General features: G+C 48.2%; 2 protein-coding genes across 2 annotated transcripts in view; both read left to right on the forward strand.

The window, feature by feature from the left end:
* The first annotated feature begins 2,117 nt into the window (after positions 1 to 2,117).
* On the forward strand, positions 2,118 to 18,596 carry TNFSF8 (TNF superfamily member 8). Its single transcript, XM_085076343.1, has 4 exons — positions 2,118 to 2,627; positions 9,131 to 9,176; positions 16,851 to 16,922; positions 17,451 to 18,596. The coding sequence occupies exons 1-4, from the start codon at positions 2,433 to 2,435 to the stop codon at positions 17,846 to 17,848; spliced, it is 711 nt and encodes a 236-aa protein (XP_084932469.1). The 5' UTR covers positions 2,118 to 2,432; the 3' UTR covers positions 17,849 to 18,596.
* A 35,619-nt stretch (positions 18,597 to 54,215) lies between these two features.
* The window catches only part of TNFSF15 (TNF superfamily member 15), a 20,630-nt gene continuing 4,050 nt past the window's right edge, over positions 54,216 to 70,795 (forward strand). The window contains exons 1-4 of the mRNA XM_085076344.1: positions 54,216 to 54,775; positions 60,576 to 60,627; positions 61,380 to 61,427; positions 67,022 to 70,795. The exon at positions 67,022 to 70,795 is cut by the window's right edge and continues 4,050 nt beyond it. Of these exons, the coding sequence (XP_084932470.1) occupies positions 54,572 to 54,775; positions 60,576 to 60,627; positions 61,380 to 61,427; positions 67,022 to 67,449 (732 nt within the window). The 5' untranslated portion in view covers positions 54,216 to 54,571 and the 3' untranslated portion in view covers positions 67,450 to 70,795. The remainder of the gene's footprint in view (positions 54,776 to 60,575; positions 60,628 to 61,379; positions 61,428 to 67,021) is intronic.

Genomic DNA, 70,795 nt, shown 5'->3' on the forward strand with positions numbered 1-70,795 from the left:
ACATGTAGTTTAGTGTTTGAAGAGCTGACCTGCACATCCAGGTGTGAATTTAAAAGCCAAAGAGCTCACTGAGAATTGGGCTCTCCTCATGACACCACACATGAGGTGACATCCTTCAACCTACATCACCACCATCCTCTGGAATATCATCTCCCTGAGTGAGAAATGGATCTGCCTGTTCTAGAATCACTGCAAAACCCTTCGATTTGGGATTTTCCTGCATTTCAGAGTTGCCACATTGCTGAGGAGGGCTGGGGAGCTGTGATGTTGATGGAGAATCTCCACATGCTGCTTCCCACAAAGGTGGATTTGCTGCTCTGCACTTACTGCCTTAAAGGATCAAATGAACTTTCCCACGCAAGACTTTGTAAATCTTTCCTTTATAATCAAGATTCATTTCCAGAACAAGAACCTCTGGTGCTCATGGCTGTCCTGAAGTTTTGCATCCACCAAAAAGGACCCAAAAGCTGAGGATTTGCCTCACCCAGCCTATCAGGCCTGACCAAATGAAACAATTTTCTCATTCCTTTGTTTCTGGTAAAAACAGGTTGTGTCTGTTCCCATGGTGATAAAGGATGCTCTGAAAAACACTACTTTGCAAATCTATAGGAGCCTTTGTGGTTCTGTGCTCCAGTGATTTTATTAAAGATAGTAGCAATGATAATAAAATGTCAGGGGTGTAAAGAACAATTGGATTAAAATTTAAAAATTCTACCTTTTATCTGGGAGGCCACAAGCCCAAATCAGAGGAAACTGGAGAACTGCACTCAGAAATAGCTGTTTTCTCTGCTCTGATATCCTTCCCAAGGAATGTCTTGCTGCTCACTGGGGAAGGCAAGGTGCTGAGCTGGATGGGCCATGGAGAGGATCCTCTTTGCTGACCTTGGATTATCAAATTGGGAAGAGCTGAGACAAATAGCAAAAGGAATTTTGATCCTGTTACAAAGGTTAACTGTCTTGCATGGATGTTATTCCATGGAATATTTTCAGCAACACTCAAGTGTCTTGAGCTGGACTGGCCAGAAAGCCAGGAGTCATCCCACAGAAAACAGGCAGGGCTCCTCACACTGGGATAGGGTAGGAATGTTTGCAGATAAACAAATCTCATCTGAGTTCTGTGCAAAGCCAGGGGGATAGTCCTAGGCTAGGGCAGGATAGAAGTGAGAAGGAATTCCCTGACTGCAAAAACACCTGGGATTAGACACCCTCTGTGGGCACAGCCCAGCCTCTGCCTTCAGCTACTTTGGTGTCACTGCTTTCTTTCTGCCTGGAACTCGCATCCTGCATCAAAAACGTGTTTCTGACACATTTCTGTGAAATTCTTCAATGAAAATCTCACTCAAGTATCTCCAGACCTCCACAGGCTAGAGCAGTCACAGAATTACAGAATACCTTGAGCTGGAAGGGCCCCATAAGGATTGAGTCCAGCTCCCTGCTCCTCCCAGGACTGCCTAAAATGAAATCACAGGGCTGAGAGAGTCTTACAGATGCTCCTTAGCCCTTGGACAGGGTCAGTGCTGCGGGGAGCCTATTGCAGTGATTAACCCCCCCTGAGTGAAGAACCTTGCCCTGATGTCCAGTCTGAACTTCCCCTGATGTCCAGTCTGAACTTCCCCTGACACAGCTCTGTCATTCCCTGTCCTCCTGTGCTGTCCTGCTCCCCAGGGAGGGCATCAGCATCTCCCATCCCTCTGTCTGTTCTGAGGAAGGTGTTGATTGCCATCAGTTCCCCTCCTCAACCTTCTCCTCTCCAGCCTGGACAAACCCAGCGACCTCAGACGTTCCTCACCAGCCCTCGCAGCCTTTTCCACCACCTTGCTTGCCCTCCCCTGGACACACCTTCACACTTTGGTGCCCCAAACTTCTCCCAGGGCTCCAGGTAGGGCTGCACCATCTCATTTCCTCCCTCCCTGCCTCCCCTGGCTGGTGATGCCACGCTTGAGCCACCCCAGGGCACAGCTGGGCTGCCCGAAGGTCACCTGTGGCCACAGAGCTCCGCAGGTCGCTCTCTGTCGGGAAGCAGAAGAGCTTTGTGTGCACAACAGGAAGGCAGAGCTCGGGGCGACTCCCTGAGCCCGACTGCAGCTGCAGCGAGTATAAAATGAAAGAGAATTTGCATATCTGCCCATTTCACAGCGAGCCAGCGGCAGGGCGGGGGACCTTGGTGACTCTTCACCTTCTGACATCAGAAACCTCTGTGCAGCGCACGGAGCGCCGAGAAATCCCTCAGCAAGAACATGAAGCTCCTTCCCCTGCTCGTCCTGCCTCACGCCCCCGGGGCTCTCTTGCTTTGTACGGCGAGTGATGAAGTTTTTTTTCCACATCACATGAGCCAGGATGAAGGGGGAAAATCCTGCCAGGAGCAGAGATGGGCTGCGACTTGAAGGCGAGCGAGGGGAGACCCAGAGCAGTGCCTTGAGGGCTATATAAGAATGTGCCAGGAGCAGGAGCAAACAGTTTGTCAGGTGAAGGACTCGCATGAATCAGCCATGAATGTGAATGAAGACTCTGTTTCCAGGAGGCCTGGGGCCACTAACAAAGTGTGTTTGTATTTCATCATCGCCATCCTGGGTGTGTTGCTTGTCTTTGCCTTGGCCACCATCATGATCCTGGTCGTCCAGAGGACGGTAAGAAATTGATTCATGACTTTCCTCTTTCTCTTTTTTTCTCTTTTTCTCTTTTTCTCTTTTTCTCTTTTTCTCTTTTTCTCTTTTTCTCTTTTTCTCTTTTTCTCTTTTTCTCTTTTTCTTTTCATTTTTCTTTTTATTCTTCTCTCTTCTCTCTTCTTCTCTTCTCTTCTCTTCTCTTCTCTTCTCTTCTCTTCTCTTCTCTTCTCTTCTCTTCTCTTCTCTTCTCTTCTCTTCTCTTCTCTTCTCCCTTTCCCATTCCATGGCCAGAAGAACAGTTCCTACCTCTGTTATAAACACATATACATGAATTAGGGAAAGATGAAACACAGAGGGAGAGAAAAAGAGGACCTTTCTCCACGCACAGCATTTATTCTTGGCATGCAGCTCCTACTCTAGATGGAAATTGGAAGCTCCTGATCCAGGTGCCACCAGCCTGGTTAGCTCACTGCCTGCTTTGATGTGTGTCTCCTGTTGATCCTTTGGAGAGCAGCCAGGGTTTGAGATGATTTGGTCTGTTGTGATGCTCTGAAACAGAGCTGGGGTCCAGCAGGAGCCATGTCCCAGCCCTGGGGGACACCCTGTGTTGCTGTCGTGGTGAGGCAGAGCTGTCCTGAGCACCCAGAGCAGTGCTGGGGGCTGAGCAACTCCCTCCTGCTCCCTGACCTGTCAGTCCTGCCCTTGGATGGGATTTTTAATACCCAGCCAGAGCTGCAGGAAGGATACCAGTGAGACAAGGTCACACAAAACCACTTCTGCCCTCTGCCTACAGGCATTTTGAACTTTTTAAAAAGACAATTGCTCTTGGATGGATCTGGGGTTGAATGGTGAGCCAGTGGCAGCCAGAGCAGAGACAGATTGTTGTGGGGATAAAAAGTGAATTTCTAACTTTACAGGGGCATTGCCAGCTTTACCAGGGTAAAATGCCAGGTTAGAAATTTTATAGGCTTTGAAATCTTATTGCAAAACTCAAAGTGCTGAGGTACCTCCACTGCTATTCATAGAGGGAAAGCTCCAGCACAGAGCTGCCTGAGGAACTGGCCATGAAAAACAAAATATGATCCTTTGACTTAATATTTTCTCTTGCTAAATTTACCCAGGGCAATCAGCGTCTCTGTGTATGCACATTACCGAGAAATTAAACCAGGAGGGCTTGACTGATACTCCTTCAAGCTGCACCAGCGAGGAATCGTTTACCTGTAATCAGTGTTCTCCCCAAAGAGGAGCACTTTGAGGACAGTTAACATGAGACATGGGGCTTTTTCAGTGAGAAATAGTGCGATATCAGGGGAGATCTTTAAAATAACAGTCTGGGTAATTACAGCCTTGCCACAGCTTTGCTGTATAATGAGGCTTTCATTTGTAGTTATTATGGAGCAAGCATTAAATCACTTCTCCATCAGGATGAAGCAGTTACAGGAGTTGCCAGAGGAACAAGATTACTGAAAGAGCCAAGGTTTTGACTTAAAAAGTAATGACACCATTGCAGCTGCTTTGAAAACGAGCTTGGCTGAAGGAGGAAATAAGAAGCTGAGGGGTGTGAGGAACAAATAAAATCAAGCAGCAATTTTACGCTCCGAGGAGAATTTGGCAGTCAAACCACAGATTGTGTTTTGCTCTCAGGGAGCTCAGGAGCAGAACAGTCATTCCCCACGTGTGACTGGCCCTGAATTCCCAGAGCAGAGAACAAGAGGTGCTTCTGTGGGACAAATCCCACAGGAAACTCCAGGCTTGCTCCAAAAGCACTGCAGCTCTTGGCTGGGCACAGAATCCTTTGGGAATCACAGCTGTGGTTGGGTTGAGCACTTCCAGCATGCCAGGGCCTGAGGGGCTGGGGAATCCTTGGAAACCTGTGGGTGTTGAGTTGCTGTAGGGATTTGAGCATCATCACTTGGCTTCATTATTTTCCTTTCCACTGTGACAAGAGGAGCGACATTTTCTGTGGTCACCTCCTTGGGATAACCAGGTTTTCCCTCCAGATGTTCTCAGCTGGATTGTGTGAGTTCAGGGACACCTTCACCCCCTCCTTATGCTGAGCTGAGAGAGAAGCTCCTATTTCCCTCTGTTCCAAGGGGCCTTTGAGGTCACAGGGACAATGCAGGGCTTGGATCCTTGGCTGCCACAGCATTAAGAGGACACTTGTGGTGACAAGATCCCACTGTCCCCTACCCCCAGGACAGGCTGAAAATTGGCTGCTTGTGTCCCTTTTGATGAATTCATAATTGCCTAATTGAAGACGAAGGCAGGCAGACTGGAAAAGGAAAATCAAACTGTGCAGAGAGAACATTTGCAACACCCACAGCCTGGGTGCTCCAAAGGAGGGAAACACACCATGAAAGGCCAAATGAGAAAGGCAACTATGATTCAAAGCTGCTTCTCTGAATCCTGCAGCACCTCGAGCAGACAGTGTCACACCTCCCCACTTTCCAGCACCCCAAGGAATTTCCTTTACGCCTTGTTTTCAAGAAGGGTGGCACAGCACATTTGAGCCACCCTTGGGAAGGGTCATTTTTGGAGCTAAACTCTGATTTTCTGGAGGTATTTGCAGCGCTGAAATAAATTAATTTCTTCAGCTTCCATCTGCAGAACCACTTGGCTTCAGGCCATTGTGGATCTGTCACAAGTGACTTTATTTTCCCCTGGAGGGAGAATAGTCCCTGCAAGGTGGTCTGAAGTCTTCATTTTTTCTTCTTACCACTGTTCATAAGTGTGTTAAACATTCCACCCTCCTGCCTGCTGCATCCACTGCTGCTGGATGTGTGTATAAATACACATTTCTGTAGATATTTAGGTCTACAGAGAGAGAGATAGGAAACCAGTGACAAGGAATGGGACGGAAAGGGCTGGAAAATGGCATTTTAAGGCACACAGAGCCTCACAAATCTCGTGCTGTACAAGAAGGTTCATCAGACACCTGGACCACCCCATTAACAAATCCTGTGTGAATGTCCAGAGTCCACAATCAGGGTTACATTGAACCTCTGAATTGTGTGGGAAAACCTTTTTATCACCAACGTGGCAAATACTAAAGGTCAGTGCAGGTTTTTTCTATTTGCTGAGCTGGTCTTCAAGGCTGTTAAAAACCTTTGGCAGTGGATTTGTGAATCACCTCTACATCGCCCAGCAGCATTCTGCAGGATTTATTAGGGTGTTACGTCTTCTTAAAACTCATTTTGGCCCCAGGTGCCCCAGTTGGGGTTTTTTAGCCCCCTCTGGTGGCAACAGTGACAGAAAGGAAAATAAAATACGATTTAAAAAATGAAATTAAAACAGATTTCCCACTCGTTGAGCACTACAGGAAATCCACTGAGGCGCTTTAGGAGAAAACTGCTCCCTCTGAGGGGGTTCTGTGCTGTGACAGTCACCTGCTGGCTGGAGATGCCACTTTAACAGCTTCTGTCAGTACAGGAAAAACTGTTTTTCCCCCAGGGCTCTGTTTCCTGTGAGGCTCATCGGCATTAGGGGACAGTGCTCTGCTCTCTGGGCTTCTCATGTCCAGCTCTGATCTTCGCCTCCTGTCACCTCAGGGTCACCCACCTGAAGTGCCACCAACTCCCTTCCTCCCCAGCCAGAGTCAGGGCATAGAGTAAATCCCAGAATGCCTGAGGTTGGAAAAGCCCCCTGAGGCCATCGAGTCCCAGCTGTGCCCAATGCCCACCTTGTCCCCAGCCCAGAGCACTGAGTGTCACCTCCTGACCTTCCTTGGACACCTCCAGGGATGGGGACTCCAGTCCTCCATGGGTTTGCCATGGCCACCCTTCCCATGGAGAAATTGCCCTGAAATCATGATGGTTTGAGGCTGAACCCCGGGAGAGCCTTGGGGCTTCTTTTTAAATTGAAGAATCTCCTTTGAGGGCAGAGAACCAAAGAGCTCTTCCCCAGGGAGCTGCTGTGGGAGATGTTCTTGTCCTGAGTCCAGAGACCTGAGCCCATCATGGTTTGGAGCATTTCCTTGGGCTGCCTGGAGGTAGAAAAACATTTCACACAATCACAGACTGGTTTGGGTTGGGATGACCTTAAAACCCATCCCACCCCACCCCTGCCATGGCAGGGACACCCTCCACTCTCCCAGGCTGCTCCAAGCCCTGTCCAGCCTGGCCTTGGACACTGCCAGGAAGGGAACATCCACAACCTCTCTGGGCACCCTGAGCCAAGGCCTCCCCACCCTCCCAGTGCTCAGAGGTGTCTGCTTCAATGAATATTCACCATTGTGACACAAGAATTTTGAACGAGCCTTTATTCTGCCTCAGCTTGAGAAAAATTCTTGTAAAATGATTAAGGGGAGGAAGAAATAAATCACTTTCACTGATGCCTGATTATCATTTTCGCTAATAAAGCAAACTCAAATTATTCTTCTTGCTGAGTAAAGACTGAGACCCTTCATCATCAGCCTCCAGATCACTCCAGACAGGGTGAAATTCATTGTCAGGAATTCTTTCTGAGCTGGCAATGTAGAATTTAATCTGTTTGGGCTCCTCCTGTGTGCCTTTTTGCATTCCAAATGACAGCGTTACACGTGCTATTCCTGCCATTGGAAAAGAAAGAAATCATGCCAGTAACATTTCAAAGGAATTTCTAAAGTTTTATTTCAGTATCTACTCAACTGACACTAAAATAAATTGCATTGCTGTGTGCTGGTTTGACTCACTGGGAGCCTTCCCAGGTGAGAACACAATGCTTTCAGTCCATTTTAATTTGGATTTGTTGCTCTGAGAGCAGAGCAGGCTCTGAGCTAGCAGCAAGGCAAACACCTCCCTGGCTGCCTGATTTCATTGAGTGTCACCTCACTGGGAGCAGAGCATCCTGTTTTGGTCACCTGAAAGATCTTTAATTCTTCCCAGAGAGCAGAAATGTTCAGATATTGCATTGAACTCTGAATGTGTGTCAGAGGGGCAGCCCAGGGCAGGGGGCAAAGGAGGATCCTGGCAGAGATTCCTGGGAGTGTTTTCAGCCCAAACCCTTCTCAGTCTCACATTTGATGATATGTGATGAAATCCATGAGATTTCCCAAGGGAGGATGTTGTGCTGGGGACAAAAAGCTTGGAAATACAGATTTTTTTTCAAATTCCATCTCTGGGTTCCTGTTCTGCTGCTGCCCCAGCACCTTCCTGTGCAGCTCAGGGAGAGATCTTGGCTCAGCAGGTGACTCTGCCCTGCTTTACACAGGTGTGGGGAGAGAAAAGGAACAAACCACAGATCTCCAAATTCCTGGAGAATCACAGAATCATTTCAGTTGGAAAAGAGCCCAAAGATCAGTGAGTCTCACCATTCACCTGTCACTGCCCAGTCCACCTGGGAGCAGCTCTGCCATCTCTGCAGGACACAGAATTTGCCATTAAAACCAGAGGATAACCATTTGTTTTGCTGAGAGTAGATGCAGCTCTACACTTCAGCATGGTTGGAAACATGGCCAAAATCGAATTAAAAATATTCCTAAATTTTTAGGATTAGAACATGAAGTACCACAAACAGACCCAACACAGCTTCTCTTGCTGCCCACCCACCTTCCTTCTCCCCACACCACTCATTTATCCAATTTACACCCAGAAATGAGGTGTTTTTGCTGTATGGATGAAGCTAATTCCCACCACAGGATTGCCTCGTTTCTCCCAGGAGATATCAGATGTTGCTAGAGCTGGAAGAGCTTCCCAAATTCCTCCTTCCTGGACATCCTGGTGGGTGAGAGCACAGGGAGGAGCTCAGGGCACTGAGTCTGATGGGGCTCCAGGGAGAGGTTTTCAGTCCCATGGTTTAGTTTTAGGTAAAAAAGGAGCAGAGGGAAGGATCTGATGATGCTAATGGATCCCTTCCAGCTCCACACTGATGTGCTAAGCTGCTAATTAAGCTGCATAATCAGCCCAGGTAATTTGTACCCAGGTGAGAGGAGCTGGTTCAGCCCAGCCTGAGCAAAACCCATTCCCTGGCACTAAATCCCTGTGGGATCACCCAGTGGGAGAGTGAAGGGATGTGACACAGAGCTGGGAGGACTTTGAGGGCATTGCTGGACATTTCTGAGCTGTCAGTGACTCGAGGTTTTGTGTCTGAGTGGCAGAAAGGTGTGATCAGAGCAATGGAATTGTTTTCCTGGGAATTCCTCGTGTCACACTGACAATTCCCTGTGGAATTCTGACCCTTGGTTTGACATCTCGGGGTGAAGGAAGAGGAGAGGTGAGGCAGGACAATGCTTTCTGGGCTTCTACAGCTTTAATTCTCTTTCCCAGGGACAAAAGTTGTCTTTCAAGGCTGTCCAGACTCACTCAAAGCTCTCCAAGCTTTGCAAGCCCCAGAGTGGGATTTTTAGGACTTACCCTTCTGGAAAAACCCCAACAGACCCCACAGAAATGTCTCACTGCACCGAGAGAATCTGGCTGTGTCAGAAACATCAATTTTCTGTGTTAGAAAGAAAGGGAAACATTTCAGATCTACTTTTACAGCCGAGTTGCATGTGCAGTGGATATGCCCTGTTCCCAGAATAACCATCCCTTCTCTTTATTCTCTTTCAGGCAGCTGATCCTGCCATGGAGGGCATCAAAAAACCCATCAGGACAGGTAAGACCCCTAAATAAATTTGTGCAATTTGTGACATCTGCAATGCAAATATTGCCCAGGGTCACAAATCAACCAATTATGCGCTTTTTAACATTTCCCGTAAAGACTCTTCTTGGTGAAGAGCCAAAGTGGTGGGGGAAAAAAATGAAAATAATAATAAGAAAGAAGCTTTCAAATTACTCAGTACATCCAGGAGCCAGGGCACGGCTGAGGAAATAACAAATATTTCTGAATGTGCCCTGGGGTGTCTTTGCAGAAGAGCTTTTTGCCAGATGATGTGAACATCACTCTGACTTTTAAGGTCTCGTTTGAAGTGCTGGCTCTTGCAAATGTGTGTGTAAAGTCCTCATCTTCCCAAGGGAGGGGTGAAAATGTGTTCCATGTATTCCAAAACAGCTCCTGGTTTGTGGGGAAAAGGGAGAAGGGAATGGGTGGGATGAGAAGGGACAAGTGGGAAAGAGCAGCAAAAGGCACAGAGCAAGGAATTGAAGCAGGCAGAGTGTGAGCACAGGGAGCCTCAAACAGGAAATCTGTCTAACAGAGACAATTTACCAACATTCTGCTTTTCCTTAGCATAAATCAGGAACATCAAATATAGATATATATATGTTTATTTCAGCTCAAGCAGCCAATTGGTTTTTTCCCTCACCAGCACTGGCAGGTGCCAGGTAGGAGCAAAGTGCTCTCCCCAGGAATGGCCAGGATGCTGTTTCATCAGGCAGGACATTTCAGTCTTTGGGTCCATAGCAATCCCAGGCATCCTCTTGCTCTGAATTTGTGAATTCTGCTGCTAAATCTGAGATGATGCCATTAGTGAAAGACAAAACAGGGACTGCTAGTGAGACCCCAAGGCAGGAAGAGCTGCTGAAAGCTGGTTTTAGTGGATTTAGATGCTCTCCCAGCTCACCCTCACTGCCCATCAGTCTCTGTTGGAGTGTAATAGAGCATTCACATGTGAGCAAATCAGCAGGGCTTTTTATTTTCCTCTTCAAAGGAATAAACCAGGGCTAATTAATTACTAAATATACCCCAGTGGGTGATTTACTGAGGTCCCTCCCAGGGAGCTCTGTCAGCTGCTGCCTGCTGGCAACCAAGCAGGGACTTGTGGCAACCACTGCAAGGAGCAACACTGCAGGGTGGGGACTGTGGGGAGGCTGGAGCTGCTGTGGGTTCAGATTTGGATCTCTGTGTGTCTCTCAGGCAGCCCAGGTGTGAACTGGATGTGTTTTGTACCCATGAATGAGGGGAAAATGGGCAAGGGAGTGACAAACCAGCACTGCCCGGTTGGCAGCTGGGTGCTGAGCTTGAGTCAGTGCCAGCATCTCAGAGATGCTGCTGGGAGACACAGCTCCATCCTGGAAGTGTCCAAGGCCAGGCTGGACAAGGCTTGGAGCAGCCTGGGACAGTGGGAGGTGTCCCTGCCATGGATGAGCTTTAAAGTCCTTTCCACCCAAACATTCCACAATCCTGTGACACAACAATTCCTTGCTGGGACCAGCTGAGGTCATTCAGCTAGAGACATACCCGAGATGCCAATGGGCAGCAGCTCAGCCACAACCCTGAATTAATTCTCTGTGGCTTATTAAAGCAGGAAAATGCGATGATTGAATTTAAATCCCCAAATGAGATGATGTTCTGTTGTTAGCTAAACACCAGTGGGCACTAAAGCAGATTTAGGGGAGATTTCCAGCCCTGACTCAGCTGTCAGTGGGGCTGCAGGAATCCACAGGCACAGGCTGAGAGCATTGCAGTGTCAGCTCATTAAATATCTGTGTGAAAAATGGGATCAATCTCCTCAAATCCTCTGTGCCACTGTCGATGCAGCACCTGAGCAACAGGGGAGGAATTAAATCCATTACGAACCAAATGTTTGTTAGATGTTCTTTCTGTGGAAGTGTTTCTCTGTAGAAACTCATCCCCATTTCACAAATAACAAATCATGTATTAGTGTGGATCACAGGGGTGTTAATGTTCATTTTTTAGAGGGCAAATGAGCTCACAGAGAAATTTATGACCTGCAGACTCTGGAAAGGTGCAGCCCTCATCATCTCCTTGCTGGCCTCTCTGTGCCTCATTTCCCTGGGAATTGTGCAATCCTGGGCTGATGGCTTTTCTTGATATTTGAACTGCAGAGATTTGGTACCAAAATCTCTTCTCATTTAAAAAAGGGGAAAATAAAATCTCTAAATACAAATGGACACACGCACGTATCATTTATAGGTATTTTTCTGTGGCACTGGACAGACCAGGAAAAGAAACTCACAGTTTCAATGGGAAATAGGTTCCCAAATAAAAATCTGACTCTGATAAATTAATATAACACAGGTGACAGTCACAAACTTGCCACCATGGAGTAAATCAGGCTGAAGCCAATGAGCCAAGAAGCCTTTTCAGACTTGCAGCAATATCTCAGAGGGTAGTTTGGCCCTCTGCAAGTAAATCTGATCTTTTCCAGCATGGAATTATCCCAACTTTATGAGGAGTGGCTGAGGGAGCTGGGAAAGGGCTCAGCCTGGAGACTGGAGGTGACATTCAGTGCTCTGGTGACAAGGTGGGGGTTAGGCACAGGCTGGATTTGATGGTCTGGGAGGTTGTTCTGACCTCAGTGCCTCTGGGATTCTGTGATGACATTGCAGGGCAGCTGACATGAATCCCAGGACAGAAACATACATTTCACCCTTAGACCATGAAGGTTTTTCCCTTCTCAGCCTCAGTCCAGAGAGGTGTCTGTGTGCATAAATGTGACACTGCCTGAGGTCTCTCTGCCCCTGGGAGGTCAGGGCAGAGCAGTTGTTTGAAAAATGTCGGTTTGAAAAATCCAAACTTCTCAGTTTGAAAACTTTGGGCAAGCCTGGGCTTGCAGATGCTGAAAAGAGTGCAGAGGCTTCCTCCAGGCCAGCATCCGGGGGAAACTGCACTGCACACATCCCACTGAGTCATAACTGGGGCTGGTGGCTTTGTTAATTACAGATGAGGTGATTGGTATTGCTCAAAATGCTGAATGTTGGCTCTTCCCTCTCTCCAATACTTGAAACACGAGCTACAGATTAGTATATCTGTATATGGGTTAGTATATCTGTATATGGATTAGTATATCTGTATATAGATTAGTATATCTGTATATAGATGAGTGTATCTGTATATAGATGAGTATATCTGTATATAGATGAGTATATCTGTGTACACACATATTTATATGAACAGCTCAGGACATTAGGTGACCACTGCTACACTGACAAGCAGGCAGAGATTTGAAGAGCTTTGACCTAAAACTCTACAGGTTTCGCAGGACTCAGGTGTGCAGTAAATCAGAAGAGATTCTTCCTAAATTTAGTGGGGAAAAAAGGGATATTTCTTTAATTTCTGTTTCTGGAAGGAGGTAAAGTTGGTGGCTGAGTTCAGTGCCCTTCAGAGCAGAGTGACAGTCCTTGGGCTAATTCCATAAGCACTTCAATCCACGGGGGTTCCAGAGGAATCAAAAGCTGTTTGTTGCCTGCTTTTACTTCTTTACTTCGTAAAATAATTCAGGGTTTTGCCCTGCTCCTGTTCCTGCCCACACCCAGCCCCCAGCCGGGGGTGATGCCACCCCCAGGGCAGCAGAATGTCCCCAGGGGATGGCTGGGACCAGGACAAGCCTCAGGAGCCCCAGCCGAGGGGCTTTCCATGGCTGGGGAGCAGCACCTTCCATGCTGACAGAGCCACTTTCAGCTCGTGGTTTCAGTGCCCTTTGCTGCTGCTCCCATCTCAGCGGTGGGGAAACTGAGGCAGCCAGCAGGGAGAGCTTTCCCAGGCACAGCCAGCTCCTCTGGGACCTGCCTGACAGCATCCATGGGCCCAGGTGTCCCAGAGACCTGGGGATCCTCCTGGCTGGACAAGGTGCTGTTGTGTTTTGATGCTCCCAGGGAACCTCAGGGCTTCATTTTGCACCTCAGGGGGAAATCCAGCGAGGCTGAAGCTCCTCTGGGTCCCATTTCCCAGCCCCCATTTCCCAGTCCCATTTCCCAGCCCCATTTCCCAGCCCCCATTTCCCAGCCCCCATTTCCCAGTCCCATTTCCCAGTCCCATTTCCCAGCCCCATTTCCCAGCCCCATTTCCCAGTCCCCATTTCCCAGCCCCAATTTCCCAGCCCCAATTTCCCAGCCCCCATTTCCCAGCCCCCATTTCCCAGCCCCCATTTCCCAGTCCCATTTCCCAGCCCCATTCCCAGCCCCCCATTTCCCAGCCCCCATTTCCCAGTCCCATTTCCCAGCCCCCATTTCCCAGCCCCCATTTCCCAGTCCCATTTCCCAGCCCCTTTGGCTCACTGGGGAAAAGCTGCATCAAGCTCCTGGAAACAGTCAGACTCTTTTCCTCAGGACTGCAGCCTCTGGATGCCCATCCTGTGGTAAAAGGGGTCAAAAAGACAAAAACAAGTTATCTCCTGATGTCTTCTTTAGGACTCCCCACTCAGACCTCTCCCTTATCAGCAGCTTTCCTCGAAGCAGATGTGCAGCCCCTCTGCCCCACAGCACACAGTGTGGTCTCCTTGGTCCTTAGCCCCAAACGCTGCTTTGTCTTTCCCCCTTCTCTCAGTATTTTTAAGCTCCTCTAATCCCATTGATTGCAGAGGGATTAGCTCTGATTTACACCGTGACTCGTGCAAAGCCAGTTAGGGGATGGGAGCACACCCATCGATCAGTCCTGAAGCCCTGGTAATTTCAGCCTCTCTTGGCTGGAGCTGCAGTGTTTCAGATAAAAGAATTAACGTGAGAAATAAAAGGAGAAAACAGTTCTAAGCTGTCTCTGCAGAGCGAGAAGCAGAGCTGTCTGTCTGAAAGAAATTTTTTTTAATGATTTGCCTTCTGAGTAATGCAGCTGATGTCACCAAATAAACGGTTTAGACACAAGCACAGCAAACCTGCTGACACCAAGAAATGCAAAGTGCAGCCAGGTCAGCAAGGGGAGATCTGTAGAGATGCCACGGATACCCTGAGCAGCTCTGGGCTGTTTTGGGCAGGCTCAGCACTTTGCTGGCCTGGCAGAGACTGCAGGGCTGCAGCTCCCAAAGGCTGCTGGTGCAGCAGGGGATTTTCTGGAGGGTAAAACCCCTAAATGCCACTGAGTTTCTGTAAATAATCTCTCCCCTCCTGTAGGACACAGTGTGAGTGGGCTCGGGGTGCTGCTGGTGTTGCCAGATCCTTGTGATCACCACAACAGCTCTAGGGCCAGAAGGGTTTTCAATCAGCTGTATCTCCACATCTCTGTAGTGCCCTCACTGAAATGCTATATTGACATGACTAACACCAGGAGAGCAGGCTTTGGTTTTTCTTTGGGGATTTCCAGAATGGTGAAGGGACTTTGCTACATGGCTTACTCATTCTTGGAGCACAGTGAGCTCCTGCTCTCTCCAAAAGTCTTTAAACTATTGAAATCAGAGAAATACTGCAATTTTTTTCAAGCTATCCACAGCCCCTGTCTCCAATGGAGTGCAGAGGATGCAATACACACCACACCAACACTCTTCCAGCCAGGGGAACTTGGGTGTGGGATCAGCTTCTCTCTGATTTATCCATACTCCTTATCAAGACCCCCTTAGAAATCAGGTCATGTAGATACAGCAAGTCTGCAGATTTGAATCTCTTATCGTTACCACCAGTTTCTGGAATCCTATGAAACTTAAGATCCTTATCCCACTCTGCATATAAATAGAGTTCTTATTAGAATCATAGAATCACAGAATGTCCTGAGCTGGAAGGACCCACAGGATCACCCAGCCCAGCTCCTGTCCCTGCACAGACACCCAACAACCCCACCCTGGGCATCCCTGGCAGCATTGTCCAAACACTCCTGGAGCTCTGGCAGCCTCAGGCTGTGCCCATTCCCTGGGGAGCCTGGGCAGTGCCCAGCACCCTCTGGGGGAAGAACCTTTCCTGATCTCCAGCCTGACCTGCCCTGGCCCAGCTCCATTATCCCTGGGTGCTCCAAGCCCTGTCCAGCCTGGCCTTGGATACTTCCAGGGATGGACAGTCAGTGCCATTAACTGAACATCCAGCAGGGTGAGAGGAGCAAAAACACACAGAGGAGATGGAAGGAGCGAGTGTGGATGAGAAGGAGGTGAAATGCAAGGGGGAGAAGTGGAGAGCAGGGTCTGGGATGCAGGAACTGGGTCACGGGGATGCGGTGCTGGGATGCAGGGGAGGTGACACCGGGATACAGGGGAGGGGACAGCAGGATGAAGGGGAGGGGACGGCGGGATGAAGGGGAGGGGACAGCGGGATGCGGTGCCGGGACGCGGCCGCCTGCAGTGCCGGGCACGGCCGTGGGATGGAGCTGTCCCCGCGGCCGTGGGATGGAGCAGCGCCCGTGTCCCGTGGGACGGAACGTATCTCTCGTCCCGTGGGATGGAGCCGTCCCAGCCTCGCGTGGGATGGAGCAGTTCCCGTAGGATGTTCCCGTATCCCATGGGACGGAGCAGTTTCCGTGGGATGGAGCAATTCCTGTGTCCCGTGGGATGGAGCATCTCCCGTAGGATGGAGCAATTCCCGTGGGATGTTCCCGTATCCCGTGGGATGCAGCAGTTCCCGTGGGATGTTCCCGTGTCCCGTGGGATGTTCCTGTGTCCCATGGGATGTTCCCGTGTCCCGTGGGATGCAGCAGTTCCCGTGGGATGTTCCCGTGTCCCGTGGGATGTTCCCGTGTCCCGTAGGATGTTGCCGTGTCCCGTAGGATGTTCCCGTGTCCCGTGGGATGTTCCCGTGTCCCGTGGGATGCAGCCATCCCCGCGCGGCTCGGCGGGACAGCCCCCGCACTTTCCCCGTCCCGGCGCTGTGGATTTGGGACATTCCCCGGACACGGCTGTGCCCTCGGGCTGTGCAGGGGCAGCGGGACAGGAATGAGCCCACCTTGGCCCCTCTAGCAGCAGCTTTCGAGGGTCCTTGGTGCCCAGAGAAGCTGTGCTGCCCCTGGATCCCTGGCAGTGTCCAAGGCCAGGCTGGACAGGGCTTGGAGCAGCCTGGGACAGTGGAAGGTGTCCCTGCCATGGCAGGGGTGGGATGAGATGAGCTTTAAGATCCCTTCCAATCCAAACCACTCTAGGATTCTATGAATGACCTATAGTCCTGGTGAAATCCACCTTTTAACTGGGAGGGAACAGAGTGATATTCCAAAAACACCCAAAGAGCCATTTTCAGAATTATGTTCCACTTAAATGTTTAAAAGCCTCTATAATTGCACCATAAAAATAATTTGGTTAAATTAAGCTTAATCTGCACATAATTTCTATTTCAAACAATCACAGAATTCCAGACTGGTTTGGGTTGGAAGCTCTAAAAGCTCCTCCATTCCCACCCTGGGCCAGAGCCTCCCCACCCTCATTTTATTTCCTCCTTATATCTATTCCAAACGCACCTTCTTTTAGTTTAAAACCATCCCCCCTACTTTTAAGAAGCAGGATAAGGAATTTCATTTTTCTTGGCTGAGAGCTGCAATCCACCAGAGCTTTAGGCTGTTATAGATTTCCCATTTGAGTGACACTGCTCTGAATTTTCTGTGCAGACGAGATATTATCAGCCAAGGAGAGAAAACCAACTCCTCCATGCTGCAAGTGGGGTACCCAGTGCTGACTGTATTTTCCAGTACCCAAAAAATCAACTAGAAATGATCAGGAGCAATCAGTTCCTCTGTTGTTTTCCTCAGGGAACACCTTTGAAGACTATTTGAAGATCCTACAGCGTGTCCCAGACAATGGAGCTGTTGCCTACATGAGAGGTCAGTGGGGAGTCCAGGCTGGGGGGAAAGAGTTGGGAAAGGGAAATTTCAGAGCTGTCTGAAGAGCTGCTCGTGTCATTCACACCGGGTTCAGTGGCAAATAGCTCTTTTGACCAAATGGGCATTTTATAGGGAAAAAATTCCTTAGCTCTCCTGGAATGCGGTTGGCAAGCCCCTCTCTGGTCCTATAAACCTTGTTTAACTTGATAAAAATAAAAGGAAATAAAAACTTCCCTTCTGCAGATGCACTGAGGAATGTACATCTCCATGAATTCCCTTCAAATGCCAAGTGGGGAAATCATGGAGATGAACATTCATGCCTTTCTGTGGTTTGGATTTCCCGAGGGCTGGGTAAACCCTTGGAATTTTTAATGCCCCACTTCCACATGTGGACTCCCAGCCATGCCTTTCCTTGGAGTTTCCAGGAAACCATGGAGCAGGTCTGTCCTTTTACCAGGAAACACTGCTGGAAGTGCTGAGGTGAGGTCACTGCAGCTCCGAGTTAACCTCCTCTGCTTTCCTTCCCAGTGTCCAGCACAGCCAACAGCTCCAAGCTGAGCCTGGTGGAGAAAGGCATTTGTGAGGCCATACAGTGCCAGAGCCACGAGCTGGTGATCAGGAAGGAAGGCCTCTACTTGATCTTCTGCCACCTGAACTTCCACTTTCCCAACTGCTCCAAGAGCCCCATCGACCTCAAGATCGAGCTGCTGGTGAACGGCAAGGTGGACAGGCAGACTTTATCCACGCTGTGCGCGGCGGAAAGCTGCCAGGAGAAGACTTTTAAGACCCTGCTGCAGCTCCACCTGACACGCCTGGGCGTGGAGGATCGAATATCAGTGACACTGAACCATCCCGAGTTCCTGAATGATGTTTCCCTTCCCAATGAAAATGTTCTCGGGGTGTTGATGTACAGCGACGGGAAGTGAGAAGCTCTCTGAGCTCCCACTGCTGCCCAGACTCTTTCTCTGAACACCAGCCTGCTTTCACTAGGCACCACCTTGGTTTCAACTCCCCATCTCACCTCATCCCTCAGGTGAACAAGGAAATTCATGAGTGTCCCAGAAAAAACCACGGCAGGACCCACACCTGACAGGATCCTGGCTTGGCTCCGGGTGGGATTGTTGGATCATCCAGCCACAGACCCACTGAGGGTTCCTCCAAACAATCTGTGCAAACACAGATGAAAACACAGCCAGATCATGGGGAAAATCCACAATATGGAGACTTTGGGGTCATAAACTGCTCTCAGGACATGGGGAAGTTTAACTCTATTTATGGAGTAGTGTTTTAACCTGGTCTTTCCAAAAAACCAACAGTCAAAGCTTGTAGTCAAGGCTTTTCTTTACCGTGGGCACACAACAAGAGCTCTGGAGTAGATTCATGGGACGACAGTAAAATTGATGAAATTATTGACTCTCGGGCTGGTAGCTGAAACTCTGGGACAGGACAGAGGAGATATGGGATTTACAGGATATTTCTGTGCTGCATTCTGCTATGGACTTGATGCCATTTCCTTCAAGTGTCTTCCTTGTCACTATTTATCCATCTTTTCTATTTAAATATAAAGCTCTTTGGGACAGAGACTTTGTCTAAGCAGAGTGCTCAGCCTCTGTTCTCCCCTGGGGTTCTCAGACCTTTTCCTATTAAATATTAAAACAGCAATGGAGTTGCAAATCTAGCAAATAGCAGAGTTCATTGGGGTGAATTTTCCTCGAGTGCTGCCCTGCCAGTCTGGCAGTCCCTGTGTGACACTGACTGGGCTGAAAGCCACCAATCCAGACTTTCCCAAAGTCCAGGCTGTGGTCCAGACTTTCCCCAAGGCAGTTTCAGAGTGGCCCTCAGCTGGGAGCTGTCATGTTTGGGCAGCCCAGAGGATGGGTGGGATTGGAGTTCTTTGGCTTCCTGGAACGTTTAGACAATGCAGGATTGAAGAGGAATCTCAGGCCCTCTTATACCATGAACTTCAGTAACACAGGCATTTATTTGAAATTTCATTCTCACAGCGTGGGGAGGGAAGGACCAAAGCATTCCCAAAGCTGGTGCCAGTTCAGTCCTTCCCCTTTTCCCTTCATCTCTGAGATCCTACTACAGCCTATTTTCACCATTACTGGAGTTTTTCCCCTTGCACAATTCACATTTTTCTATGACTGGAACTTGGCAAAGTCTCCACAGAACACATTTAGTCATAGATTGAGTTTCTGGCTGGAGAAACCAGAGGTTCATCATCCAAGCTCAGTGGATGTTGGTGACTGGTGCAGCTCACTCCAAATATTCCTCAGAGCAGCAATTTGTTTCTTGTTTTACATCACCAGAAACTGATGGTGCATAATGATGAGGTTTTTGTCTCATTGGCCAGGTGACTCCAAAATACACCAACCACTTTCTAAAGGTCAGCAGCAACTGATATGATTCAGTGCTGGAGATAGGCAATGTCTGATTTGCTATTCTTTGATGCAAACAAAAATTCCTTCTGCTGTTCATGACTCAGGGGAAAAAAGAAAAGAAAACTAAATCCAAAAGAAAAAAAAACCAAAACATGATTTCATTTTCTTTTTCTTTTTTTTTCTCTTAGCAAGGAGAAATTTCATTTTATATGAGTCAGCTGACCCTGCCTATGACTCTGGAACCTCCACTGGGATCTCCTCACCCCTCTGGGCCCTATAAATCCCTCCTGTCTCTGAACTGGGTTTTTAACTTCTATTTGCCTCCACTTTGACACACATGACCAATTTCCAGAGCAGTTTAAGGGAGCCTGGCAGTGAGGGATCATAGCTCCTCAATATAGAAGCAGTCAGTGAATCAAAATATGCATTTCCTCGCACATCCCACCACTCCTCCTCTCCCCCAAGGCTTTAAAGACAAAGAGAAAGGGCATTCTTTAAAAAATAAAGCAGCTCTCTCTGCACAGGGTGATTTTATTCTGTTATTTTGGCAGATGGAGAAAATCCTGACAAAGCAGTGCTAAGCTGTTCAGCCCCAAGCTTTTTAATACCTCTGGGTGGAGAAATCTGGCCTCTACCCCATTGCCTCTCAGAAATAAGAATAAATTATAGCCAGACAGAGAGCCCATTAATAGTGGACAATTTTCCCATCAGTTATAGAAATGTTAAATAGCTTTCACTGGAGCAAGGCCCTGAGCCAGGCAGGCGCCAAGTCACTTCATTCTTCATCCCTTTTCCCTCCTTTTTTGTTTTTTTTTTCCCCCCTAAGTTTTTTGAAGCAGGTCATTTTTGACAACAATCCTGTGTTTAAACAAATATCCAGGCTGGTCCTTCCCACAAGGATGTGACACTTCAGCAGCAGCAGGAGCAGGAGGAACAGCCCTGTTTGGAGCTGGAGGGTCGTGGCTCTGCCCAGGAGCATCTTCTGAGGAACCAGAGCCAGCCCAGGAGAGGGGAGGGATCCTAAAAGCACCGAAATCATGGAGAAATTGGGAAAATTCCTCCCCTCATCCTCAGATGTGGCAAATGTGGGGTTTTCTGTGCCTGTGTGGGATTGCCAACTCGAGCAGACAACAACCCCTCAGGGCTGCTCTGTCAAGGGGTTTTGCTCTTCCCAGACACTGATAAAGCTACATCTTAATCTGGTATCTGCTTGGCCATGGGGCATCTATAGGAGTTATCCATAATCTCTGTGGATAAAGGAAAAAAATGCCTATTATTGGCTTAATTCTGGCTGTTGTTAATTGCCGTAGAAGATTTTAACAGGGACTTCAATAGCAGTCAAGCTGATGTAACACATTTCCATCCCAGCTCAGCCAAAGGGCAGCAACCCAAAATCTGATCAGGTTTAATATCAGAGATCACAGAGCTGCAGCCGAGCTTTGCCGAAGCCGTGAAGACTTTGAAACCACGAGTGCAATCAGATTTCACAAGGCTCGGCGACACCTCCCATGAAATTGGCGCCAACCCAAACTCCTCAAAGCTCAGCTCTGGAAATTGGGCCATGGCTTATCTGACACAGATTCGTTCTTCAAGGAGGGACTTTCACATTCACTTCTGCGTTTGTTTCGCTTTTTGTTCCGCGCGAGGAGAAAACGTCGCAGTCGCTGGGAGAGAAATCCCTTCCTGTGCCAAGGGTTAACCAGGGGCTGTTGGCAACCTGAAAAACTCTATTTAAAGTTCCCACTTGGATCAATAGGGCACTGACCTTCTGCACAGCAACTGCCTGACTCTGTATTCCTCTGATCCACCCAGATCCTTTGGGGGAACAAGCAGCACTCTGCAAAATCCGTGGCTAATTGCTCATGCTCTTAAATAATAATTATTATTATTATTCATAATGTTACCAAATAGAAAAGTTCAAAGCAGCTCCACTGTTTTCAGCACCCTCTACTGAAGATAACATAAGAAAGGGACTGCTCAACACAAATAAACAACCTAAAAAGCAAAAGAAAAAAAGGAACTTTCATTTTGAGGACGTTACTGACAGGTCTTTAAAAAGTGGAAGTGATAAAACTTGTTTTTGGTGTGAACAGCAAGAGAAAACCTCCAAGTAAAGGCAGGTTGTGGAGGGAGAATGACTGGAAAAAATGCAAATTCTGATGAGCAACACTTGAGGCAGCAGGAGCTGCACTTAGTGACCTCAAAACCTTCTCCAGCCTCAGCTTTCAATGGTTCTAATCAGCTCCATTTCAAGAAATGTGAGGATACAGGGTCTTGGAAAAATGTTTTGGAAGAGCACATTCTGCAGTCAGACCTGGAATCCTCCACCTCCATCCCCCACAGTTTAAATTCCCAGTGTTCCTTTTTCTTGCTAAGGAGCTGGAAGGTTTGGGATGGAGGAGGATGGAGCCCCAAGAAGGACAGCAGAGCACGGCCTGAAATTCAGCTTCAAGGAGAGATTCATCTTCCAAGTGGTGTGTTTCAGTTGGTAAAAATATGAGGCAGACAGGGTTAGAGGGGTAAAAGGGTTTTATCTCCAAATTTAATAGGATCCTAGGTGCACAGCTCTGCAAAGGTGGAACATGCCAAGATCCACACCCTCTATAATGCATATACAACTTTATGGACCTTGCAAATTAGCATATCTATCTAAAATCCCCCAATAAGAAACTTAATAAATGAAGTAATTGTCTTCCTATTCCAATTACCACCCCCCAAATGAGACTAGAGCTCAGTTTATGAAATATGTTCCAAAGAAGAGGCTTCATCTAATGTTGAAGCCTCTAGTTTTGAGATTGTATAGAGCTCTTTGGCCTCCTACTGGGGATATTTTGTCTTTCTGCCTTGCAGGACCCTAAAACTAAGCTAGAATATCAGACTACAAAAACTACAAGCATGCGGGGCTAAGAGCACAAAGGGTGTATAAAATGTACAAAAATAGGAAAAGTGTATAAAAAAGTATAAAACGGTATATAAAAAGAAAAGGCAAAAATCATCAGGTATCACAAGGAGAGGAAAGGCTCCAAAACCCCAGAGCCTTCTCCATGCTCAGCATTCCCTGGGATGCTGAGCTTCACCCCAGCAGTGAAGTCATCAGTTTTCCCTAAGCTGCCACATCCTGCACTCTTGCCATACCATTTCCCTTCATGTCAACAGCAGCTAATTTTAGGCTCCTTAATTCCCTCTCAGAGCCAGAGTGAAACAGGAAGCTCCAGGTGAGTCAGAGCACCCAAAATAGCTGCCTAGAAAAGGCAGCTCAGCTGCTGAGTGAGGTTTTACTCCATCCAGGCACCTCAGTCCCAACAGCCTCACTCAGTTCCAGATAAAGAAAAGATTATTTAATGTGTGGATTGAGAATTTATGGCCACTTTCTAGGGATTATTTATGGACTCCCCAGAGAGTGCTGCCTGTGCCTGGAGGCTGTGTGAGGCCCCCAAGCAGGACACATTTGTAAGGTGAAACAATTATAACTGAGCAAGTTGTTGGATTTATGGACACCAAAGAATGAGATTTGCCAGCTGAGGTCATTTTTATTCCACTTATTCCTTGGGTTTGTCCAGACCTGACAGAGGGAGAGCCACACTTGGGAATTAAGCACCAATTCAGGACTTGAAGTCGCTTTTGAAGCTACTTTTCTTGTATAAATCTGTGTAGTAAATATTTGACAATTTTTCATTCCTTCATTTGTATGTTTTTAATTTCCTTGTTTTTCTCTCATTCTGCTTCCTCCTCTCCTTGCTTCTATTTTTGTGTCCCTATTTTTGCATGAACGTGGATAGAAAAGGAAATCAAACATAAGGTAAAGGGAGAAAAAGGAAAGAAAGCAAAGTGTGAAGAATTGGGGGGAGAGGGGTGGGAAACACATATTTGAACAGTTAAATGAGCTCTAAGAGACTCTGAGTTCAAGGATATGAGGGAATGTGGCTCCAAAGCCAGGCTGGACAGGGCTTGGAGCAACCTGGGATAGTTCAAGGTGTCCCTGAAAATGGAATGGGGTGGAATGAGAAGACCTTTAAGGTCCCTTCCAACCCAAACCATTCTGGGATTCTTTGGTTCCAATATTCCCCCATGAAACACTCTGAAATCAGCAATTTCTACATCTTATGCTTTAGAGGGAGAATAAATGTAATGCCGGAAAATGCTAATTTTATGCAATTTTAAAACACTTTATATGAATGTAATTCCAGGGGCTTCAACCAAGCTCCTCAAGCATGACAGTGGTGGAAGAGCAGGACTTTTGCCTCTGGCAGGCAGAATTATGAGCAGTACTGCAGAGCCTTTATATTTACAGGGTATTTTTTTCATGTAAAAACCTGGCTGTGTTGTGAGAGTGTTCACTGGGGGCTTTAGCAATAGACACCTGCGAAATGTCAAAATAATTGTACCATAAAATGAAATTGTGTTGGGGTAATTATTGCAGTTTAAATGCTGGAGGCACAGGTGTTTTCCTGAATAAACACTCCTGGTTCAGGTCTGTCATTATCTTCTGACAAAGCACAGGGCAGCTTTTAGGCTAGACAGGGGCACAGGCTGATCCTGCAGCCCAAGAAACACAGATGTGTTCCTTATGGAAAAGGAATTCCTGGACCACAGAGCCCTTTGGACAACTGCTTGTGCTGAGGGCTGTAGGAGGATCTGCCCTTCTCCCATAAAGCTGTGAGAGAATCCCACACTGGTTTGGCTTGGAAAGGACCTCAAAACTCATCCTGTTCACCCCCTGCCATGGCAGGGACACCTTCCACTGTCCCAGGTTGCTCCAAGCCCTGTCCAGCCTGGCCTTGGAGTTTCCCTCACATCCTTGGAGTCAGAGCTCCTCTAGAGCTCATTTAACTGTTCAAACAGGTGGGTTTGTTTTTCCCAGTTCTTCCCACCTTGCTGTCATTCCTTTTTCTCCCTTTACCTCATGTTTGATTTCCTTTTCCCATCCACTTTTATGCAAAAATAAAGGTGGAAAAATAGAAACACCTCCCAGAAGAACAGGCTGCTCCAAGCCCTGCCCAACCTGGCTGTGAATATTCCAGGGATCCAGGGGCAGCCACAGCTCCTGCCAGGGCCTCTCCACCCTCACAAGGAGGAATTTCTTCCTAATATCACACCTAAATTTCCCCTCTGCCACCTTCAAGCCATTCATTCCCCTTTGCCCTGTCACTACATGCTCAGGTTGGCCTCAATGATCTCAGAGGTCTTTTCCACCTAATTGATTCTGTCATTCTCTGTGGCTCTGTGATTCATTTGCAGGGCTGCAGGGATGATCTCTCACTACTTGGCAAGTTTTTGGTTTTTTTCCCACGAGACTAAAAGGTCTGGATGGAGTTGCAATGATTCAAGCAGGTTGGCTGAATGCTGGTTGAGGCTCTGGAATTCAATCCTGGGAAATGCTCATGCTTCTGCTGTGACGCAGAGGAAACACTCGAGTGAGCAGAGCTCGCTTCCAGCAGGTGTTTAGTAGCAACCAAGAGGTTGTAAAATACACAGCCACCTAAATTGTGGAGTGTTTCTAAGCAGGAACAGTCACAGGGCAGGAGTTCAGGTGCTGGAGAAACTCAGGGTCATGGCCCTGGATAAACACTTGAGTAAGAAACCTTTGTTTAGTGCCAGTGTTTGTAATGAGTCACTTGATCTTTCCCTTCAGCTTTGATCAAGGAATGGTTTGGGTTGGAAAAGACCTTAAATGTTATCTCATTCCATTCCATTCCATTGGCAGGAAGCTCCCATTATCCCAGGGTGCTCCAGCTTGGCTTTGGACACTTCCAGGGAAGGAGCAGCCACAGCTTCTCTGGGCAGCCTGTGCTGATCCTCCACTAAAAAACACATTCAGGGTGTTTTAAGGCCCAAATAACTTCAATTTAAAATGTGTAAAACTCCATAAGCAACAAGGACTTCAGCATGCATTTTGCCGAGTTGTTCCATAAAGACACTCGACGGATAACAGGACAAAGGTAAAAAAATAATAGGGCAAAGGTAAATAACAGGACAAAGGTAAAAAAAAAAATAAATCTGAAGCTGATTTTTGTTAAAAAAAAATTTAAATAAAACTGAAAACTATAGTAACTATGCAGAAGGAAACACAACAGGCCTGACTCATTCTACAAATCCTCTTATGTTAAATTCCATGAAGATTAGACAAAGGAACTTCCTTCTTGCAAAAGATAAAGAAGTTAGAAAGAAAACTTTTTAATCTGCCCCACGAGGAACATGCCACGTACAATTCCAAGCTTTTTTTTTTTTTTGTTTAAATTTCCAGTCAGAGATTTGCTTTAATGAAGGGAGGATGTGATTTATGGGAGCAGATTCATTGGGGTGTTATTGTCAAGGGTGCATTTCACCAGCAGCACTGTCAGCTTCAGGCTGAGCCTTTCAGGAGTGAAGTGCCTTAAGCATTGCAGGGAAAAGAAAACCTGCTGGTCTTGAGTCGAAACCAGGAGTATCCAACAAGTAAAAGGGCAAAGCCATGCCATCCCACCAGGAAATCCCCCAGAGCTCTGACACAAGATGCTCCAGCTCTTCTCTCAAAAGAGATCACATTAAAACCTTACAACTCCGACCTTCTGCGGTGCAATAATCACAGACTCCCTAATTATTAAGGGAGAAATCACTCCTGTGTTGTTTTGATTTAATGACCTTTAGGTCAGGGTGAGCCATCATTGCTCAGCTCTCCTCCCTGTGTCCCCCAAACAGAAATGACTCACGTCCCTCACTCGAGGTGCACAGCTGATTTGGTTCGATTTTGCAAGTTTTCCCGCCTGTTGCTACCCGAGCCATGCACAAAAACAAAGGAAAATGCGTAAACTCAGGGATCTGCAGCCAAACCACACAGAGAGGAAGCTCGGGGATGAAAGAGAAAACACTAAAACTCAGTGTGAAGAGCAGCCAAGTCATAGAGTTCCCTGCGTAGCTGTGAGGTAACTCAGCTGATCTGCTCTCATTCATCTTAAAGATTTCCTAGAAAATGTCTATTTTTACCATTCTTCCCAAATCCTATCAAATGGGCAAAATGAGTGTGTTGAACAGCGGTCACTACAACACATAATCCAGGAAATGAAAATCCACTCCCATCCATTAGCAGGAATCCCAGCTTCTAACAGGAAGGAAGTTTTTGCCCTGATGATTTTTAGAGGTTTGTTTATATCCCAGGATTCTAAAATAGTCTGAGCCTACTCAGACCAAACAGCCTGATTTATCCTGTCTTACTGAATATGTAAACTCATATCATTCCTGATTTATTTATTTTGTTCAGAAAGATTGGTGTCCAAAGGGGAAGAAAAAAATTTGTTTCTCCACTCTTCATTAGCAATCGCCCATCACAGAATCAAAATTAACAGATTAAGTCAAAGACAAAAGAAAATATCACAGGAAAGAAAGTGAAACCAAAACTCTTTTGTTTGTTTTTCCCAAAGCTTGCAGGGCTCAGCCCCACGAGGAAGACCAAAGTCCCACAAAGTGCAATCCATGGATTTTTCAGCCAAGACTCAATTTTTTCTCATTTTTTCTGAAAAGTTCCAGTTTCACCAGAGCCTATATCATCAGGGGTTGCTAAGACCATGGTTGGAATTTCCTATCAAAACCACAGAAAGATCAAGGTATTAACATACAGTATCCAGGGGATCTGGCTCTTCCCAGAGGTAGGACGGGCTGCAAAGTTTTACACTGTTATCACCACAGCACATCCCTGCCCAAATTCCTGATAATTAATACAGGGATGTGACTGTGGCTAAGAACGTCCTGCTGGGGTATCCCTCTCCTTGGCTGCAGAGCTTCCTCGGTTATTTCTGAAAATCCCAAAGATGCTGGACAAGGATCTCAGTGCTAAAAATGGAATCTGGGAGCTGCTGCTGGGGATAATCCAGTAAAACAGCTCTCCTGGAACGGTTGGCGTTCCAAAAATCCCTGATTTCCCCCAAGGGAGACAGAGTGTCTTATCCCTGCACCAGAGGCCTAAGAAATTAGTTTTGGTTATTTGTTTGGGAAGATTGAGGGAAAAGATCTGAAAAGAGTCCTGAGGAGCTCCAAACACTTGCCAAACACACAGGAGAAATTTTCATGGAACCACAGAATATCCTGAGCTGGAAGGACCCACAGGATCATCAGCCCAGCTCCTGTCCCTGCACAGACATCCAACAATGCCACCCTGGGCATCCCTGGCAGCATTGTCCAAACACTCCTGGAGCTCTGGCCAGCCTCAGGCTGTGCCCATTGCCTGGGGAGCCTGGGCAGTGCCAGCACCCTCTGGGGGAAGAACCTTTCCTGATCTCCAGCCTGACTCAGAATTTACAGTCCCTAGTTGTTGGATTCTCCTGGAAAAGCCCACACTCCCCACAGGAGGCTGTGCCATCCCTTCCAGTGTTGTACCAAACACACCCTGGAACAGCACCAAGCAGCCAGCAGTGCTCACCCTCCCTCACACACTGATTTCCAGCTCTGCCTCACTCTCTTGTTGACACCAGGCTCTTAATCCTCCCTCAAGAACAAAGAAATCCCTGGAAAACATGTGCTAGGCCTTTTCTTTGCTATTTTCTTCCACCACAGAGAAAAGCAGGAAGTACAAGGTGTTGGGCAGCGCTTCCTCTTTCCATTTCCTCGAGTCCATTTCTCTCCTACGTTGGTTGTCTGTTGCCAGCTGCACTCTGTGACCTTCCCTCGGGCTCCTTGGGGACAATTGTGTCACTGGGAGGTGGCAGGCAGACACCAACTCCATGGTGGAAGGGCACTGGGACACCACTGCCCGCTTCCTCTTCTCGCAAGAAACTCTTGTGGGAGTTGGAGAGAGAAGAAAACTGTTTTGCAAGCTGAAAAGGAGGATCTGTCACCTCACCAGGGCTCAGAGTGGATTGTGCCTGGGGTTTTCCAACCAGTCTGAAAGAGTGAATGTACAGCTTGTTTAGAAGCACACTGAGATTCGGACAGCAGCTCCTTGAAATTATTGTATTCCTGATCATTCCCATTCCTGATCATTCCCATCTCTGCCAGGGGCTCAGGATGGCTCATTCCTGATCATTCCCATTCCCTGACCATTCCCAGCTCTGCCAAGGGCTCAGGATGGTTCATTCCTGATCATTCCCAGCTCTGCCAGGGGCTCAGGATGGCTCATTCCTGATCATTCCCATTCCCTGGTCACTCCCAGCTCTGCCAGGGGCTCAGGATGGCTGTGCCCCCACCAGCCCAAAGGCACAGTTTGTCTCAGGTGCAGTGCTGGCACAGGGCAGTCACAGTGCTGGGTGCTGGTGGCACAACACTCAGGGAGGGTCAGGGTGGGACAAATCCACACCTGGGGACCATCCAGGAAAGATCCTGGGATCAGTGATGCTGCCACAGGACAGATGGAGAGACTGGCCAGGCTCACCTGCAGAAAGGTGCTCTCCTGGCTCATTTAAAGGGTCACTTGTCCCTCACACCTCTTCCCAAACCTCACACCGTGTCCTGCTGCCTGTCCCTGGGTTGTCCCAGCCCCTGCACTGACAGCATGGGACAACAAAGGGACAGCAAAGCCGGGTTCAGGATCCTCTGGAAGCTCTGGCAAGTCAAGGACAATGAGCTGTCTTCACTTTCACAAGCTCTGCTCCTTGCTCTCACCACCCTCCAAAAGCATTTGCACAAAATGAGATGAAATCCAAAAAAATATGTGCCCATATCCTACCTGAGGTTTGTTCCCTGATCCACAATCAAACACACCTAAAACACACCTAGCATTACTCCAGCTCTCCATGGTGCTCAAAAGCACAGGATTAATGTTATCAGAGGAGTTTAATGACAGATGCATTTGTAGAAAGCACAGAAGACTTTCAAGGACAAATTTTCACTATTGCATGAGTATTAATCATCCCCACAGGATGCAGCCCCTGGGACTAAAGTGATCCAGGGCAATTCCCACCGAGTTCCTGATCAGGATCCAAATTCCATGAAAGCACAATTAGTTCAGCATGGCAGCTTAGACTAAAACAGTTTGGAGACATTTCAACTGTATGTCACATATTGGATCATGTCCTTCAACCACAAATCAGACAATCACGGAGTGATAAGGGGTTGGAAAGGACATTAAAGATCATCCAGTCCCACCCCTGCCATGGGAAGGGACATCTCCCACTGGACCAGGTTGCTCAATGCCTCCTGGCTGCCCTGAGCATCTCCAGCTCCTCCATCTGGTGGTCACTGCAGCTCCCTGGGGACAGCACATTCACCAGCAGCCCCTCCTGCTTTGAGCACAGCCCCTCTCCTTGCTGGCTCCCCAGTCACTTGAGTCAGGGAGTTGTCACTGACACATCCCAGGAGCCTCTGGGATTGCTCCTGCCCTGCCAGGCTGTCCCTCCAGCAGATTTTGGGGTGGCTGAAGTGCCCCATGAGGACCAGGGTGAGTGTGAGGCTGCTCTGATGTCCCCCTGACCAGGGGGCTGGAGCAGACCCCCACTTTAACACCCCCTGGCTCTGCCCTCTCCTTAATCTTCACCCCCAAGCTCTCAGTTGGCTCCTCACCCTTCCCCAGACAGAGCTCCAGACATTCTGTCACTGACACAGACAGCCACACCCCCTCCTCATCTGCCTGCCAGGTCTCTCCGAAAGAAAACCCTTCCGTTCCCACCCTCCAGTCACAGCAGTCACCCCACCATGTCCCTGTGGTGCCACTGATGCCTCACCCACTCAGGAGCTGCCACCTCGAGGTCCTCCTGTTTGTTCCCCACGCTCTGTTTGTGTGGAGCCATCTGAGCTGGGCCCTGGATAAAGCCAACTTTCTGTCTGGAGTTTCTGGAATGTTCTTGCACTCTTCCAGGGTCTTTCCAGGTGTTGGCAACCAGCTGGCAGGATTGGGATGGCCAGTGATGGGACTGGGATGGATAGTGGCAGGATTGGGATGGATAGTGACATGATTGGGATGGATAGTGATGGGATTGGGAGAGATAGTGACAGAATTGGGATGGATAGTGGCAGATTTGGGATAGATAGTGACGGGATTGGGATGGATAGTGACAGGACTGAGATAGATAGTGACAGGATTGGCATGGATAGTGAGAGGATTGGGATGAACAGTGACAGGATTGGGATAGATAGTGACGGGATTGGGATGGATAGTGGCAGGATTGGGATGGACAGTGACAGTATTGAGATAGATAGTGACGGGGTTGGGATAGATGGTGACGGGATTGGGATGGACACCTATCCATCCCACTCCTGTCACTATCCATCCCACAGGAGTGGGATGGATAGGTGTCCCTTTCCCTTCAAATCCACTTTAAATCATGAACCACCCCTGCAGGACACAGCCATTGGGATTAAAATGATCCAAGGCAGTTCCCACGGAGTTCCTGATCAGGATCCAATTCCATTAAAGCACAATCAATTCAGCATGGCAGTTTAGACTCAAAATTGTTTGGGGGCATTTCTACTCTACATCACATATTGGATTATGTACAGTAACCACAGAGAAAGAGATGTCTTCCAACAAAAAAGTCTAATTCTGCTACTGTCTTCTGTTGTAAGAGTAAAAGTGAAATTTCAGTCATTCCTCTGTTCAAAATGTTGCTGTGTAATCCTGAGTTATGATTTTCAGAATATTTCAGTTTGCTTGAAATAATTTAATCTTGACATGGGGTATCAGAGCTTAGGACTGACTATAATGAGAAGGAAGGGATGATCAAGAAAAATCTAACCTTATGCTGGAAAATAATTATCTGTCTCATATAATGGAAAGTCAAATCCTTTTCTAATTATTTCCTAGAAAATATTAAGAAAAAGTAATCACAGGTCTCAAATAATCATCGCCTCTCCTCAGCTTCCCTTGGAAGTGCTGGATGCCCCACACCTTGAAAATTATATTTTGGCATTTATTCACGTGCATTACTCTCATTACTTTCAATTCTAGGACAAAAATGGATAAATTCCCCTCCTTTCACTGCTCCCAGATATCGAGCACAGTTTCCCAGAAGAACCATTTTGAGCTCCACACTCAAAATGCCTCACTCAAAACTCAGCCTCCCCAAAATGATTCCACATTCCCTGTGGAGCCATCCCAGCCCAGGCCCCATCCAGTCCAGGGGAGCAGCATTTCTCATCCCCTGTGACACAATCCCAGCACATTTTGTCTGGGGCAAGGCACCCACGATGTCATCCAGACTGATTTTCATAACAGCCAGGCCTGGACATCCCAAGGCCATGGTGAGTCAGGGAAATCCCCTGGAATTGTACCTTTCTCTTCCCCCATGAGATGGATGTCACCACCCAGAGAATTTCTTTGGCACCTCTGGTATTTTTTCTTCCACTGTTGTGGCTAAAGGAAAAGAGCTTTTAGCACTTTGTCCCTTTTCCAGCAAACAGGAGCAGGGGGACAATCACAGGTGCAAGGTTAAGGGGAAAATCTTTAGCTAACAAAAGAGATCCTGCAGGTTTCCAAATCAACTAACAAAAACCCCAGGCTCTGATTCATCCGGCAAATCATTTTGGTGGGGAATGGGAGGAAATCAGTCAGTGATTTTATAGATATTTTATCAAGGCTGTCAGCACCCATCACAGTCCAAGAGCAAGGCTTTTGCTCACCATGGACATTGTGATGGACATTGTGAATCTGTCCAGAATCTCAGATCATCTCCATGACAGACAGAGCCCCATCACCAAGCCTTGTGCAAGTGGAAGCTGTGGTTGATCCCAGGCAATGCAGAACCCTGTGGCAACATTGGATATTACCTGGTACCATCCTGCGAAAAGTGACCTGGGAGTGAATCTTGTAGACAGGAGCCAGCAAGTGCTGTTCAGTGTGATAAGAGGCTGATAAAATGTGTTCACTGCTAGACTTCACCCTAGGACAGGACAGGCCGTGATCCCATCTTTCCACATTCTCCTGAAACTGCGCAAGGAGCGCAATTAAGGAGAGGGGAGGAGAGTGAGAAGCACCAGGGCGAAAACCGCAAGCCCAGGAGCTAAACCAATTTGCCTTCTATTTTCCATGCTCCCCTTTCATGCCTGGGCCCTTGCTGAGGAGCCAACAAAACAACTTACATAACCTGCTGAGAGCACAGTGACGTCCTCGCGGGGCAGGTCCTGCTCATTCCCAGCTCCCATGTGTTTAGACATGCCCGTGAGCTACAGCATCCAGCTCCTGCTCCTTCCACCACAGCCACAGTGCCCTGAAACAGCCTCTCCCCTGCTCAGAGGCCTTGAAATATTAACTGGAGATGAATCTGCACTTTAATCAAAGACACAAGAACCAGCAGCCCGTTGGTCACTGGTTTACGTTGTTGTTTTCATTAACGTCAGCGTAAGACCTCAAAGTCCTATTACGTTTCTCATCCTAATTTCTTTCCTTCGTGCCTAAATCTGCACTGTGCATGTTAAGGAGCCCTGCACATGCTTTCTGCTGCTCTTGGTCTTCTTCTGAAACACACAGATGTTGGGCTCTTTAATCACACAGATGACATTTGACCAGGCCCTACCAGACATTGCAAAATCAGTGGGATCTTGCCAGGGAGCTAAATGACTCCAGGACTTGGGCCAAGCCAGTAAACATTTAGCTTGCTCTTGGCAGGAAGGGACGACTGGATTTTGGGAGAAAAGCTTTTGGAAAAGAGAAGCTGGACAGAGTTAAGTAAATTACTCAGGACAGCTCTTGGGTCCAGATTCTTGAGCAATGTTTGGGATGTTCTCCCACTGAAATGGAGAGAAGCAAAAATAAAAGGATATTTCAGCTCTGGACATTTGTTTTTTCTGCTTTTTCTGACCCTGGTAGCCTTGCTGAGCTTCCAAAAACTGGTCAGCCTTTTCCACAATCCCTTTCCTGTTGATTTGTGGGCAACCACAGACCTGGAAGTGCTGTGGGAAGGACTGGGCTTCCCCTGCCCTGGAAAATGCCCCTCTCCTCCAGCTCCTCTGTGCTGTCGATGACAACCCATGCCCACGTTTCCTGGGATTCCTCCAGGTCCTCACTCTCGTTCCTGGGCTGCTGCCAGCCATGTGTGGCATGTGGACTCCCACAGCAGGAAGTCCAGTGGCCATCAGAGAGCCAGGTGAAGCCTCCTGCCCCTCTGGACCTGCACATCCTCAGGAAGGCTGAGTGTTCTCCACATGTGGCTCAGGATCCACGAGGAGAACATCTCCCCTGACACAAAAGAGGCCAAAAGGAGGGTGAGGTCTCCCTGCCTTCTCAGCAGCTCTGCCCCACACACCCTCCTGAAGGCAGAGAAACCTCAGCTGGGCTCAGGCTGTGTCCTGGCCATGCTCTGCCAGGCAGCTGTGCAGGCAGGGCTCTGCAAACCCCTGGCCCTGCTGACTCACAGCAGTTGCTTTAGGCTTCCTTCTGCTTTCTCCACCTCTGCTCGTGGTCATCATCTCAGAATTAGAAAAACGAAACAATGACGTACATAAAAATCCACAGTGCAGGCTGCTCTGCTGGCCAGCATTGCCTCATCTGATCCCTGGCCCCTCTCAGTGGCACATGGCCATCCCTCCCCTGGCAGGGAGCAGTTGTTATCTCCAGAGGCATCCAAGCATTTCCCCCCAAAAAATCTCAGAAAAAGTGACTTCTCTGCTATGTAAGCTTTTATGCAGTGACAACTGGACACATCCCAAACCAGAGCTTTGTGTTGGAAAAGTGTTTTGCTGGTCACTTCTCCCAGTTAAGCAAAGCTGGAGGAAGTCAGCTCAGGAAACAGCAGGAATTTGGCTGCATAACCAAGGAGTGTGTCACTTTGCACAATATCACAGACATGAGAAACTTGACACTACAAAAATGCTATTTAAATTATTATTAATAACATTATCCACTTTAATTATTCTGAGTCCTTGGCTGAAAGAGTTATATGTGTCTATAAATATGTATTTTGGCTGAACCAGACTGTGGGCAAACATTGGACCAGAATTCCTCGAGAGGAATGGCCTGGCCATGTTTAAGAGGCTTTTGGACAATGCTCTTATAATTGTTTTAACATTTTGTCAGCCCTGAAGGGGTCTGGCAGTTGGGTGAAATGGTATTTGTATGTCTTTCCCAACTGAGATTATTCTATTCTATTCTATTCTATTCTATTCTATTCCATTCCATTCCATTCCACTCCACTCCACTCCACTACATTCCATTCCATTACATTCCATTGCAATTCATTTCATTCCAGTCTCTTGATCCAGAAATGGACACTAAATTCCAAATACAGTCCCACTCTCACCTTGGTTTTCTGGCCTCTCTTCTCCTGGCTTTTAACAAGATAAAGAGAAAACACCTGGTTTTGTCATCAATTTGGTGCAATGAGGCTTGAGCCAAATCTTTGCCAAAAGCCTTCCACTGATTTCACTGGATTGGGAACAAGCATTCCCATTTTACCAGCATTGCCACAAACCCAACAGCGCTGCCAGCTGCTCACAGAGCACGAGCTGCAATTCCTCCTCTCTGGATTTCAGTGTTTTCCGCTCCTTGGGCCAAATGAATAATGCCACCCCACCATAATTATGGTGTCTCTCACTGCATTCCTCTCCAGCACAACTACGTGGGGGGGGGAGGGGGAGGAAAAAAAAAAGTTTATTTTCGATCCCTTTTTCCCCTGGCAGATCCAGGTTTCCCTGGAGCTGTCCCGCCCACATCATTCCTCGGTGCCTCTCTTGTCACCGAGCTGCAGAGCAGTTTCTCTGCGTGGGGTGTCCTTCTCTGCCACCTCCAGACGCGGCAGAGGAGAGGAAACACTTGGCAGAGGCTGTGTTGAGGCAAGCAATGGCATTTTCAGCCCATGAAGGCACATGCGTGGGACTCCAGGATTTTACTTGTTTTGCTTTTCTTCATGCATCTTCATGCAAATCACATCCAGGGACTGCAGCAGGTATTTTTCACTGGAAATGTTGAATAATAGTGCAAGAATAACAAGCTTTGTCCTATTTCAGGAACCTTTCTCCCACCCTTGGGAATTTTTCCATCATGGCTGAAGACTTTAGTGAATTAAACAAGGCTGCTCTGCTCCATCAGCAAAGAAGGAAAACTGATTTATGCCTTTCAACCAAAAGAAGAAATAAAATTGAATTTTTTCTCAAACCTTTTCCAACTTAATCCATCCTCTGGTGTGTGCTAATCATGAACCACATCCTCAGCAGGGATGAAGGTCTTGCCTGCTGTGCTCATCAGCTTTGTGCCCAGAACATTCCCCTCAGGAAATGTGCAATGGGTGGCTCTCACAAAGTGTCCTTCCTGTAGAGTGTTCAAAGCGACCACAGGACAATTTGTGATGAACAAAATCTTCTGATTCAGCCCAGACATCACCCACCTCTCATGTGATGTTGGACGGTGTGGGAGGAGAGTTGGTGGGAACTTGTGTGAAGGAGATGCAGGAAGCCAAAGCCTCAAATGGTCTCCAAGCTGGAGTGGCCAGATGGGACTTGATTCAACACAAGACTGCAACAAAGAAATCTTGAAAACCCTGGGCTCCCTTTGGAGCTGCCAGCTGGGAAAGAAGGGAGACAACACCACACGTGAGCAGAAAAGGAGAAGTTTTTCTCATAGTCATAGAGTCATAGAATGGCTCAGATTGGAAAGGACCTTAGAGATCGCCAAGTTCCACTGTCCCAGGCTGCTCCAAGCTCTGTCCAGCCTGGCCTTGGACACTGCCAGGGATCCAGGGGCAGCCACAGCTTCTCTGGGCACTCTGTGCCAGGGCCTCATCATCCTCACAGGGAAGAATTTCTCCCCAGTATCTCATCTAAACCTACTCTCTCTCAGTTTGAAGCCATTCCCTGTGTCCTGTCACTCCATCCCTTGTCCAAAGTCTCTCTCCATCTTTCCTGCCTCTCATTCAGGCCCTGCAAGGTCACAATTCAATCACCCCAAAGCTTCTCCTCTCCAGGCTGAACAATCCCAGCTCTCCCAGCCTTTCCTCCCAGCAGAGCTGCTCCATCCTCTGCTCATCCTGGAGCTCCTCTGGACTCTCTCCAGCAGCTCCAGCTCCTTGCTGTGCTGTTCCCCAGGGCTGGGGCAGCTCTGCAGGTCTCTGGGGTCTCACCTGAGGAGGAGCAGACCCCAAACACCACCAGCTGGTCCCAGCAGCCACAGGGGACAGCACTGGTGGCTCCCAGTGCCCAGCTGGGCTCAGGAACTTGTCCCCAGCTCCTCTGCTGTAGCTTGTCAAGGGGACCTCGAAATGGTACTTGGGGAAGAATCCAAAGGTAAAACAATCCATCAATCCAGCTTGGAAAAATCTGACACGTGGAAGGCGTAAGGCTGACCTCAGACCCAGACTTTGGTAATTCTGCATTTAGTCACTTCCAGGCTTCTCCGAAAGAAGTGAGGAAGGCCAGAGGAGAAGTGATGAAGACGAGAGGTTTGGGTGTTCACTGAGGACTACTCCAGCTCTCTCTGGTAACCTCAGCCAACATTTGGAACTAATAACAGAACACTGTGAACTAATAAAAGAACTATGACAAATATGGACTGAGATGCATGGAAAGGAATACCACAGCAACGTAGATGTGTCTGTGCCATTGGGTTCATCTCACAAACACCGCTGATTGCACCACTTCATCCTGAAACAGCTCAAAATTCTGCTGCTATTTTTTGGCACATCCTTTTTCTAAATGAACAAGTACATAAACAAAGACTCTGCGGAGGAAAATATTGCAACAACTCTTTCTGAACAGTGAAATCAGGATATAGGAGATAACTGGAAATGTGCTTATGCACATTCTCTCAAAATACTGTTTTTATGACTAAAAAATTGCTCTTTTCTCACTGGAACTGTCTCATGGTGTGACAGCCACAGGTTTTATCTTGTCACTCCTAAACAGAGATGATACTTGAAATTTCCTTTCTTAGGACCATGCTCAGAGATTTCACGTTTTCTTCCAGTACAGAATGAAAAGCTGAAAATTATTCCCTGAATATAATTCCTTAATTTGTCTAATATTTAACATCAGTAGAGCCAAGATGTTTTTTTAAAATTCTGACCAAAATGGAGAAAAGATGGATTCGATTATTCTGGAATTGAAATGAGAAAATCAAATATCATTGAAATGAAAACTATGGATGTTTATTCTTGACAAAGACAGCATCGTTCCTCCAACTTTTCAGTCCATTCAAGCAAAATGTCTTTCCAGAGGAAAAATATTTTTATCAGAAAGATTCTCTTTAGATCAGACCTGGCTCAAAGTGAAGTGCCAAGGGATGGATGTGCCCTGGGAGTGAAGGTTTGAATCTCACCCTCTTTGCACATTAAGTTCTGATTATTCTCTTCTTCCCAGTTATTGTTGCAAACAGCAGAACTTTTTTGTTATGTGACCTGAGAAGATTTAAAATGTAGTTTTGTACTAGAGCTGCAATCTTAAACAGCAGAGATTAATCTAAACAACATTGATATTACAGCTGAAAATATTATTAGTATTTAAAATGTTTGCCATTGAATTCACTTCATAATAACAACAATAATAATAACAACAACAACAATAGCAAAACTAGTAATAATAGTAATGAGTAATAATAGTAGTAGTAGTAATAATAGTAGCAATAATAACAGTAGTAGTAATGATAATAATGAAAATTTCTGATTAAATCCTCAAGTGCTTCACAAAGGTTGGGCTCAATGATCTTGGAGGTGTATTGCAACCTTAATGTTATGGGAAATAAGAAGGCCAGAATCCCAGCCTGTGTTTATTTTCCTATCAGAAATTCAAAGCCTGGACAAAAAAAAGCAACTGGCCAGTGCAGAATACATGATTTTAAGCTTTTTTTCAGGCATGTTTTGATCTGTTCCCTGTTCTTTTCCTCCTCTCAAGGACATTTTCTGCTGTAGGTCTCAAAGAAGCCTTGTAATTATCATTTATCCACACACTTCTTGTGTTTCCCCCTCATGCTGCCTGCATTCTCCACACCTCTTGTAATCCTCCCTGCATTTTCCTGGATCTCCTTCAATTGGACATGCTGCTGCAGACATACCAGAGACAAACATATTCCTAACCTGAAAGAGAGGACATTTAGGTTCAATATGCAGAAGGAATTGTTCCCTGTGAGGGTGGATCTGCCCTGGCACAGGGTGCCCAGAGAAGCTGTGGCTGTTCCTGGATCCCTGGCAGTGTCCAAGGCCAGGTTGGACAGGGCTTGGAGCAGCCTGGGACAGTGGAAGGTGTCCCTGCCATGGCAGGGGTGGGATGGGATGATTTTAAATATCCCTTCTAACCCATTCTGTGATTCTATGACAGCTCTTTATGTTATTCCTGACTATCTCTTCCAGGGAATGACAATAAAAATCCATTGCCACCAAGCACTCCAAAGCCTTGAAACACCCAGAGCTCCTCAGGCAGAAAGCCTTTCCCAAAAACGATGATCCCCTAAGTGACCATGGAGGGGAACTGGACACCCCAAGAGCACAAGCTTGGTCTGGCTGGGGCCCCAGTGTCACCCCAGGCTGGCAGGGCTGTGCTGGGTGCCCAGAGTGGCTGCACAGCTGTCCCCTGACACTCAAGCCAGAGGTGGCTCCCGGCACGTCACGGCGGGCTGTGCATGCCAGCGATTGTGCAAGGGGTGCTGGTGATTTCCAGGAGCCCGATGACTTGCATGCCAGGAGAGCAGCCACCACAGTGAGAATGCTTCTCCCTGTTTGGGTTTGCTGCCTGCTGGCAGCAGCCTGGCACGGCTGGATCCGGGAGGGAGGGATGGCATGGAGCGCTTGGCACGCACAGGAAGCGTTCAGCACTGTGGGGACATGCCGTGAGCAGGGGCAGAGCAGCCTCCTGGATCAAGCCCAGTTTGAAACCCAGAGCTAGATGATAGAACCTTTCTACCTGCCATCCCTATTTTTGTCTTCCAAAGGTCCATAATTCCCATTAAAGATAACGGTTACTCTCCTTGCACTGATACCACCTGACCCCAAATACCCTTTCATTACTCATTCCAAACACCAGTCCTAGATGATTCAGCAAGGGAGATTTTCCTCTGGAATGCCCAAGAGTTGAGGTAGCACCTTCAAAATCCAAAAGAGGGCTCGGTGGTGACACATCCCATGGGGAAATTTGGGATTGAAGGCAAGAAGAATATTCATCATTGTAAAAACGGGTTTCTGGAATGACCCAGAGAACAAGGGGGGAGGGAGGAACAGGGGAGAGAGGAATTTGAGAAGATGAGGGAAATCATGTCTCAAAAATCTGATGGAAAACCAAAACAGAGGAGTGTTCTAAATAAGTTAGGGAGGCAGGAACAGCTTCATGATGTGAGCTCACTCTTGTCCTCCCATCAGGTGGGGAAGGCTGCTCTGCTGAGGGCTCAGTGGAACAGGATAAAGGAAGCACAAGGGCATCTTTCATCCAGCGTCTGCACCAAATGAACACAAACAGATGATTCACTTGTCTTTATTTATCAAGACTGTTTTGCTGAAAGCTGGAGAAGTGATGACCCTCCTGTGGTTTTCCACAGATTCATTTAGACCATTGCTTATTCAAGGAAATGAGATTATTTAGGATGTTTTCCCCACTCGCTATACTTCACAATTTCAGATAATAGGCAAAATTTCTGGGAATGGCATGGCAGCCTGCATGGCATTTCTGCAAAAGGAAGAGTTTTATTACACACTACAGGCAGACGTTAAAGCTTTCCACCATAGCTCATCTTCCAGCAGCAGACGAGGAGAGTTTAATCAATAATAATTACAAAGAAGCAGGCATTAGTCCTTCAGCTACAGCCAGTCATCAGGTACATCTTGTACCTGACAAAGAGATGAGAACACAGGGCAAAATTAATCTGCAGATTTAGAAATCCTGTTATTCTTCCTTGATCCACCTATGACAGCACAAAGGAGGGAGCAAGGGTGTGATTAGTGTCCTTCTCTCATTGTTTAGTGAGTCTTACACCACAGAACCTTTCCCAGTAGCTCAAATCGACCCCGAAACCTGCTGTGCTCAGATTCCCCAGGTATTTCTGAATGCCCTGCTCCCCATTCCTCACCTTGGCAGTAGTGAGACTTTAAGAAGTGGATGAGGAAAAGAGAGTAAAACCCTTCTGCATTTTGTTCCACTTACCATGGCAGCATTCCAGCATTTCCCTCCGACATTCCCTGTCCCTGTTCCCTTCCCACCTGAGGAGCTGGGGGTAACAGGCCCCACCAAGGGAATTGATTGTCATTGGGAAGTCACTCTGTGCCTGGAGGAGCAGGACAGGTTTGGGCTGCAGAGGCTCTGTAAGGCTTCATCACTGCTATAATCTGGGCAGAACTTAAAGGATTGGTGTGTGAGCTACAGGACAGTTGTGTGTGGCAAGGGGTAATTAGAGAAGGAACATTAAGTACTTCTGCCATGTTATTTCCCCAGAATATCCCCAGGATATTTTGTCTAATAGAATTAATACCTCCCCCAGCCTACATTCTCACCTTACTTCTGTTTTTAGATTACCACAGCCAGAATTTTACTGAGCAGTGTAAAACCAGGAGTGATTTGCCTTAAATAATTGAATGGGGGAGAGCATCAGGGAGCAGCCTTTCTTCACAAGAGACCTGCAGTTATCCACGACATCCCTGCATTCTCTACAGAAAAAAAACCCATCAAAAATATAAAAATTCTTCCCATTATCAATGGCAGTGTGTTAATTTATAAGGTTCACATCCCACCAGACCAGCTAACAGAACACTCAGAGGCAGAACATTTTGCCAGGCATTATGTCCTGACAGCTGTGTGTCAGTAACAATTAGTTTAGATGACAGTGTGAAAAAAGCTGATGTTTAACCTGGGAAATGACAAGCATTTCCAGATAGGACCTACAGGTATAATTAGGTACAGGATTAGGTGTAATTCTGTAATAAAGCACAGACTGTGCCATTAAGCTGAGCACCTGTTTCTCAGCAAGTTCCCTATGTAACACCTTTCATAGCAACTACTGTCCTTTTATTTTGCCACACCAGAGAGGCTGTAAGGGGGAAAAAATATGAAGCTGATAAAGAATTGTATTTTTCAAATAATTCTTTGATCCCAGTTTAAAAAAAAAAAAAGAAAGAAGAAAAAGAAAAAAGAGAAGAAAATAAGTTTTACTGCTTGATTTCTGTATAGGTTAACCTTTAACCTCTTCTGGCTACTACAGCCCAGAGTTCAGCTCCACAAAACTCATGAGCTTTAAATAGCTGCAATCAGCCTTATCAGGTAGTTAAAAACTCGTTTGGATGGACTCACAGTCACATCCTGTGACAAGAGATCCTTTCCGGACCCACCGCCGTTCTCCAGCAACCCTAAGATTTCACCCACCGGAAATCTGGGATCCAGTGCTTGGTGCAAAACACTTCTGCTCTTCCCCACAAGCCCTGACTCACTGGCTCTGCCCAAGCAGCAGGACCGGGAGGTGAGGGCTGTTACATCACTTTTCCAGGCTCACGGACACACGGGAGCACACGAGGTGTGTATTTCCTCATTTGCATGTCCACACTGGCACATCCCAGAGCGAGCTGCTCCTGCTCAGGTTGTGTCCTGCAGGGTGGGCATGGATGGAGGCAGGGCTCACCCACAAGTGCGTGATGCACAGGGCTGGCTGCTCATCCCACAGCTGAAACGGCGCCAGGAGATCCCACGGGAAGAGATGAGGGAATGCAGCCCTGTGGAAGAGTTTCAGGAATTGACTAATTAACTTCCCCAGCCCAATTAAGAAGCAGCAAACTCCTGACCTCAGAGGGCAGCCAGGAAGGGGAGCCTGCACAGACTCCTACCCAGATCCTGCAGCCCAACCTGGGCTGTCCCAACAAGTCTCCTTCCTCCTCCACTCAGGATGTCACTGATGTCACTGCTCCACGGAGCTGACAGAGCAATAATGCCTGTCAGGATTGCCTCACCAGCCACACCCGGCAGCTCCTCTCAGCACCATCCCCACGTGCCTCCAAAGCTGCAGCTCCATCCTAATTCCACCATGGCTTTCACCAAAACATGGGCAGTATCAGAGCTGGCTTCATCCCGGTGCATTCAAGCTTCTGCAAGCAGATTTCAGGGATGTGACAATCCCATTTTCCCTCCTCAGCACCTCTAAGTGTAGAATTAATTATAAACCTCGGCTGGGTCTCTCTGCACGGGCTGACCAGGAGGTTTGACCATCATTTTTGGGGTCTGCAGTGATGTTTGGTGCAGTTATTTTCTCCCTTGTCAGTATTTGAGTGGTCAGCCCTCTACAAGTGCCCTGAGGTTGCAGCTCTGTGTTGTCCCAGGTTAGTAGTTAGGCAGTGTAAGATGCAGGCACAGTCTTATATATTCACTTGATAAACTTCCAACCAATCCCAGCTCCTCAAGCAGTTCCAGTTATAAGTCCCAAATCAAAATCTTACATCAAGTGATGAATTTCAAAGCAGTTCTTTTGGAAGATGTGAATGCAAACATGCAGCTGTCCTGGCAGGAGACTTCACTGTGCACAAATGTCACCTCAAATAACCAGGAGAACTTCCCAGCTTTACTCATGTCCAAATGGTGCATGTCAGGATTAAACTGTTTATCCCTTTGGGGAAGCTGCCGTTTTCTTCAACTTTTTTTCAGCATCAGCTCAAGAAAAATAGGCCTGATGTGTCCAAGAAAAGCAGCTCTCAGGAATTGTTCTTCTAATACCTGCACTTCACAGAAGCACAGAGTTGGTTGTGTTGGAAGGGACCTTAAAGCTCATCCAGTTCCATTCCCCTGCCATGGCAGGGACACCTTCCACCATCCCAGGTTGCTCTAAGTCCTTTCAGCCTGACCTTGGGCACTTCCAGGGATCCAGGGGCAGCCACAGCTTCTCTGGACAATAATTTCCCAAATGTTGAGAGGCCTGGGGAATAAATTTTGACCCAGCACTTCACAGGGAGAAGCCACACAGACAAGATAAATGCTGCCTGGAGCTCTTCTGATTTTCCTGGTACTTCTGTAAAACTTGCAAGATTCTGCACTTCTGTTCAGCTCCCACAGGTGTTTTTATCATCCCTGAAACACGAATCTGGTCAGCTTTGAAAACCACAAAGCTTGAGGGAAGTGAAGGCTGGAGCCTTTGCTCACATTTGTGTCACTTCTGCATTCAAAGCCATGACAACACATTTTGTGCAAGAAGACAGTAATTTTCTCCATCCCTCTGTAATTTCCATGCCCTCACCTCTCATCCCAGCTGACTGTGATTTTCCACACCCACAAGGCTGTGATTTTCTTTGCTCACCATGAGTATCATTTGTCCACTCGCTGTGGAGAGTCATGAAACCCCACAGAATGTACAGTGTCCCTTTTTTAATTGGTTTCTGGGCTGAACCACCCTCCCAAATCCCAATGAACATAATCATGGATTAACTAACACATGCATTGCAACTTCCAGGGACGGAATTCAAGGTCAGCACTTTGTGGATGGATGGATGGATGGATGGATGGATGGATGGATGGAAAGAGCCTTAATACTGCCTGACACCTCTCAAGTCCCACACTGGCTCATAGCGGCTCAATTTAAGGCTGGTTTGCCCAAAAAGAAACATAATCCTTCATATTCTAAATACATATTGACAACTTTGCAAATCCATATTGACACACCTGGCAAAAGGCTGGCCCTGAGAGGTCACTGTCCCCCCAGAGCTGAGCATCTCCTCTAAGCCTGGCAACCTTCCCTATGGCTACTAACTTTTTCCCCAGGACAAAGCAGGTGAAACAAAAAGTCTTGAAGCACAAAGAAATTTATTGTGCTTTGTTGTCCACCCAACAATCTGGTGTTCCCCATCTCTGCAAAGGAGGGATGGGCTCCACTTCCATGAAATATTTGCTTTCATTATTGCATTAGGATATCTTTTCCAGGAAGGGGTTCAAGAAACAATTAGCCATTATCCCACTGCAAGGTAAATAGCAGGAGCTCTACCTAGGCTGATCTCAGTGCTTCTTTACAGGGCCAGAATAACAAAATGCAGTTATTCGTCTGTGTTTCACATTCCACGAAAAAGTACCTGTGGTGGGTTTGTAATCTCAGTGTCAATAGAAGTAAAATCCCCTTGAAATAATGAAAATACCTAAAATGACAGTTTCATGCAGAGCCTCTGAGAGAGGGAGGCTGAAACATTAAGATCAGCATGAAAAGAAATGCCATGGACTAATCTTTTGCCTCTCCCAGCCTGCTTTGTTTCTGATACACAGATTTGCTTCAGCGATTTAGAAATTCCAAACTAGTCTTGGAGTACTTTCCTGTGGTATTTCCACCTGGAACACTGAAATTCTCATGATACATCACCTTTCTGAGAACAGCAGCCTGAAGCTCAGCTCCCTTGGAACCCAACATTCAGCAGGCTGGGCTCTCTAGCCTCTGCTAAGTGCATTTATTTCTTAATCCTTCATTTCAGTAAGAGTTTTGTGTGGGCAAGCACCTTCTTCAGAACTGCAGCCAACAGAAAGGGTGTGTTGGAGGGAGGGGAAGAGCGATACACGCCGGGGAGTCTCCCACGCCGGGCGCACGAGAGGGGAACACAACCCACCGGGGTAATGTGCTCCATCCCGGCTGGGAAACCCTAAGGATCAGGTTTCTGGAAAGGCCATGAAGTGGGCTGAACGGCTGCGAGCAGGAAATGTGTAATTATTACATAGAGAAGGGCCTGGAGGAGAAGCTTGTTCAGGCTGGAGAAGAGACTGAGGGCAGAGCTGCCCAGGGGCTGCAGCTCTGAGCTCTGCTCTGGGACAGGGACAGGAGCCAGGGAATGGCTGGAGCTGGGCCAGGGCAGGTCAGGCTGGAGATCAGGAAAGGTTCTTCCCCCAGAGGGTGCTGGGCACTGCCCAGGCTCCCCAGGGAATGGGCACAGCCTGAGGCTGCCAGAGCTCCAGGAGTGTTTGGACAATGCTGCCAGGGATGCCCAGGGTGGCATTGTTGGGTGTCTGTGCAGGGACAGGAGCTGGGCTGGGTGACCCTGTAGGTCATTCCAGCTCAGGACATTCCAAGACTGTGACTCTATAACAGGAGGGCAGCAGGCTGAGCGTTGCTATCCCATCCTCTGCTGGGCACAGAGCTGCAGCCTCACCTCTCTGCAGCCACAGCCCTTAGACCTGGCTCAGAGATTTCATCTATTCCCTCCCACTGGAGCCACGACAGATCTCCAATATCAGGGAGTCATGGTGAAGTAATTTCCAGTAATGTCCCAGCATTGCCTGTTGTCTGCTGCCTGCAGCTGGACACCTCCAACAGGGGCTTTTTCACAGGTCCCAAATCTTCCCAGAACTGGGGCAGATGTAGATACACTGAGAAAACCTATAAAATGTTTCCCCAAAACTTTCACTCATCTTCCAGCAATCCCATTCCCAAGGATTTTCCTGAAACACACAAATTCAGAGTATTTCATCCCCACAAAGAACATTTCTATGAATATATCCAGTATGTGCTTGAAGCCATGACAATTTTCACCATCCACAAAATCCCACAGAAATGAATTCTAATGCTTAAATGGGAAGGAGGAATACAAGGGGGCCACGGGGGGGGTGTTACCATCTCTCTTGCTGGTTTAAATTTTTACTGTGTGCTAGAACCCATCCCAGCATTAATTCGATCAATCCTGGCATTAATTTAATTTATTTAACTCACTATTTTTAGGAAGGAATTCTTTACTGTGAGGGGGATGAGGCACTGGACTGGGTTGCCCAGAGAAGCTGTGGATATTCCATCTCTGGAAGTGTTGGATGAGGCTTGGAGCAACCTGGTGTAGTGAAAAATATCCCCAGTTGGAACTGGATGATCTTGAAGATCCCTCCCATCCCAAACCAGTCTGGGACTCTTTGCTTCTGTGAATTTAATTGGTTCAGGTGATGGTGGCCATAAAGACCTGGCAGTGAATGCTGGCCATAAAATTTATCTGTGGGTTGTTCCGCTGCTCACTCAGCGTGAACCAAGCTGTAGATGCTCACAGCGGTAAGATCAGCTGTAAAATTCTACTCTGCTCAAGGCTGGGCATCCTGCCCAGAAGCACAGAGAGCAGAACCACGCTGGGGCTTCTTCTTGTACAATTATTAATTGCATGTCATTAATTACAATTAATTGAATCATTAATTACATTCTCCCCACCCAAACAAGCGCTTTCTTGGTATCACCACCCTCACAAACAACTTTTATAGGCAGATCAACTCATCACAAGACTCTCAAGAGGTCAGGAGTTTCTCCTGGGTGAGCTGCTGGCAAGGAGAGCTCTGAAATGAAGCCAGTGGACGCCACTGGCTCTTTGTTTATTTACCTGATGGGAAATGACCCATAAAGCCTCTGCCAGAGAAAGCCATAAAGCTATTAGAGAATGGCAAATTAGAAAAGGGCAAATTATGTGATAAAAGAAGTGTGGCACGAGGTGCCTAAATGAGGAATAAATCCATGCCATTGCTCATTTCAGGGGAAAAACAGGGTCAAAGCAGTGCCAGGGAATCGTTGGCACATAGAAAGTTATTCATTACTCCCAGATCAAAAGCGAAAGTTCACTCTCTTTCCATATGCAGAAAGACACAGAAAGACTTCGAGGTCCTGAGGAAAAATTGTGCTGATTTCTCTCTCCTGACTCTGCCCTTGGCCAGGGCCTTGAGTCTGGAATTGTTCTAAGAATGATTGTAGTGACTTCAGCAGTGTGAGGCCTCCTTTTCACCACAGACAACCATCTGTTCCCCAGAGCACTGGGATTAAGAGCCTGGATTTCATATTCCCTGTGCTTAGTCAGAGAGCTCTGCTTTAGCAGAGTCATTCCCTCTGTGCCTCCACAGCCAACCCTCTGCTTCCTGCAGTGAGCCAAGCCTGACATTTGAATTTTTCCTTTGGGAGTGGGTTTTTCAGCCCTGGCCAAAGGCTGCAGCTAAATCAGAAATACCGTGGAAATACTCTTCGGCTCTGACACAAACCTTCCATGAAAAACTGAAGAAAATCCATAAATCCCCATTTCATCATGCAAACAACTCTTTCTCATCGAGCTTTGTCTGAAACCATCTGGGGTTTGCTTCTGGAGTTTTCCCTTCCTGTGAAAGGGTTCCTGCATGATTTGGTGATGCCCTGTTGTTTAGGGGAGAAAGAACACCAGAAGGGCACTCTGGTTCCATGCCCTGTGGTTCAGGAGAGCAGGAGCACAGGAATGGCACTCTGGCTGTGCTCATGTCTGGCTCCTTGGCCCAGCTGGCACACGGCTGTGCCACTTGGCACTCCAGCCATGCCCGAGGGTGTTTTGGCAGACTTGGTGCCTCTGGGAGCAGCAGGCTTTGTCTGGGGAAACACGGGGCATCCCTGCAAGAAAAAAACCACAATTCCCACCCCCTGGGCTTTTACAGCTTTCACTTCACATATCAGTGGCAGCCTAAAACTTGAAGGCTTCTGTGAAAAAGGAAACAAGAATCACTCCCAAATCTGCCTTGGCAGACTGAGCTCAAGAGTTTTGGTAGATTAGTGCACCGCCGGTCATGACCTTGAGCTCAGACTTTGCCACCATTGGAAATTTGGAGTCTGGAGCCAGCAAGCTGCAAGCTCCCCTGACCCCATTGCTCACACTGGACAGCTCAGGGCTGCATCACTCCCAAAGAAGGAGAAAGGAAAGTCCAGCTGTGCCCAGCTGTGCCCAGCTGTGGCATGTGAAAGCAAGGTAGTGACCAAGTCATTCTTCCACACCATACAATCCTTCCTTACAGAATGCCCGGGATGTGCACTGTATAACCAGATTTTCCCCCTCTGTTTGCCTGTGTCACGTAGAGCCACGTCTCCCTGATGCTGTTCCTCGTCTCCTCAGCAACCCCTCGGTGTCCCCAGGCCAGCAGCCAGCTGTGGTTTGCTGCCGATGGACACCCAGGCACGTAGAGCAGGCAGGCTGCAGAGCCACGGCTCCACCTCGCCAGATCATTGGCTGGGGATGCCAACAGCAAGAAGGGAAACAAAGCCCTGGACCGTGGAGGGAGCATTTTACAGAGCCAGCTTCCTGCTTGGAGCTGGAATGGATGGGGAAATGTCCAGCAGAGCTGGCCCTGACTGTACAAAACTTCCTTGCGAAGCTCCAACGAAAGTGGTGTCTTGTGCAGCCACTCAAAATACAGGAATTCCAGGCTGTCTATTCCCAGGCTCTCTTCCCACAGCACATGTGGGGGCACAGACCAGGATTTGCCCTGGGAGGCTCTCCTGGATTCCCTAGAATGGTTCAGCTTCCATTCTGCAGCTGCTGCTTCCTCCGCAGCCATGGGCTGCAGCCACGGGCACAGAGTAGATCCCTTGGGCCATGGCATTCCTGCCACCTCCTGCCAGGTGGGGAGCAGCATCCCTTGGGCCATGGCATTCCTGCCACCTCCTGCCAGGTGGGGAGCAGCATCCCTTGGGCCATGGCATTCCTGCCACCTCCTGCCACCATGAGAGCAGCATCCCTTGGGCCATGGCATTCCTGCCAGCTCAGGAACAGATTCCTTTGGCCATGGCATTCCTGCCATCTCCTGCCACCTCGGGAGAAGCATCCCTTGGGCCATGGCATTCCTGCCAGCTCCTGCCACTGCCACCTCGGGGGCAGCATCCTTGTGGCCATGGCATTCCTGCCACCTCAGGAGAAGCATCCCTTGGGCCATGGCATTCCTGCCAGCTCCTGCCACCATGAGACCAGCATCCCTTATGGCCATGGCATTCCTGCCAGCTGGGGAGCAGCACTCCTATGGGCCATGGCATTCCTGCCAGCTCCTGCCACTGCCACCTCAGGAGCAGATTCCTTGGGCCATGGCATTCCTGCCACCTCGAGAGCAGCATCCCTTTGGGCCATGGCATTCAGCTCCTGGCACCCCAGGAGCAGCATCCCTTGGGCCATGGCATTCCTGCCAGCTCCTGCCACCCCGGAGCACCGCCCAGCCCCACGTCTCACTCCCCGTGCGTGGGAGGGAAGAGCAGTGGCAGGAGGAGCGTTGCAGCAGCTTGGAGGTGGAAGGTCACCTGCAGGACACGGCGGCTGGAGGTGGGGACAAATCCCATGCCCTCCCACTCCTTCCCGTGTTATGTCATCCCGTGGCAAGAGGTGTTAGGAGCTGCTGCCCCTCTCCTGGCTGGAGACAAACCCAGTGGGACTGGGAGATGTTTCCACACAGCAGCTGGGTTTGGACTGCTCTCTGGGGGTCAGGAGTTGGGCAAGGACAAGGAGGGACCTGAAAAGCCCCACCTGACACATCCCCTCACCTGCCCATGGCCTGGAGAAAACCTCACCACAGCATGGGTGACATCATGGCTCTTCCAAGAGCTGGTCCTGCCAAGGGAAGCCCACTCATCCCTCTGCCTTCCCTCCAGCCCTGCTGCACCTCTGGCACACAGTCTCCAGTGGGAGATTCCAGATGATCCAAGAAAACACCAGGCAGGAAGGAAATGATGAGATCAAATTCACTCACTGATTCCCCCTCTCGTCCAAGCTGTGCTTTGTATTTTGTGGGGAGCCTCTCAGGATTCAGCTGAAGTGGTGCAGATAAAACATTAAGAATTCCCCACACAGTGAACAAAAATCACTTTGAAAAACCTTAGAAAATGTGTGAAATGGGCATTGAAAGCTCAATTACTTTTCCTCCATGCTCACTGCAAGTTTTAAAACTTAAAACAGGCATAAAATCATTGAACTCTAGAATTGTTTCGCTTGGAGAACACCTCCAAGACTGTTGAGTCCAACCATTCCCCCAGCACTGCCAAGGTCACCACTGAGCCATGTCCCCAAGTGCCTCATCCACACGGCTTTTAAATCCCTCCAGGGATGGTGACACCACCACTGTCCTGGGCAGCTGTGCCAGGGCTGGACAACCCTTTCCCTGAAGAAATTTTCCCTGATGTCCAACCTGCCCCTCCCCTGCCCAGCCTGAGGCTGTTCCCTCTCCTCCTGTCCCTGTTCCCTGGAGCACAGCCTGACCCCCTGGCTGTCCCCTCCTGGCAGCAGCTGTGCAGAGCCACAAGGTCCCCCTGAGCCTCCTTTGCTCCAGGCTGAGCTCCTTTCCCAGCTCCCTCAGCCTCTCCTGGTGCTCCAGCCCTTCCCAGCTCCATTCCCATCCCTGGACACCTCCAGCCCCTCAAGGTCTTCCCTAAAAACTGAGCACAGCCATGACCTGATGTACACAAGGAATGAATAAAGATCCAATGCACTGAGCCTTTGCCTTGTCAAAGACAAGAAGAGCTGTCAGACCCTCCCTGTGCACTGTTTATTCTCTCCTCACTCCAGATGAGATCCAGCTTGTCCTCAGCCAAAATGCCCTCAGACACATCAGGCACAAACACGCAGGGAGAACAAAAAGCACTTCAGACAGCAGAGAAAACTCAGCAGCACAGCAGCGACATGCCCCAGTGCCTAGCTGTTTGCTTTGGCTCCCTAATTCCTTTCATACTTCTTCAGCTCTTCAAAAACATCTCTGAGCCCCACAGGAACTCCCCAGCAGAACATCTGCCCTCTGCAAAGCTCGCTGAGCTGCAGCAGTGAGCAGGATTGGTAACCCTGGCAGATTCCTCTCATCAGTAGAAACTCCTCAGGGATCTCAGGCTGGGACATGTCTGCCAGGAGCAGGAGAATTTGCACAACAGGCCGGGCTGAGAGAGGAGCTGGGGACAAATGGGGAGCAGCAGGAGACATGGGAAGGGTGGCACAACCTGGCATGATGTGACATGACCGAGAGCCGAGCGGGACTGTCCCTGCCCGTGCCCTGACTGCCATCAACCAGCTCCCTTCATGGGAAAGGTGACATCATGGTGATTCCACAAGGTCCCCATTCCCTGTCCTGTAGCCGGGAGATAGCTGGGAAACATCCCAGTGCATCCCTGTGATCTTTGCCTTTTCTTTCTTATATACCTTTTTATATATTTTCTATACCCTTTATGCATTCTTTGTACCCTTAGCCTACATGCTTGTAATTTTTGTAGTCTAATATTCTAGCTTAGTTAAGTTCTGCAAAGCAGAAAGACCAAACATTCACAGTAAGAAGGCAGAGAGCTCTACACTATCTCAAAACTCGAGTTTTTTACCTTGGTTGAAACCTCCTCTCTAAAACATATTTTGTAAACTGGATTATAGCCTCATTTTGGGAGTGGGGAGCTGTCTTTAGAATAGGGGAACATTACTTCATTTATTAAGTTTTGTATTGAAGGATTTTAGGATTTAGGATTTTAATTTGCAAAGTCCATTAAATTGTATACATTATACAGTGTGTGTGCATCTCAGCATGTTACACCTTTGCAGAGCTGTGCACATGGATCCTATTAAATACCGAGGTAAAACCCTTTTGCCCTTTAACCCTGTCTGCCCATAATTCTAAGACAGCCAAAAGGCAACACCTGTGCATCCCAGTGCATCCCAGTGCATCCCAGTGCATCCCAGTGCTGGGTTTCTTCTGGCATCCCCAAAACTGCATTGCTGCAAGAGTCCCCTCCTGGCAAGCACCAGGCTCCTGTCTGCCAGGAACGTTGGTCTGCAAGGGAAAAAAGACATTTCTCCTCCTTTTTTTGGGATCCTTAAGAGCAAATTCTCAGCTTGGCCTCAAAGGCAGGGGCAGAGCATGAGCCTGTTCCCAGCTCATCTCAAGAGCTTGGCTCCTGCTCTCTGAGGCTCTGGCTGCTCATCCTCCTCCAGCCAAAGGTTTGCAGGTCACCACTGCAAGAGGTCTGAGGCCAAGAAAAGCTCTTACAAAGTGTTAACTCAGAGCTGGCTGCCCTGGAAATCCTTGGCAAATGAAATAAAAATAAACTCCTGGGTGTTCCCTGGAGATATCTGTGTCCGTCTGCTGGCAAGGCCCATGCCTTGAATATGTTTTAAGCTTTTTGTAGCAGTCACAGGGAAGAGAAAATTAAATTTGACATGCATGGTCAAAGTATTATTACCAGGTTTTTAGTATTGTGTCCTAGAATGTGCAACTGGAACCCCAGAACAAAAAAAACAAAAAAAAAAGGTAAAAAAATCACATCTCTACATAGGACTTCACAGAAATACGAGCTCTTTTATTTGGTGATAAATGGAGCCACACCTACCCTGAAATGAGATCCAGTAAAAGCAGAGAGCAGTCCTTGTCCCCAAGGTTTTACAGCCCAAATGAAAACAAACAATGAATTAAGGAAGGAAACAGAGTTAGCCAGTTGTCTAAGGTCTCACAGGGGTGATGTGGTTTGGCTCGGACTGGAGCACATGGCCTTTGGTGCTCTGCAGAGAACATGTGCTGGGTGAGGGGCTGGGCTGAGCCCCCAGGAACCCCCTGAAGCTGGGCTGAGCCCCAGCCTGGGCAGCAGGGCAGGGGGGATTCTGCCCCTCTGCCCCCTCAGGTGAGACCCCAGAGACCTGCAGAGCTGCCCCAGCCCTGGGGAACAGCACAGCAAGGAGCTGGAGCTGCTGGAGAGAGTCCAGAGGAGCTCCAGGATGAGCAGAGGATGGAGCAGCTCTGCTGGGAGGAAAGGCTGGGAGAGCTGGGATTGTTCACCTGGAGAGGAGAAGCTTTGGGGTGACTGAATTGTGGCCTTGCAGGGCCTGAAGAGGTTCTACATGAAAGCTGGAGAGGGACTTTTGACAAGGGCCTGGAGTGCCAGGACAAGGAGGAATGGCTTCAGACTGACAGACAGCAGAGTTAGATTGGATATTGGGGAGAAATTCCTGGCTGTGAGAGTGGTGAGGCCCTGGCCCAGGGTGCCCAGAGAAGCTGTGGCTGCCCCTGGATCCCTGGCAGTGTCCAAGGCCAGGCTGGACAGGGCTTGGAGCAGCCTGAGACAGTGGAAGGTGTCCCTGCCTATGGCAGGAGTGGCACTAAGGGACCGTTAATGTCCCTTCCAACCATAACCAGTCTGTGACTCTATGATTTCTCATCTCTCTTGTCCCATCTCCCTAACCCATCCTGGTTCTCACCTTTTCTCGCTTACCCTTTGGTACTTTCCCTGATCTATTCCCGCTCTGCTCTGCTGGCAAGGATCCCATCCTTGCCCTGGCAGCCTCAGTCAGCCTCACTGACCAAATCCCATGTTCTGCTCAGAGCATGACTTGTAGCTCTCCAGGGTATCAAGAGCTGAACCCAGCTATTGCAATAGGAAGATTTCTTGCAGTATCATTGAAGTGATGTGAGCTGGCTGATTTTTTGGGGGGGAAGGAATGTTGCAGATAGCCTGGGACATGAGAAAATAGTTTCCTTTCTTTGATCTTATTTTTTTAAAAACCCAGATCTGAAATGCTTTTCATGGGAGGGTGAGGGAAACCAAACCTCTCTGGCTAAAAAAGTGCTCAAGTTTCCAGCCTGTTTCTCTACCCAGAGAAAAAGGAGAAGTTCCTGCACATCACTGTGCGTGCATACACACATCAAGGAAACTTTCTGTCTTAATAAGAACTTTCCTGGGGACAAAAAAAATCCAATTTCAGCAGTCAGGGTAAGTCTAAATGGCCACATCTGCATGCCTAGCATCTTCTAAGTGAGTGGATTTTCCTTGTGGAGGATGGGCTGCTGCAGAGTGGGACCTTTCCTGGGATCCAGGAGCCCCTTCCAGCTGGACATCAGCTGCCAGGCGAGTTTGTTCCTCCTGGCTGTGCTGCTGATCAGCTCCAGAAATCTCCACAGGCAGCAGCCCCTCTATATCAGTGACAGAAGCTGTCAGACAAGTAAGATTGACATCGGTTTTTCCCAAAGTACGGTAAAGTCACACTGTTCCAACTAGCAATTACTTGGAAAAGTGTCACTCCAGTGACAGCACTATTTTTCATTAAGATTAGCAGTAACTTGGAAAAGTGTCACTCCAGTGACAGCACAATTTTGCATTAAGATTTTTATTTAAGATGATTTGGGAGAAGGTGAAGCCCAGAGCAGACAAACACACAGTTTTGGGTCTAAGCCCTGACGATTTTGGTGCAAAAGGTGCGCATTGAGTAACGCCTTGTGAATTCTGCTAAAACGGGGGGATGAAGCAACACTTCAGAGAACCGGACCCCTTCTTTGGGGTCAGCAACTTCCCGTTGTCTCACCTCCCCCAAAAGCCTCTTCCCCTTTCTCTGGGAAAGAAGAAACTGCCGCGCTCAGCTCGGCTCTGCCTCCCGCTCTCCCCCCGCTTCTCACTTTCACTCCCATCGGTTTCACATTCCCTGTGCCAGGCGGAAAAGCCGGCGAGCTCCTCCAGCCCCGCAACAGGGCTTATCCTGGTCCCACCCACCGGGACTTTCCTGGCTTCCTCCTGCCCCGAGAGGCGGGAGAAAAGCCGTCGGGAGGCAGCGGCAAGCCCGGGGCAGCGCGGAGCGCGGAGCAGCCGCGGCGTCCTGCGCTGGGTTTCTATTGTAGGCGGTGCATTCCTCGGGAGGGAGGGAGGCAGCGCCGTGCCTTCCCACACTCGGGCAGCTCTTATTTAACGGGGGTCTCCATGCAGGCCAGGCGCCACACGAGGTTTGTGTGCCCGGCTGCCGTGGAGCGGAGCCCGGCGCTGCTGCTGCCATGGAGCAGGCGGTGGAGATGGAGATGTGTCCGGAGGCTGCGGCTCCGTGCGCCGGCCAGGGCTCGGGGATGCAGCTCGGCAGGGATCTGAGGAGGATACGCTGTGCTGTGCTGCTGTGCCTGCTGGCTGTGCTGCTGCTCATGCTGCCCACTGCCTACCTGCTGGTCGGGAACCTGCGAGCGCCCAGCTCCTGCGGCAGCCAGGTAAGGGATGGGCGCACCTGGGTGCCTTCCTGGAGCTCTTTTTGTTCTCTTCATCAGTTTCTCGTGGATGAGAATTTCTCATTGAGACTCGCTGTTGTGTTCGTTCTTCCTTACCCCGAAGATAGATCTGGTTATGGCTTGTTCTTTTTAACTAACGGTTCGTTGTTTTCACTGAGCTCGCAGGACAGGGCATGACTTTAAAACTTTTATCGTCGTGCTGCAGGGAATGCTTAAAAAAATCTCTCGTTGGTGGAAATCGGTGTGTCTGCACTGATTTCTGTCAGGTTTTTGACACTGTGGCTCATTTTCCTCCCTTCTTTTGGGTTAAATCTGTGGCTTCCTATCGCAGAGTCTGATGTCAGGAAGATCTGCTGATGTCAGTGGGTCAGTCACTCATCACTGGGCTAACCGCTGCAGCTCTGGTGTGTTGTTAATTATTAGCAATGCAAACTTCTTCAGAGATCTGATTTGAGACAGTTAAGGGAGTCTGACCCTAAATTTTCCATCCTGTTTTTCACTCCCCATTAAAACTTTCTCTAGACCTAGGGATCGTCTCAGCTCTTCTCCCTTCCCAGACAGCCACACTCACTTTTGTCCCAGCCATCCAAACTTGTGCTGTGCTGCTTCCACCCCTCTTCCATGCTGCTCCATCCCTCCTGTGAGAGCCTATTCCCAGGGAGGGCTGGGAATCCAGCAGGAATGCCCTGTACTGTGGGTCTGGAGAATTAAAGTTTAATTTCAGCTTCAGGTGTGAAATTCCCCAGTTAATCAGCGAGGTCTTTACAAGGACTGGCACAGGGGAGTGGGGTTGGTTTTTCAGTGGCCTCGAAGGCAGGTTTGTCACCTGGCTCACGTTCAGCCCCGGGATGTTTAGGGAGGGTGCTGGTGGCTCCCAGGGACGTGCTGGCCCCTGTGTGACCCCCAGGCTGCTCTGTCCTGCCCGAGTGATGCTGAGTTCGGGGTGCAGCATCCTCTTACCTGGCTCTAGCTCGGTGCAGCCCCTCAGGCTGTCAGGTCTGCCAGTTCCTGGTGTGATGCTGCCCTGATCCTGTCACTGTGCTCGAACCCAGCTGGAGGAACCCAGGCTGCCCTGTTTGCAGGTGTCAGAGCACAGCTTTCTTCAGGGACTTGGGCATGTTCTGAGAGGATCTGGGAGCCTGCAGTTCCAGAAGTGTGAAGTTACACTGAAAATTCACAATTTCAGTGGAATTACAGCAGAGCAGAGGCTGAGGGGGAACTTGGAAAGCTTGGTGCTACTCAAGACTGGGGGGAACAGCCACAGGGGACTGTGGGCACTCTCTGCTGCTCCTCTGGGTTTGCTTGTGTCTTATGACAAGTTGAGTCTTGAAACAATCTTAGAGTGAAAGAATAATAAAAGGTTGACTCGTTGAATCAGTCTTAACGCATCCCTGGTTCGCAATCCCACTGGCAGAGTTAGCAGGGAAATGTCATTTTATGAGCATGCTTGGCTTTTCAAGAGGAAAAGCTCAACATAAACCATCGGAATTGCAACCCGGGTGTGCGTTCCCAATTTAGCAGCACGTAGTATTCCCACAGTGATGTAACGAGGTGATCAGAGGAGTTACAACCTCCCAGAGTCCCGGGGAGGAAGAGGAAAGTCATCGGGGCTGGCCAGATGCCCGGGGTGCCGTGGGAGGAGCTGCACCTCAGCTGGGCTCTGCTGTTCCCAATTTTTCATTCACCCTCACCATGCTGTCGGTGGTGTCCAGCAGGACAGCACAGAGGGGTGGATTTGGCTGCCCAGGTGGTTTTCTGTGCATTCCCCAAGGAGCCATGGCACACACGCCAGGAGCTCAGTCCTGCAGGCTGCTTCAGTCCCTGGGAACGTTTCTGGGCATGAAGGACTCTTGGGAAAATGTTGTTTTGCATTTCCTTCTATATTTGAAGTTTGCTAAATGGCTCCATCCTCATGTGCCCCACTGACAGCTGAAATCAGGGACCAGCTGTGTAGGGCAGAGCTCTCTGGGGCACTGGTTTTGGGTGGTGGGTGCCCTGGGCAGCCCCGAGTTTGCTCCAGATGAGTATTGGCCTCCTGACCCTTTCAGCCCACAGGAGTCCTTTGGTTTCCCCACAGCGCTCAGCCCACACATGACTGTCACCTCCTTGTGCTCAGGGGACAGTCCTGGGAGGAGGGAGGGACTCAGCAGGTGAGGAGCAGATGTAGTAAATTGCTTCCTGGAGCAAGGAGGAGAAGGGAAGCCAGGGAAGGTTTGTGCAACAGGGGTGTGTCCCTGGGCTCCCTGCCCACGGGGTGAGGTCCTTCATTCATCTCTGCTCCAGTGTGGGTGAACGTGGTGTCACCTTGTGCCTCTGAAGGGATGTAAAGTCACCTCTTCCCCTGGAAGTGTCTCTTTCAGGGAAAAGCAGGACAAGTTATGTCATTACAGCAACATGTGTGGGCTGCCAGTGTTCTCTCTGTGTCATGGTGCAATGTATCTTGAATGAATAATTCCAGCCTGATGATGGTTTTCCCTGGACACCTTCCAGGCTCCCTCCACTGCTCCTTTGGGAAAGAGAAATCACGTTTTTTTGTGCTTCAATCCAGAGCAAGGAGAGGAAATAGGGTTCTTTAAACCAGAACACGTGGCTTGTGTTACTAGCAGGAAATCTGTATTAAGGCCATAGTGGTGCCCTGGCAGAGGAAGGTCCATCTTTCATCCAAGGGAAGCCAAGTTTCAGTCTGAGTTCCCAAATTTCCCAATGGAATGGCACAGCAGCCAGGAGAGCAGCTCTGGCTGCCCCAGCACAGCACCAGCTCCTGTGGCCTGGAGATGTTGCTATTTGGGGTGATTTTTCATGGCGTGTCAGGGCTGCAAGTAGAATAAAGAGGAATTCCAAACCCTGGATGGGCCCAGGTGTTGGGGTTCCCCTTCCTAAACCACACCAGTCCAATCCCTGCCTGGCCACTGCTGCTGGATGCAGATGTTCCTTGTGGAACAGCAGGCACATCCCTGGGTTTGTCCAGCCAAAATGTTCTGACTGAAGCCAGTTTTTACCAGCACAGGCCAGGTCCCTGCCAAAAATTCCCAGCCCAGGCCATGCAGCATCTCTGGGGTTAGAAAACGTTGGGTTTATGTATTGCACATGAGCTGCAGAGACCCTGCCCATGAAATAGTGCAGAAAATGGAGTGATGGAGGAGCTGGGGATATTTTGGTTATCAGTGCCTCTGCCTGCAGTGCCAGCTGCTCTTCCCATGCCATTCTCTGTTGGATATCAGCCCTTCCTCTTGGCTTCAGCAATATCTGGATGTAAATGCATTGGGCCTTTGGGCCATTGTTGGTGCCAGAACCATGCAGAAGAGTTCTGCACACAGCAGTGCTCAGGGGAGCTGAGCTGGTGGGATTTTCACCCTCACTCAGGGTTGCTTGGGCTCTCCACAGTAACCAAAGGGAACAACCAAGCAAGGCTGTGAACTTCTCAGAATCACAGCTGAGCCAGAAAGAGAAAAGTGAGAAAAGCACTCATTTTGTTGAGGATCTCTCTATTGTCTCATTCTGCTCAGTTCTCCCTCCCCATCAAGGCACAACATCTGTGCCTATTCAGGGTAAGTCTTACTGACACCTGCTCATTATGCAGCATTGTCTGCTGCTGAAACATTTTCTGCAGGAGATTTGTATTTGTGCCCTTATCAAAGAACAGCCGTACCTTTGCCAGGCAACAGAATCATTTCACACCTTGCTCTATCCCTCTGCTCTGTCTGCTGCATCACTCTGTCCTTTAGCATCCCTGAATGCAGCTCCTGCACCTGGAGTTTCCGTCTGGATTTCCTAGGAAACAAGTACATTTAGGTTTAAACAAATCCATTTTGTTATCTTTTATAAAGAAGCTGAATTCTTCTTGATTTCTTTCCCTGCCACCTCTGTTTGGATTGCAACATCCAAGTTTATACAAGGAACTTCAGCAGGAGTTAGGCTTCAAGTATGTAAACAGTTCCACAGAAGTTACATCCTTAAATGTAGCTTTGGGATTGATTTTATTAGCTAGAATCATTAGAGAATGGGATCACTAAGGAGAATTAGTCACTTTGGAAATATGTAGGAAATGTCACACAGATAATGGGTAAATAGTCTCCTAGGTGAATACAGCTGAAGGCAAGGGGAGTGGGAGGGAAATCCTTAATTCTGACCTTGTGCTTCCCACCAGGGCAAGGACAAGGACAAAGCCAGCTGGCTGTGACTGTGTCACATCAGTGCAGTCGTGTTTAGTCACCACAGAAAGCAGCACTTTGAAAGTCCTCACACATAATGAAAGGCTCAGAAACCTCCTGGACAGCACAGCACAAGTTTCTCCTCTGGCCCACACTGGAATTTCACACCAACCTCTGCTAGGTGGCAATTCCAGCACAGCAGGAAGCTGCTGGGGCTGGGCCAACGTTTGTGTAGAGGTGGGCAAGGGAATAAAAAATAAAATTAAAAAGGCAGAATTTCCCCTACTGTTTTCCTTCTCCATTTTTTCCCAACACACTGGAGCAACTCTTTTAGAAATGACTGTTTTCTGCAGGAGCACACGGATGTTTACTTCCAGTAAAACATTAAACTGTCTCTTGGTTTACTGAAGCAACCAGCAGTCCCCAACCCCAGGCAGGCTGACTCTCCTTCCACAAACATTCTCCTTCCCCCTGCTAATATAAATCATCTATTTTCTGCTTCTCCTGTGGTGATTGAAGCTGTGTGAGACCCAGCCAGCAGCAGCAATCTTCAGCAGCTACATATTAATAGTTTCAGCCTTTTTGTTGGGCAAAGTGCCTCAAATCCTTCACTAGGAGCTGACCAGAGAACACTTGCTGAGTTTATTCAGTGTATTTTTGGTGGCTGTCCATAACACACCTGGTGCCAGCCCTGTGTGCTGCTGACAAACAGGGGATGGAGGGTTGGGATGGAGGTTCCTGAGGGTCAGCACCAGCCAGGCAGTGCTGCTGCTCCTGCCAGCCCAGCACAGATCCAGGGGCAGCATCCACAGCATCCTCCCTGCAGAGCTGCCCTGGCAGTGCTTGGCCAGGAGCCCTGGCTGTGCTCAGGGAGGAGCAGCCCTGGCAGGGCAGGTGTGTGACAGGCACAGTGTCCCTCTGAACTGCTCCACCTCAGCCTCAGCAGCGCCCAGGACTGCCCTGTGTGAGGGGAATGGGAGTGTTTAGCTCCAGAATGGAATTGCAGAGATGGGGAAGGATGAGCAGCGCAGCCTCAGAGAGCTCAGCCACTGCCAGCTGCTCTCTCAGACCTGCTCAGCTCCTCTGCAGCCACCCAAAATTCTGACAGACCTAAGGAGCAGGCTTAGAGTCTGGAATAAGGCAGGACAAAAGCAGGTGGAGCTGATCCACCTTGGTCTCTTTGCTGAGGCTGTGGATGAACCTTTGCTCCTGCCCTGCCTTGAGGAGGATTCCTCACATTGCTCTGCCTGCTCTGTGTGGATCAAGGGGCAGCAGAGGCTCTGAGGGGCAGCAGAGGTGCTCCAGCAGTGCTGGATGGAGTGCCCATCCCTGGGATGGCTGATTCCTACACTCCCAGTTATCCCAAGGATTGTCCAGCCTTGGAGATTAACAAATCCCCCCTGCCAGGAGCTGTCACTGGAACCCTTCAGAGATGACAGCAGTTCCAAACCAACAGCAGCAAAGTGCTGCAGTGAAGCCAAGATGTGCCAGGGCTCTTCTTTTTGCAGAAAAGCTCCATCTGAACTCACTGATATGACTGCAGCATGTTCCATTTTGTGGGCTAGCTCAAAGCAGAGCCTCTCTGGGGTCACTGGGCACCCTGAGCTGACTGCCTGTCCCTCTCCCTGCAGGTCACCGAGCAGAGGGGCTCACACTTTCTGAAGCAACGAGCACTGGCTGCTGGTGAGTTTGCCATCCTTGTCCCCATGCCAGCCCCTTCGTGTCCCGTGGTGGTGCAATGCCAGCCCACAGCTCTCCCTGCCCTCTGCTCTCACCATCCCTGCCAGCCTGACCAGAGGCAAAGCTGGGTGTGAAGATGCAGGGAGATAACTGGGGGCAGAGTGAAAGTGGGAGCATTTCTAACCCCAGGGCTGTGCAAGCTGCTCAGGCACAGACCTCCCTCACGGCTCTGTGGGGTCAGTGGGACTTCCTAGGCAAGAAAAAGCAGGGATTTGTGAGGCTGTGCACCCCACACTTCCCCTCTGCTCACCCTCCAGCAGTTTAGGGCACAGCCACAATGTGCCCTGTTGGTGCTGCAGGTCTGACAAATTCCCTTTGCTTTTTATTACCTCAGGGGTGCCCGTGAGGGATCACAGCAAATAATTCCCCACCCTGACCTCTGCAGAAATGGAAAGGGCTGCACACCTTTCCTCACAGGCATCAACCACCACTCCCATTTCATTGGTTTAGGAACAGGATGGGGTGCTGGCACTGCCCAGGCTGCCCAGGGAATGGGCACAGCCTGAGGCTGCCAGAGCTCCAGGAGTGTTTGGACAATGCTGCCAGGGATGCCCAGGGTGGCATTGTTGGGTGTCTGTGCAGGGACAGGAGCTGGGCTGGGTGATCCTGTGGGTCCTTCCAGCTCAGGATATTCTGTGATTTTATTATTGACCAGCAGCAAACCCCCTCACACCATTTTTTCCCTTTTCCCTCAGTTACAGGCATGCTTTCCAGTGCAGAGAAGCCACGAGCTCACCTGACAGGTAATTCTTGTTCACAACTGAACTGTTTTTACAGCACATCTTGTGGTTCAATAACCTCGGTCCACATGGATCTGAGAGGAGCAGGTGGTGCAGGAAACATGGGGGAAATAATAATCAGCTTTGCCTTGTTGACCACGACAGATTGAGTGCATTGTGTCTGTAGGAAAGAGCCCACAAAGGAGGAGCTGACAGAAATGTCACCACTTTCCCAAGCTGTTTCCTTTATTGAACGAGCAGCTCTTGCAACTGGGCTGAAATAGGTGCCTGATGTCTCAGTGATCTGCTGAATCCCTTAAAAAAGGCAGGGCAAGGAGCTCAAGTGAGCCTTTGTGGAGCAGTGAACTTGGCTGAAATGACAAGTTTTGGAGCAAAATCAGGTCAAATAGGGCCAGTTTCATTTTATTTTTCTGTGAGGCCTGACTCAGGCTATACACACACCATATTCCTATAAAATCTCCCACTGTTTTCAGTGGGATCATCTCTAACACATTTCAGAGCAAGCATGGGAAGGGTCGTGTCAAATCAACCCTCCAAGCCTTTATGTTGTGTTAGGAAGGTTCTGTCACAAAATCCTATCACAGGTTGGGCTGCCAGGACTTTCCAGGAGGCTTCCATGTCTTTCCAAAAGGCTTCCATATCTTTCCAAGTAGCTTCCATGTCTTTCCAAGCAGCTTCCATGTCTTTCCAAGAGGTTTCCATGTCTTCCCAAGAGGTTTCCATGATTTTCCAAGAGGTTTCCATGTCTTCCCAAGAGGTTTCCATGCCTTTCCAAGGGTCTGCCAGCATCTCCAAGGTCCCCATCTCACCACCCCAGCCTTGAAGCTGTGATCACACCAAGGGCACTGTCCTGAGACATCCCCCATCCTCGCCAGCTCTACCCACATGGAAAATTCAGGTATTCCCAGAGAAAAGTTCCTGTCTGGCTCCAGTGTGGATTGAGTCAGTGCCAAAGGGTTTTCCAGCTGGCCTGAGGCAATTTATTCCTCTCCAAGGTGCAGCTCCCTGCAGAGGCTTCCCAAACACCCAACTTTTTAACTTGAAAAATGCAGGAAGGGCTGGGATGCTTCTCACAAATCCTCTACAGAGTTCAGTCCAAATCCACCTCCAGGGTTCAATCCATCAGCAGCTCAGGGCTGCTTTATTTCCCAGCTCAGTTTCCTTTCCCTGATCCACAAGGTCCTTCCTGATGCCCATCCTTGGTCCTTTTCCCTTTGGTTTCTGGAGCTCCAGAAGTGACTTGTGCTTGTCCAAAATCACATCTTCGCCTTTGCAGAATTCTTCTTGCTCTCCTTCCCATTTTCCTGCTGCCTCTGTTTGGATTGTAACATCCAAGTTTGCCCAAGAACAAGTTTTAAAAAGCAAGAGGAGCAGATCTGCTACTCTAAGGTTTCGTTTTTCCACAGCAGAGAGATGCAGAGGCTGCAGTGACTCAGAGGAGCAGCCAAAGCTCTGCTCTGCTCTGCTCTGCTGGTGGGAACTTCCCTGGGTTGCACAAAAGCCCAGTGGCCACAGGGAAGCACCCAGCAGTTTTCTCCAAATTTCCTCAGCCCCCATATTTACAACAATTCCTTCATCATCTTTCCCAAGCAGCCTCCCTGGGACTGTGCCCATCCCCTTTGACATTCCATTGGGGGACAGTCACTGCTGGACACTGAAAAGAGCAAGAAAAGGGGAAAGTTAAGTGAATTTTCTCTTTCCTTTCAGTGCTGTGCTATGAGGTCATCAGGGAATCCAATATCCATGGATTATCTTTGACCCTTTTCAGCCTGGAGATATTCCTGGTGCTGTACTCTGTGGCAATGAGTTTCCAAGCTTAACAGCACTTTGCAGTCAGAAAATATTTCCTGTTATTTTCAACTGCATGCATAATAATTTCTTGGGTTCCACCCTGGTTTTCTCTTCCCAGAAATCACAACTTGTGCATAGAAAGTGTAAAAGGAATAATTATTCTCCTGATCTTTCTTACATTCCCCCACCTCAGGTGCCTTTTTCAAAGTGAAGGTGGCAGACTACAAATCCTAACTTGTAGGCAATCTCTTCCACACCTTTATTCTGTCTTTTTTCTAGTTTTAGGCACATATATTCTGCAGGTGAGAGCAGAGGAGTGAGAGGAATGGGAATTAGCCAGAGTTCTCTGGGAATGCACCACTGAATTGGCAGCAGCAGAAAAACTCCATGTTTCGATGTCTGTTCCTTCAGGAGAAATTTCCCAGCTGCTCTTGGCCTTTTTAACTCCCACTGAGAATTTTTATTTATCCAAACTGGCATCAAGATCTCCCCTCCCTGATGGCTTTACCTTTTGAGGTGTGCCAATACCCACCTCAGAATTTCTCTTTAATGTGCATTAATGTTTATTTGGGGTTTCTCTTTGCTGGGACATCATCCCCTCCCCAGTTCTTGGGTTGGATTTGGGGTCGAGATGCAGAGCTGTGCCTATTCCTCCTGTCACCTGGGGCACTTTGGATGATCCTTGTTGGAAAAACCCTCATCATTTCTGCTCCCAAATAATCTTTATTAAATCCTCAGGGTGTGAACTTGAGCACCAGAGGCCCTGCAGGCACAGGACTTTGCTTTACTACAGGCTCCAATCTCTTGCTGAGACTCAGAGTTCAGGATTAAGGTCTCACATGGGTGTGAAGAATTGCAGAAACACCACCAATTCAGCACAAAATATACCCCAAATCTGACCAGCAACAGGGATTCTCCAGCTGAACAAAAAGGGATTTAGGGACAGGAGAAATAAGGGATGCCAGAAACTTATAGTGTGAGAGAAAATAGAAGGAACTGGAGCAATGAATCCCTTATTAAATGCAGGTTTTAATTGCTTCAAGAATTAGCATCATAGGTGTATTTGCAGGAAGTAGAGCTCCAGAATTTAGGAAATAAATAAATAAATGACAAATACAAGGCACAACTTCTGCTAGAAAAGGAGTTGTGCTGGATTGAAAAGTACTTGTACATTCTTTTTTTTTTTTCTCCTGACTGTTATTGAAAGCCTGGGAAAAATTAATTAACTAGAAAATAGAGAGTATTAATAGAGGGACATTCATCCTCAAGGGGAGGTTAAGGCTGTGAAACTTTAGAAGTTAGGAACTCATGTAGTTCATTTGAGATCTTATCATGTTTTATAACTAATAAAATATATTTTATAACTAATATAAAATTTCTCAATTGAGGAATTGAGTGTCATTGACATTTTAAACGCGTCATCCTGCAAGAAAAGAATATTTCACAGGCAGCTTCTCCTCAAGTTTCTCCCAAAATTCCCAAGATGGAGAAAAGCCCAGGACATTTTCTGGAAATATTCTGATTTTTCCTCATCCTTCCCATCTCAAAAAAGACTTCCTCTGCTCTCTGACATGTGTTGCTCCAAGTTCTTGCAAACCTTAGAGTGATCCAAAGCTACCTGAGCTTTTCCCAGGATTCAGATCAGTCCCCAAACCGAGAGGTGGATGAGGATGAAGGCAGACCAGGAGCATTTTTCCTTTTTTTATTCCCCTCTCTCTGTATCAAACAAAGCTCCATTGGCCCTAAACCTTATCATACTCCTGGAATTTAGCTTTCCTTGCTGCCACAATCCCTGTCTGTCTTCCCCTTCCCGCAAATACTCTCCTCATGCACTTTGCCTCCTGAGAAAAGATCAGAAAAGATTTGGTTCTTCAGCACCACTGACAGGCAGCCTGGAGGAAAAAGGCATTATTTTGTGCTGCTACTCAGAATATAAAAGGAGTTGCACTTCTAACACCTTCTTGTCTCCTCATGGGTTATTTATTGCTGGAAAAGGGAGGGAAATTGATGCCACTGGGAGATGAGCACATTGCTTTCTCTGAGTCTCATTTCACCCAGGATAAACCTAATGCTTATTGCCAAGGGAATTTCAAATCCTTCCTTCACCTGCATTCCATCTGCTACCTTCCCCATGCACACACCCCCCTTGCCCAAATACTGAATCAAAATCAACTTTAAACATTAACACAAGCTCGTTAAAAAGGTCTCAGTTCCTGAACTTCGTTCCAGAATGCATTTTCTCAGCATTCATCCTTCATTTTCCAGGTTGATATTAACACCTGACAGAATCTTCATGGGTTTTATCCTCTTCTTTCCACTGCTGCTGCTTCACCACAACAATTTTATGTGAAAGTCAGTAAAGAGCAGAGACAACTCGTGCTCCCCTGCAGAAAAATGTGCAAAGGCTGAGGTTTATTCTCCTGGCTGTTGTGTGAGAAACCAAAGTGGTGGAGGAGAAGTGAAGGGAACAGGGCAGCAGTTCTCTGATTTTTCCCCTGCAGCCTGGGGAGCATCCTCAGCCTGGATCAGACTGGTGCTGGGGTCAGGACTGGAGCTCTGCTTGTAGGCAAAAGACTGGGAAAAAGTCTGCAGGAATGTTGAGATTGGCTCCAGAAAAGGGTTAAAGAAGCAAAAAAAAAATAGGGAAAGAGAGATAAAAGTGGTTTTAAATATAATGTGTTGCTTTGGAATTGTGTCTCTCAAAGCATGGTGAGGTCTGCTAGCTTTTTGCTACAATCCAGTTCTGCTGGTAAACCAAAGCAATTCTACAAAAGATTCTCTCCCTTGAGAGCACTCAGGGAGAGAAGCTCCAGACTAAGGCTGAGAAACCCCAACCCCCTCCAGAAGCAGCTGGGGCTGGAAGAGAAGTTCAGGTGTCCCCGTGCTTGGTGACACATGGTGGTGACCAGTGTGGACATTCTGCAAGCCCAGTGGTGTCCTTCTGAGAAGCAGAATTGCAATCCACCCCTTCTGCAGGAAAAGGAGGTTTAGAATTTCCTCCTTCTGTCCCCAACCCTCAGGTACAAGCACAGCACCTGTGGGTACAACTGTCCCAGTGCTGGTGGCACTTAAGGACGAGTTTTTCACCCTGGGAACGGGTGAGATGGGAAGGTAAAGCCACCTGTGGTGCTTCCCAGTGCCAGGAGACTGATCTTCGAGGAAGGACAGCTCATCCTTTGGGATCTGACCCACAACCAGGCCCAGTTCACACTGTTGAGATATTCCAAAAATGTCTTTGGCTTTCTCTCCTGCTAGCTCAGATCTGGGCAGCCTGGAAAATACCCCTGGACAGTTGTCCTGCAGCCAGTTCAGCTCAGTTTGGAAGCTGTGAAACAGGAACATTTCTGCCCAAGTATTTTGCTCTCCCTGTTTCAACTCCTCACCCTTCACAGCAGAGATCCCAAGTACAGTGTTCAAACCTTCCCTAGGGACTGCAGATAGATACAACTGTGCTGAATCAGCTCTGCTTACGCTCCCTGAATATAACTTCTGCTTCAGCTGTCACTGGTTTGATTCACGTGCATATCTGGCACTTGCTAAAATACCATGTTTAGGCCTCTTTCCAAAAGAGGGAAAAGCTCCCTCTCCCCTGTCTGGCACTTGCTAAAATATCATGCTTAGGCCCCTTTCTAAAGGAGGAAAAAGCTTCCTCTCCCTGTCTGGCACTTGCTAAAATACCATGTGTAGCCTCTTTCCAAAAGAGGGAAAAGCTCCCTATCCCTTCCCAGGGCAGTTCTATGAGTTCCATCCCCATCTTTGTCAGGAGCAAACTCACCCAGGTCCCTCTCCCTGTCTCCCTCCCGCAGTGAAGAAGCAGAACCTGGCCAGAGCCGTGGGGAACCACCTGCCCATCCTGCAGTGGGAAGACAAGCGAGGCTTGGCGTTCACCAAGAACAACCTGAGCTACTCCAGCGACGCTCTGGTGATTCCCATCTCCGGGGACTACTACGTGTACGCCCAGGTCACCTTCCGCGGGCCGGTGGAGAGCGGCACCAAGGCCAGCTTTGTCACTGAGATCATCACCAAGGTCACTGACAGCTACCCCGAGCCCACCCAGCTGCTGACGGGCACCAAGACCCTCAGTGAGAACAGCAGTGGTTGGTTTCAGCCCATCTATCTGGGCGCTGTGGTCTCCCTGGAGGTTGGGGACAAGCTGATGGTCAACGTGAGTGACATCAGGCTGGTGGATTACACCAAGGAGCACAAGACGTTCTTTGGGGCGTTCTTGCTGTAGGGATGTGGCAGCTGCTGGTGGGGGATCCCTCCAGGGTCGTTTTTGGGGGGAAATTTGTTGGATTTTTGGCTTTGTGGGTGCACAAGTCGGGGTGAGATCGCTGCTGTTTGCCTTGTTCTGGGCCATCGCTGCCCTGCATTTCCTTTATTTAATGGGAAAGTTGAAGCTGTAGGTTGAAGTGAAATAACCCCCTCCCCCCAAAAAAAACCAACAAAAACCACCAAAAAAACCCTCACAAAAAATGCAACCAAAAAAAAAAACACCCACAACAAAAAAAAACCCCCAACCATAACAAAAAAGTAAAAAAAAAAGTTAAAAGAAAACAAAACCCAGAATACCAAAAAAAACCCAACCCTCAAACCATAAAAATGAAACTCATATTGGAGGGGAAAAAAAAAAGTATTTTTGAAAGTAAAAGTTAAAAGTTCTTCAAAACTTTGTAAGCTAAGGAGGAACGGTTGATACCTGTGGGTAGGAATGTTGTCCTTCAATACTGAGCTAGGCTCTGTCACTAATTCCACCTTCAATGTACAATTCCCTCAATTAAAAAAAAAAAAAAAGGATTTTGATATTTATCCAGCACTTCCAGTATAGTTTTGCATGACCCTTCTTCAGATGCTGAGTTCTGAAAGGGAATTATTCCTCACAATTTCCTTTCGAATAGATTTACTCAGTACTTTGCACTAACATAAAGCTCAGGTTAACTATTAGCTGCTTAATTAATCCCTTCCAACTTCCCTGTAAAGTAGATTAAAATTATATCTTGTGCTTTGCAGAAGCAACTTGAGATTTTTGGTTTTTCCAAAACGTTGTTTACAGCTCTCTAAATCCACATTCAGCCTCCCATTGTTCTGGAAAAGCTCTAGGGAACACACATTGATACTTTCCGTTTCAGCATGGAAGTGGAATCTCCCCTCCAGGTCCTAACTTTAGGATAACAGAAAAAAAAAAAAAACAAACCCAAGGCAGAGAGAGACACAGAACAAAAATTTGCACACTTTTCAATCAGCCACTGAAATGTTGGGAAAAAACCACTGCGATATTTTGCTTCCCGTTATATTTAATGCAAAGCAAGTGCAGCTAAAACATCAATATTTTAGTGCTCCAACCATTGCTGATGGTTCTCCTGACCCCAAGGACTTGCCCTGGGTGAAGGTTGGCCACCAGTTGTCCCCACGTGAGGTCAGAAGATCCAAAGACACAATCCTGCTGTGCCAAGAGGAGCTCAGGAGTATTCAACTTCCCACCTCGAAGTTATTCATGTCCTTCCATCTTTCTGTCTCTCAGGGAAGTTCCAATTTTTCCTTGGATCTTTCAGTCTCTCAGGGAAATCCTCATTTTTCCCTCCCCTCCTGCAGCAAACACATCTCTAGCAATGGCTCAGCTCATGTTCTCGTGGATTTGGACTAGACACTCTGAACAGCCCCAAGGTCTCACCCATCACCCAACGCCCAGGCTCCCCTCTCTGCAGCTCTTTCCTGCCTCACCTCCTTGGATTTCCTCTATTTTTCCACTTCTTGCCCAGAAATGACAGCAAGGCTTTGCTGCCTAAGCTGATGTTTCCACTCAAAGCCATGGTGGAGGCCAACAGGGTTGGAGTTTATCTGAAGAGCTGAACTGGGCAGAGGTTTCTGGGTGGAGACAACCCCATGTGTGATCCTGCAGCCAGCCTTGCCCATGGGAAACCTCTTCCCATCCAGAGATCATTTATTGCTCTGGGAAATCTGTTTGGGCTGACAAGGGAAAGTTATGGAGCAGCTGGAGAGAGAAAAGCCAAGGAGATTGGGAAGAGAGGAGAGGAGCAGAGCAGGAGGTGGGAAGGTCCAGGCAACACCAGGATCTCTGTGTCTTCCTGCCTTGGTGGAAGGACCTCCTGACAGGACAATTGTCTTTTGTGGTAGATCATCTCAGAAAAAGTGGCTTTCTGCCTGTTCTTCCCTATCCTGCAGTTCCTGGATCCCACAGTCTCAGTCCTTCCCAGGTTTATCTCCAGAGCCAGCATGAAGCACATCACAAAACCAGGGGTTTGTTGTCCTGCTCTCACCACCTCTGTGGGTGTCTTCTTGCTTCAAATCTCATCCCTGGGTGTTGGCCCTGGCACAGCTCTGCCCCTTTGGGGACCTTGACAAAGTCCTTGCATCAAAACCTCATCCCAATTTGCCTTCCCATCCTTCCTTGGACTCATCTTTCATTTTCCCCACATCCACCTCTCAGCTGTCCTCTCAATCCCTTGCTCCTTCCTGGCCTGTCCATTGAGTCTAAGGACATTTCTTTATCCAAATGTCATTTTTTACACTCAGTTTCTCCAGGGCACAAACAAAACTGACATCTCAAAATAGCTTTGGATGGGAGAAAGTAAATTTAATGAGTCAAAGGATCCTCTTAGGTCTTTATGATCCAGATCATTTCCATCTTTGGGTCCTTATTCCTATGTTTCCTTCACTGTTCAGCCTATTTTTTTAAGCTGAGCCTGGAGCAGTTATTCCCCAATTATCCATTCAGTGCTCAGCACACACAACCTCAGCCTCAAGGGGTTCTGGTCATGCAGCTCCTTTTCAGGGCTCTTCTTCCTGCTCAAAAACCTCCTCACCATGGCAAAATCCAGTGAAATCCCACACTCTTGGCACTTCTAGACAAAATCATTCCCTATGAAACTCTGAGACTTTCCATAGCTCAGATCTTCTGAAGTTTTCCCTCAACTGAGTCCTTTGATCCTTTGTGCCCAAAATGGGATCTGAGCTCCTAAAACCACAAAATCTGCAGCTTTTGGGATATCTGGAGCACTTTAGATGACCAAAACACAAAACAACAGGGTCAGTCTCATAAAGGAAGGTTTAAAAGCATTTTTCCAAGACGGGTGATTCCCAGCAGTTAGGCAGGAAAGCTTCTGCCAAGCGCAAAATAGGATGAATTTGGTTTGTCCTTGGAGAAAATTGGAGGGGAAATTCCAACTATTCAGGGATAATTACAGGAATTCAGAAAGCTTCTCTTTTCTGCCTGCTCTGAGGGCAGAAGGCAGTCTAGGCTTGGACAGCACATTTCCATGAAAAGTTGATCCAAAGGCATCATCAGTCAGTCCTGGTGTGCTGAGTATGGGAATTGTGAGGGCTGGGGAGAGGAGTGGGAAATTAAACATTTAGCATTCAATCAGAGAGCTTTCTGGGGGATATTTACACATGGCCATGCATGTATTGTTGTGGATATTCCATAGAAATTCCATAGGAATCCCACTGGCAATAATGAGCCTTTTCTAGCCCATAATTTATGTCCATTGCACACTAAAGATGAATTTCACCAGCAAAACGTTGCCTGCTGCAGCTCCATCCCAGGTGGGATTCTCCTGATC

The sequence above is a fragment of the Lichenostomus cassidix genome, chromosome 17, assembly GCF_008360975.1.
Source record: "Lichenostomus cassidix isolate B80296 chromosome 17, HeHo_3.0, whole genome shotgun sequence".
In the NCBI taxonomy this organism is placed as follows: domain Eukaryota; kingdom Metazoa; phylum Chordata; class Aves; order Passeriformes; family Meliphagidae; genus Lichenostomus; species Lichenostomus cassidix.

Coding starts and splice junctions, on each gene's coding strand:
- TNFSF8 (XM_085076343.1), top strand. CDS start 2,433: ATGTGCCAGGAGCAGGAGCAAACAGTTTGTCAGGTGAAGGACTCGCAT. Junction 2,628..9,130: donor TCCTGGTCGTCCAGAGGACG/GTAAGAAATTGA, acceptor ATTCTCTTTCAG/GCAGCTGATCCTGCCATGGA. Junction 16,923..17,450: donor AGCTGTTGCCTACATGAGAG/GTCAGTGGGGAG, acceptor TTTCCTTCCCAG/TGTCCAGCACAGCCAACAGC.